The 67076-nt window shown below is 50.8% G+C and overlaps 8 protein-coding genes across 9 annotated transcripts in view; 5 read left to right on the top strand and 3 right to left on the bottom strand.

Annotated features, from left to right (window-relative positions):
* Window positions 1-2884: 2884 nt before the first annotated feature.
* On the top strand, window positions 2885-8556 carry Ube2s (ubiquitin conjugating enzyme E2 S). Its single transcript, XM_045133986.1, has 4 exons — window positions 2885-3064; window positions 3614-3761; window positions 5996-6186; window positions 8170-8556. The coding sequence occupies exons 1-4, from the start codon at window positions 3062-3064 to the stop codon at window positions 8494-8496; spliced, it is 669 nt and encodes a 222-aa protein (XP_044989921.1). The 5' UTR covers window positions 2885-3061; the 3' UTR covers window positions 8497-8556.
* Window positions 8557-18548: 9992 nt separating this feature from the next.
* Window positions 18549-20966, bottom strand: Rpl28 (ribosomal protein L28). Its single transcript, XM_004672675.3, has 5 exons — window positions 20902-20966; window positions 20513-20601; window positions 20268-20391; window positions 18823-18941; window positions 18549-18683 (listed from the first exon to the last, which is right to left on the bottom strand). Exons 2-5 carry the CDS (start codon window positions 20591-20593, stop codon window positions 18594-18596), a joined length of 414 nt encoding a protein of 137 aa, XP_004672732.1. The 5' UTR covers window positions 20594-20601; window positions 20902-20966; the 3' UTR covers window positions 18549-18593.
* Window positions 20967-24406: 3440 nt separating this feature from the next.
* Tmem238 (transmembrane protein 238) lies at window positions 24407-28968 on the top strand. The gene is made up of 2 exons (XM_045134366.1): window positions 24407-24939; window positions 28605-28968. The coding sequence occupies exon 1, from the start codon at window positions 24407-24409 to the stop codon at window positions 24929-24931; it is 525 nt and encodes a 174-aa protein (XP_044990301.1). The 3' UTR covers window positions 24932-24939; window positions 28605-28968.
* A 943-nt stretch (window positions 28969-29911) lies between these two features.
* Tmem190 (transmembrane protein 190) lies at window positions 29912-31548 on the bottom strand. Its single transcript, XM_004672693.2, has 5 exons — window positions 31469-31548; window positions 31343-31378; window positions 30405-30530; window positions 30213-30297; window positions 29912-30125 (listed from the first exon to the last, which is right to left on the bottom strand). Exons 1-5 carry the CDS (start codon window positions 31524-31526, stop codon window positions 29912-29914), a joined length of 519 nt encoding a protein of 172 aa, XP_004672750.1. The 5' UTR covers window positions 31527-31548.
* Window positions 31549-38092: 6544 nt separating this feature from the next.
* Window positions 38093-43584, top strand: Il11 (interleukin 11). 2 transcript variants are annotated; one of them, XM_004672674.2, is made up of 5 exons: window positions 38093-38116; window positions 40008-40180; window positions 40394-40480; window positions 40597-40758; window positions 43084-43584. In XM_004672674.2, the coding sequence occupies exons 1-5, from the start codon at window positions 38110-38112 to the stop codon at window positions 43252-43254; spliced, it is 600 nt and encodes a 199-aa protein (XP_004672731.1). In that variant the 5' UTR covers window positions 38093-38109; the 3' UTR covers window positions 43255-43584. The 2 variants fall into 2 exon arrangements, with proteins under 2 accessions (XP_004672731.1, XP_044990206.1); XM_045134271.1 differs by lacking the exon at window positions 38093-38116 and adding an exon at window positions 38779-38843.
* Window positions 43585-48223: 4639 nt separating this feature from the next.
* On the top strand, window positions 48224-58838 carry Fam71e2 (family with sequence similarity 71 member E2). Its single transcript, XM_012952260.2, has 11 exons — window positions 48224-48373; window positions 48562-48716; window positions 48817-49075; window positions 50048-50072; window positions 50231-50295; window positions 50379-50479; window positions 50584-50636; window positions 50730-50806; window positions 50960-52662; window positions 54613-54718; window positions 58692-58838. Exons 1-11 carry the CDS (start codon window positions 48224-48226, stop codon window positions 58836-58838), a joined length of 2841 nt encoding a protein of 946 aa, XP_012807714.2.
* Window positions 58788-60722, top strand: LOC101614086 (cytochrome c oxidase subunit 6B2). The gene is made up of 4 exons (XM_004672673.2): window positions 58788-58855; window positions 58959-59070; window positions 60394-60494; window positions 60571-60722. The coding sequence occupies exons 2-4, from the start codon at window positions 58959-58961 to the stop codon at window positions 60622-60624; spliced, it is 267 nt and encodes an 88-aa protein (XP_004672730.1). The 5' UTR covers window positions 58788-58855; the 3' UTR covers window positions 60625-60722.
* Window positions 60723-64828: 4106 nt separating this feature from the next.
* The window catches only part of Kmt5c (lysine methyltransferase 5C), a 7602-nt gene continuing 5354 nt past the window's right edge, over window positions 64829-67076 (bottom strand). The window contains 4 exon segments of the mRNA XM_004672672.2: window positions 64829-65722; window positions 65724-65962; window positions 66119-66285; window positions 66413-66549. Of these exon segments, the coding sequence (XP_004672729.1) occupies window positions 65456-65722; window positions 65724-65962; window positions 66119-66285; window positions 66413-66549 (810 nt within the window). The 3' untranslated portion in view covers window positions 64829-65455.

Here is a 67076-nt window from a genome sequence, read left to right on the forward strand (position 1 = left end):
GCCTGGGCTAGAATGAGACCCTACCTCGAAAAACAAAACAAAATAAAAAAATAATAAATAAAACAAGAAAGAATAAAAGAAAGAAAGAGAAAGAGAGAGAGAGAGAGAGAGAGGAGGAAGGAAGGAAAAGAAAGTAGAGTGAAAAGCAGTAAAAGGATATTTATTAAATATGGCCACATTGAAAAGAGATACAAAGAGATCCAGTGACACCCCTATATATACACACACCCAAGTCCGCTATTAGAGTCTTGACATTAAATTTATGTATTTGTTATTTATTTTACTTGCAGATGTGTATATGTAAGAGCACACCAGGGTCTCTTGCCACTATGAACTTCCAGATGTATGTACTAGTTTATACTTGCCTTTACATAGGTGCTGGTAGTTGAACCTAGGCCCACAGGCTTTGCAAGCAAGTTTCTTTAACTTCTGAACCCAAAAATTAGTTTTATTTATCTACTTTATTTATTCATGAGAGAGAGAGGCTGAAAGAGAGAGAGAGAGAATGGATGCACCAGGGCCTTTAGCTGCTGCAAGCGTACACCAGAGGCCTGGGCCACCTTCTCCATCTGGTTTATGTAGGGACTAGAACTTGGGCCCTTTGACTTTGCAGTGCAGACAACTGCCTTAACTGCTAAGCCAGCTTTCCAGCTCACCAAAGCTTAGTTTTAAATAGAAGGCATCACTAAACAATCCTGGTCAAGGTGTGTCATACCCATCATCCTCGTCAAGGCTCCCAGTCCCTCCTGCAAAGTGATGTCAGACCGATGTGAAATCTCTTTCTGGGAGACAAGAGACCCCTCTGGTTGGCATAAACCTTCATTCAGCCCCTCTCCACCATGCGTCTTAAGGAAATTTCCATTTGGGGGGAGTCCATTGTATCAATAGCAGATGACAGTGTCTTTAGAATACTTTCATTCTTTTTGTTTGGGGGGGAGTCTCACTCTAGCACAGGCTGACCTGGAATCACTATGTAGTCTCAGGGTGATCTTAAATTTACAGCGATCCTTTAATCCCAGGTCAGCCTGAGCTGGAGTGAACCCATACCTTGAAAAACCAAAAAAATGACATGTGCCACTATGTCTGGCTTATTTTCATTCTTTTGTTTTGTTTTTATTTTTGTTTTAGGAGGTAGGGTTTCACTCTAGTCCAGGCTGACCTGCTGGAATTCACTATGGAGTCTCAGGCTGGTCTCGAACTTGGTGATCCTCCTACCTCTGCCTCCCAGGCTGGGATTAAAGGTGTGTGCCACCACAACCAGCTTCATTCTTTTTAAAAATATTTTTGAGCCAGGCGTGCCTGCACAGGCCTTTAATCCTAGCACTGGGAGGCAGAGGTAGGAGGATCACCATGAGAGTTTGAGTAAATTCTAGATCATCTTGGGCTAGAGAGAGACCCTAACTCAAAAAAACAAAAAACAGTAATATTTTTGTTTATTCACTTGCAAATAGAGAAATAGAAGACAAAGAGAACGGGCACACCAGGGCCTATAGATGTTGTAAATGAACTCGATGCCATGTGCAACCTTGTGCATCTGGCTTATGTGGGTACTGGGAAATCAAATCTGGGTTCTTAGGCTTCACAGGCAAAGTGCCTTAACTGCTCTTTTTTTTTTTTTTTAAACTTATTTGAGAGAGAAAGGAACAGAGAGCAAGAGAGTATGGGCATGCCAGGGCATACCACTGCAAATAAATTCCAGATGCATGAGCCACTTTGTGCATCTGGCTTTACGTGGATACGGGGGAATCGAACCCTGGCCGTAAAGGTTTCACAAACAAGCGCCTTTAACTTTTGAGCCCACAGAGTACTAATGGCGGGCAAGGCTGGCAAACCCTACGCTGCTGTGAGGGGCTGCGGAGCCTCTGCCTGGCTCTGCGTGGTCACACTGAAAGGAGGCGGCGAGGTGGGCGCCCTGTCCCCCTGCGCCGATGAGCACCGTGGACACCATGTCCAGCGCGTCGTTCTCGCTCACAAAGCCACTACTGACCGCAGACCTTGGCATTTCCTTGACTCCCTCTGGCATCCCGCACGAACAAGGCGGGAGAAGGACGGGGAACAGGGGTCAGAGGTCACACGGAAGGGACAGAACAGTCCAGTCCTTCGAGGTCATTCTGCATGGTTCTGAAGCTTCGTGGACACAGAACATAGGTCACAGGTCACATTCACTACAAAATGGCGCCTCAGAGAAAAGCGTAGATTTCCGGGCGTCCGTTCCCACACTGCGGAGAGGAGGGTGCAGGGGCTGCCGCAGGTACTCGTTTGCATACAGAAAAAAAGCCACGAATTTCATTGGTCAGTGGGTCTGTCACGCTAAACGGGTTTCCCATTGGTCAGTGTTACCCCTGCCACCCTGTAAATTGTCCGTCAATGATTGGCCTATGTAAGTATTATGACCCGCCCAGATCACAGCCGCCTGCCTCTATTGGCCAGCGAGCCTTCCATCACGGGTTTTAAACCCCCTTCCTTTGCCCCGCCCGGTCCTTTAACCGACCGTTAGTCGCGTGCGCGACTCGCTAGGGCGTAAGGGCGAGCTCGCGTATGCCCGGCCGTTGCGGCGTCTCATTCAAACGGACCAATCAGCGGCCGTATCGTCTCACGATTTCCCCCCCCCACACTCCCCTCTCCACTGAGGGTTCTCAGATCTCCCGGGTCACCTCCTCGACCAGCGTGCGCCCTCATTGGACAGCCCGCCGCGCAGCCCCTTCACTACTGCGCGTAATTTGTAGAGAACAGGAGGGGGGACAGAGTGCGCTGGACGCCCAGAGTGTGCGCGCTGACGTCTCGAGCCGAGGCGCGCCGCGCGGGAAGGGGCGGGGCTTACCGGCGGCTATAAAAGCAATCCGGTGCGCGCGCCGAGGACTCAGTGCGGGCTGGGTAGGCGTAGCGTGCGGAGCGGTTTGTGGTGCTGCGCGTCGCCGGAGGTCGTGGGGAGCGCAGCCGGGCCGCCGCGGCCCTCGCTGGGGTCACAGCGCTAGTTGTTGGGTCCCCCCTGCCCCGGCCGGCGGCCCAAAGAGTTGAAGAAGGGGGCCGGGGGGGACCCGCCCCCAGGCCGGCCGAAGTCATGGTGAGTGCGGGGTGGCGGTCCTGAGAGAGAGAGAGAGGTAAGGGGCAGGTTGGGGACTCCGCGGAGGAGGCGTCCTCCCGAGGGTTTCGTTGCGGGGTGACCTGCGGGGTTTCCGTAGCCCGGGCATGTCGGCCGGCAAGGCGGGACCCCATCCTCCCCAGCGGCCTGGCCGCAGGTGCCCCGGCCCGGGAGGCCCGCGCAGCCTTGGCGTGGGAACTCCGGGGTACTTTGCCTGCCTTCCGTGTGTGTTTTCGGGGAGCAAGTGTCCCCGCCGCCATTTGCAGGCCTGAGCCCAGTCTTTTTTTTTTTTTTCTTTTGAGGTTGTGGGTTTCCTCATGCTAGGCCTCGGTCTCTCCTGGAACCCTTGTGAGGGGGGACCCATGTGAGACTATCTGTGGTCTTGGGGAAGATTTTGGGGTGGGGGCAGGAGGCCCCACAGGGTGTTTGACAGCCGCGGAATCCGCGGGGTCACGAGCAGGACAGCGCTTGCATCCTTGAGTGCCCGCCCCTGCCGGCTGCTCACCCTCTCGTCTTCCCTTCGGTGCCCAGAGCTCCAACGTGGAGAACCTGCCGCCGCACATCATCCGCCTGGTGTACAAGGAGGTGTCCACGCTCACCGCCGACCCACCCGACGGCATCAAGGTCTTCCCCAACGAGGAGGACCTCACCGACCTGCAGGTCACCATCGAGGGCCCCGGTGAGTTTGACATGACAAGTAGGAGCGGCCACTTCCTAAATGCCTAGGGTCACGGTCACTTGGCTCTGGAACAAGACACCCTGTCAGGTGTTGGGGAGAAAGTATGGGCAGGTTACTTGTATTTACGCTCGTCGGGACACCCCAAATAATAGTAATTACGTGTCCTTTATCCAAGGGGCGAGGAGTTTTTTGTCACCGAGAAAGTGTGTATTGGTGTTTTTGCCTAGGTTGGGGATGTGGCTGTTGGTCGTAGGAGCTTCCATGGGTGCGTAGTAGTAAGTGGCAAGGCTGTTGTTGTTAGCATCAGCAAAACGGGAGGATAGGTTCTGAAACAGCATCTACCTGTCAGTGTCATAGGCTCTGGGGACTTAGCAAAGCAGCGACACTCGGCATTGTGAAGGAACCTGGTGGTAATGAACTTATTGCATGTAATTGTGCAGAACATCTTGAAACAAAGTTTTGTTAGGTTCATTTCTGTTGTCAAAATCATCTAGTTTGCTAGAGGTCTTGGAGCTAGGGTGAGTGAGCCTAGTGGTGATTAGGTGAAACTTCCCCTGAGTAATGAATGACAACTACATAATAGTTTGCATGTTGATGTGTTGGGTAGTTGAGGGGTGAAAGTTGGAAGGCTAGCCTCCCAGAAAAATCCCAAGGCAGCCCTATCTGGGTAATTTATAGTAGCAGAAAGAAAGTAAATTGTTAGGCCAGATCACTAGGGTTTCTAGGGTTCTGTAAGAAGCTTGGAAAGGCTGGGTGTGATAACGCACATCTTTAATCCCAGTACTCAGGAGGTAGAGGTAGGAGGATCACTGAGTTTGAGGCCAGCCTGAAGACTACATGATGAATTTCAGGTCAGCTTGTGCTGGAGTGAGACCTTACCTCTGAATAACAAAAAAAAATGTCTGGAAAGAAAAATTAAAGTAGGGAGCTCCCTTTCACTTGGCGTATAAAAACCAGAAAACCAAAGCTTGAGGTGAGGTGGGGTCGGGTAGAGATTAAACTTTTTTTTTTTCCTTCTCCCAGATAGGGTTTTACTGTACCCCAGGGTGACCTAGAACTCAGCTGTCCTCCTACCTCTGCCTATTGAGTGCTGGGATTAAAGGTGTTCTTGCACCATGCCTAGCTAAATTTTGTTTGTTTTTTCCAGACAAGCAGACTTGGAATTCACTCTGTAGTCTAAGGGTGACCTCCAGTTTATGGCAATCCTTCTGCCTCCCAAGTGCTGGGATTAAAGGTGTGTATCACCATGCCTGGCAGTTTTAGGTACTTATGGGCTGGGGAGATGGCTCAGTGATTGAAACCAAGCCTGAGCTCAAGTCCCCAGTACAGACATAAAGCTGGGCGTGGTGGCGCATGCCTTTAATCCCAGCACTTGGTAGGCAGAGGTGGGAGGAATTGCATGAGTTTGAGTCCACCCTGAGACTACATAATGAATTCCAGGTCACCCTGTACTAGAGCAAGACACTACTACAGAAAGAGAACAAATAATAATAATTTTTAGGTCTGGAGAGATGGTTCAGGGGTTTAGGCACCTGCCTGAAAAATCTTGAGGACTCAGGTCTGATTCCCCAGTACCACATAAAGCCAGATGCACAAAATGGTATATGCATCTGGAGTTGGTTTGCAGCAGCTAGAGGCCCTGGTGTGCCCATTTTATCCCTCTCTCTACTTGCAAATAAGTAAATTAAAATTAAAAAAAAATTCTTGCCAGGCATGGTGGCACATACCTTTTAATCCCAGCACTTGGGAGGCAAAGGTAGGAGGATTACTGTGAGTTCAAGGCCACCTTGAGAATACATAGTAAATTCCAGGTCAGCCTGTGCTACAGTGAAACCCTTCCTCAAAAAAAAAAAAACAAAAAAAAAACAAAAGAAAAACGTGTGTGTGTGTTCATTTGTTTACTTATTTATTTATTGGTTTTCGAAGTAGGGTCTCAGTCTAATCCTGGACCTGTGCCTCCTAAGTTATTTGCTGGGTCCCTGCTTCTTGGGAGTGGCAGGTGCCTGAGGCAGTCACTTGGAATACAGGGGATATGGCTGCTGGACATACCTCCAAGATGTGAGCATTGTTGTCTGTGGCACCTGGGAAGCTGGTACTTTGTTGCCTCAAGAATTTTGTGTCCTGGTAGAAAAGTTGGCATGCTATCTGCTCACATCAGACTACGTAGACTGGGTCTAGGTGCTGAGGGATACCTGAATATATCCTCACTTAAGTTTGCTCTCTCTCCATTTCAGAAGGGACCCCCTATGCTGGAGGTTTATTCCGCATGAAACTTTTACTGGGCAAGGACTTCCCTGCCTCACCACCTAAGGGCTACTTCCTTACTAAGATCTTCCATCCAAATGTGGGAGCCAATGGTGAGATCTGTGTCAATGTTCTCAAGAGGGACTGGACAGCTGAGCTGGGCATCCGACATGTGCTGCTGGTGAGTTCCAGTACATTTTCTATTTTAAAATCAACTATGAAATAGTGGGTGGCATAGGGTCCCATAGAACAGGGGTTCCCAGCAGTTCTGGAAAATTGTGGAAGGATTTGTAATGTGCTCAAAGCATCAAGTTTTTTGTGCAGTGCCAAGGGGCACTTTTGTCCTTTGCAACAAATGCGAGTTGATATGGTAGGATAGTTTCATGGCAGGTAGAGAACAGTATCCGGTTTTGTAGGCTTATTCTGCTAGTAAGCTGCAGTTTGTCACCGTTTCACTGGCCTGAATGAAGTGTAGTTAAGTGGGTTTTCTTAGGTAGCTTTGTTGCCTAGGCCAGCCTGAATTTATAATCTTCCTGCCTGCCTCAAACTCCCCAGTAACTGGGATTTCAAGCTGACTCCTGGATATTTTATTAGCAATGTAAGGTTTGTGCAAACATCACTCACCATTGTCTTCATTCTAGATTGTTTCTGTACTAGTGTTTCCCAGCCAAGGATGATCTCTCCCTTCCCCGGGAGACATTTTGCAATATCAGGAGACATGCTCTGTGTCAAGACGTACTGGAGGGAGATGCTGCTGGCACTTTATGAGTAGAGATCAGGGACACTTAACATCTTGCTGTGTGATGGACCCACAGTGCCCCAGTGTCAGCTGAGGTAGAGACACTCTTGGCCTTAACCAGTGCTTTAAGGTCTCTAAAGGCCACTTAAAGCATTTAGGTCACCTGCTGCCTTTCCTGTCCCTCTTACAAGTTAAAAAAATTTTTTTCAACTAAATTTCTAATGAGCCCCTTGGGCTGATGGTAGAGAAGATAGGGAATTGGGGTTAACTTCAGGTCACCTGGAAAGAATTAAGCTCCATGTAAACAGACCTAAAACCTTTCCCTCCATCCTAGTCTATTTGGAGGGGGAGGGGCTTTTGAGGTAGGGTCTCACTTTAGCTCCAGGCAGACCTGGAATTCACTACATAGTCTCAGGGTGGCCTTGAATTCACAGTGATCTTCCTACCTATGCCTCCCAAGTGCTGGGATAAAAGGCATGTGCCACAATGCCTGACCATCCTATTCTGTTTTCCTGGGGCTATTGGCTAGTGGGTCTGCATTTGGACCTGTTAAGGGGCGTTGCCATGAGGCATCTGTAGGAAGGGCTGCCAGGCCTCCAGCTTGGAGGTTCAGTGGTAAGAATTACAGGTGATCCTGCATCCCTTGTCATAATTAACATGTCACACAGCAGCCCCTGGAAGTACCTGCTCAGGACTGGTTGTTTATTCCGGGGGGGCTTTCTGGACTCCCTTTTAGAAGGAACCTGGGTGGGTGGAGATAGTATACTTTGTTGGAGCTGTCACTTCAGAAGGTTTGCCAGGAGCTGTTGCAGGCATGGCTGTTGGTCATACAGTGGACTTTCTTGACTTTTTCGTTCCATTACTTAGGATGGGCTGATTAAGGCTTGAAGTGACTATGGGCCCTCTATTTACACCTAAGTGTTTCTCTTGACTGAATTGGCCCTACCGTACTCAATATTACTTGGGATTCTGCATCACACATAATGTTGTCAAAATGAATACTTGAGATATAGCCTGGCAAAGTAGGTGTGAATTCTCTAATCCTGACTGCCCTAGAGTCCCTTCTCTCTCCAGTTTAGATCTTTGTCATTGGACCAACAAACCTGAACTCATTCTCCTGTATAGAGGCTTTAATAGTACTTACGCTTGTGTCTTGGATGGGTACTGAGATTCCTGGAGGAGGGCCCTGGCTTTCCCCCATAAGGGCCTCTGGGAGCAAATATGAATTATTACGCCACATTTCCCATGCTGGTGACAAGAGATGCCAGCCAGCTGGATCTTTGGGTGCCGAATTGGAAGTGGAGGGAGGGAGGGATAAGGCAGTGTGGGACCATGAGCGAATTGGAAGTGGAGGGAGGGAGGGATAAGGCAGTGTGGGACCATGAGGCTGTACTGCACTTCTGACTATGGGCCCTTTCCCCACAGACCATCAAGTGCCTGCTGATCCACCCTAACCCAGAGTCAGCGCTCAATGAGGAAGCAGGCCGTCTGCTCTTAGAGAACTACGAGGAATATGCTGCCCGTGCCCGTTTGCTCACAGAGATCCATGGGGGTGCCGGCCCCAGTAGCGGGAGAGCTGAGGCTGGTCAGGCCCAGTCCAGTGGTGCAGCAGCCTCCTCCACTGACCCCACGGCCCCTGGAGGTCTTGCAGGAGCTGAGGGTCCCATGGCCAAGAAGCATGCAGGCGAGCGTGACAAGAAGCTGGCGGCCAAGAAAAAGACGGATAAGAAAAGAGCTCTGAGGCGGCTGTAGTGGGCTCTTCTTCCTCCCTCCTTTCCTTCCCTTCTCTCACTCTGTCTCTAAGTTATTTAAATTATGGCTGGGGTGGGGGAGGGTGTTGGGGGGCACTGGGGCCTGGATTTGATTTTCTAAATAAAGTTGGAAAAGCAGCTTTTACAGTGTCCAAGACCTGTGCCTATGTTGTGGCTCAGAGCAGCTGGCATTGTGTTCTGTCCCAGTCCTTGTAAAGCTGCCAAAGCCCTGAGGCCATATAGCTCCTGTATATGGTTGGAGTCAACTCTGTCTTGTGGAGGTGGGGCAGTCCCTGCCTACCACTGAAGTGTGAGAATCAAACTAAAAAGGGTTAGGGAACTAGAGCTGAGTGTGCCTGTCCTTTCTTACTGGAACAGCATGTTGGTGTGACAGTGTGCCCCTTCCTACACAGCCTGAGTGACCAGTAGTCCTGCCCTTGTCTCCCTCTGTGGGTAATAACCTGTATAACTCAAAAACTTCGTGTCTATGATGCCAAGGACAGGGAGAGAAGAACCTGCTTTAAAAAAAAGCTGGGCATGGTGGTAGATGAATCCTGAGACGCAGGTTTATTCTGCTTGGAATTTCACAGCTCAAATTGAAGTGTCACCTTTTTTATCTGCTCACAAGGTTGTTGGCTAATTGCATTCTCTTTTTTTAAAATTTTTTTTGTACATTTTTATTTATTTATTTGAGATTGACAGAGCGAAAGAGGCAGATAGGGAGGGAGAGAGAGAATGGGCGTGCCAGGACTTCCAGCCACTTCAAACGAACCCCCTTGTGCATCTGACTAACGTGGGTCCTGGAGAATCGAGACTCAAACCAGAGTCTTTAGGCTTCCCAGGCAAGTGCTTAACTGCTAAGCCATCTCTCCAGTCCTAATTGCAATTCTTGTAGCACTGGGATCCTTCTACAAGTTACCCCACCACATGTCCTGACTCTGCCTCTGAGGGATTGCAAGGTTAGGGTGAAACCTCCACATATTTTGATAACTCAGTCTGGGACTAGCAGAGTTACACCCTACCGTTGTCTTCAATTTTGTTGTAGAAGGGAAGGCATCCTGGCGATGTGCAGTAGGGGGTGGTATATGTTTTGCTGATGTGTTTAGGTCACTTGAATGGGTTTCATTTAAGAGGAATAAAAAGGCCAATACCTCAGAAATTTTAAAATGTGGATGATACAATGAAAGAAAAATCTAGGCCAAAATTAAATGCTGGATGTGGTGCCCAAAGCCTGTACTTGACTCCCAGTGCTCAGGAGGCTGAAGGTGGGCTTCGTGCAGACAGCCTGGCTACGTAGGGAGATCCATCAAAAACAATACCAAGGGGCTGGATGGATGGCTCAGAGTTTGTGGCCCAATTGCATGGTACCCACATGAAGCCAGAGCATAAAGTAGTGCATGTATCTGGTGTTTTGTAGTGGCGAGAGACTACGCAATTACCCTCAGTATAAAGTATAAGGAAATTTTATTTTTTGAAGTAGGATCTTACTCTACCTCAGGCTGATCTGGAATTTACTTGGTAGTTTCAGGGAGACCTTATACTCATTGTGAGTCTCCTACCTCTGCTTCCCAAGTGCTGGGATTAAAAGTGTGCACTACTAGCCCCAATTTAAGGAAATTGGTTTTAAGTTTTTTATACATTTGAGAGTGACAAAAGAGGCAGAGAGAGAGAGAATGGGCACAACAGGGCCTCTAGCCACTGTAAACGAACTCCAGATGTCTGCACCACCTTGTGCATCTGGTTTACATGGGTCCTGGAGAATGGATCCTCCAACTGGGGTCCTTAGGCTTCCCAGGCAAGCACTTAACCGCTAAACCCAGGATTTTTTTTTTTTTTAACAAGTTTCAAGGAGCCTGGGAAAATGGCTCAGGAGTTAAAGCCTACCAGCCCAGGTTGAGTTCTTAGCCATCCACATATACCAAGTGATTGGTGTTCCTTTTTACTAGCAAGCAGCTCTGAGCCACCAATACTTAAGTGAAAATAATTTGGTCTTTTTAGGTCTTTCAAGGTAGGGACTTATTCTAACCTGGGCTGACCTGGAATTCACTATGTAGACTTGGGGTTACCCTCAAACTCCCAGTGATTCTCCTACCACTGCCTCCCAGGTGTTGGGATTAAAGGCATATCCCACCCCACCATTCATTACTTTTTTTTTTAAAGATTTTATTTGTAAGCAGAGAAACAGAATAGGTACACCAGGGCCTCAAGTACCACTTTGCATCTGGCTTTACAAGGGTACTGGGGAATTGAGTTCAGGTCGTTAGGTTTTACAGGCAAGTGCCTTAACCCATTGAGCAATCTCTCCAATCCTCCTCCTCCTCTTTTTTTTTTTTTTTTTTTTTTTTTTTTTTTTGGTGAGGTAGTCTTGCTATAACCTAGACTGACCTACAATTCACTATGTAATCTCAAACTAGCCTCTAACTCACAGTGATCTTCCTACCTCTACCTCTCAAGTGCTGGGATTCAAGTCATGTGCCACCATGCCTGGCTTGCAAATATATATTTTTTTCGAGGTAGGGTCTCACTCTAGCCTGGGGTGACCTGAAATTCACTCTGTAGTCTCAGGGTGACCTCCAACTCACAACCATCCTCCTACATCTGCCTCCCAAGTGCTGGTATTAAAGGCATGCGCCACCACATCTGGCTGCAAATACATTTTTTTTTTATTTTGTTTTTTTGAGGTAGGGTTTCACTCTAGCCCAGGCTGACCTGGAATTCACTATGGAGTCTCAGGATAGCCTCGAACTCGTGTTGATCCTCCTACCTCTGCCTCCCGAGTGCTGGGATTAAAGGTGTGCGCCACCATGCCCGGCTTGCAAATACATTTTTAAGAAAGATAATTTCTTTTTTTTATTTCAGAGCAAGTGAGTATGGGCACACCAGGTCCTCCTGTCACTGCAAAGGAACTCCAGATGCTTTGCATCACTTTGTGCATCTGGCTTTAAATATGTGCTGGGGAATGGAACCCAGGTCATCAGGTTTTTGCATGCAAGCTCCCTTAACCACTGAGTCATATTTTCAGCTCCTGCAAATAAAATTGTCTAAAGCTCTGACCCATAGACAAGTGGGAAACAGTTTCGCCCTCAGGGAACTAGTCTAACAGCTGAGTGAGGTCTTGGATCCCTTGTGTATGACTTGGAAAGTAGTGAAACCCAAGGCCCCAAATTGAACTGGGACTCTTGCAGATGAACTCCAGACACATGCACCCCCTTATGCATTTGGCTAACATGGGTCCTAGGGAATCAAACTTGGGTCCTTTTTGGCTTTGCGGGGAAAGGCCTTAACCACTAAATCATCCCTCCAGTCTATGATCTACTGTGTTTAATTAGGGTTGCTTGCACGAGCGTGGGGCATAGGGTTATTTGCTGAAGTATGGGCAATTTATAGTGGCTACACCATTTAAGAAAATGTCTCTTCCCTCCAGCAACTGTCAATAGCCTTAGGGAGAAGTGGGGCCTCATGAGCCCCTTCCCCATCCATGAAGAAATGTCGGTGGGCCCAATCTTGTGCTGGTCACCACAGCTGCTGTGAGTTTATGAGAGCAACAGCCTTGTCAAGTCCAGAAGTCAACGTTCCCCGGCACTCCGCTCCTTCCTCTGGCCCTTAGGTTCTTCCTCTGCCCTCGAGGATAGCTGTGATGGGTACATGTCCATTGGGCTGAACAACAGTAGTAGGCTCCTCCAGAGGGCCTGTGACCTCTCCAGTCATGGCCTATGACTACGTTTACAGTGTCATCTTTCATCTCCCTCATTTTAAAAAATATTTTATTTATGGCTGGAAAGATGGCTTAGTGGGTAAGGCGCTTGCTTGCAAAGATTCAGGACCAACGTTCAACTCTCCGGGTCCCATGTAAGTCAGATGCCCAAGGTGACACAAATGCTCAAGGTTTCCCATGTGCACAAGCGGTGCACACATCTGGAGTTCAGATTACAGTGGCTGGAGGTTCTTATATGCCTATTTTCTCCCTCCCTGGCATAAAAAAGGGGCCAGTCTGTTGGGCTTAGCTCAAAAATATTTTATTAAGAGAAAAAGAGGGAGGGAGGGAGAAGGGAGAATGGGCGTGCCAGGGCCTCTAGCCACTGCAAACTACAGACACATGTACCACCATGTACTTCTGGCTTACATAGGTTCTGGGGTATTGAACCTGGGCCTTTAGGCTTTGCCTTAACCACTAAGCTATCTCTCCAGCCCTCCCTCTTTTATGTTTTAAAGATGTTCTTATTTGAGAGAGTGAGAATGGGCATTTGGGACAAGGCCTCTTGGCCGTTCAAACAAACTCCAGACATCTGGATTTTTGTGGGTACTAAGGAATTAAGTCCAGGTCTGCAGGTTTTGAAAGCAAATGCCTCTAACTGCTGAACAATTTTCCCAGCCCTCTTTTATCATTATTTTTTGGTTTTTCGAGGTAGGGTCTCACCCTAGCTCAGACTGGCCTTGCACTCACAGCAATGCACTTACCTCTGCCTCCAGATGCTCCTCCATGCCTGGCCCTCTCATATTCTGCAGAGCTGGGAATCTAAGCCAGAGCCTTATGCATGCCAGGCAAGCACCCTACCACTGAGCTACATCTCTATCCCCAAATGACTTAATCATGAACTTCATATTAGATTTATGATAGACAAAACTGACAACAAATAGGGCTGAAGGTATTGCTCTGTGGTTAAGGCACTTGCCTGCAAAGCCTAAGGACCTGGGTTCAGTTACCCAATATCCATGTAAAGTCAGATACATAAGGTGACACATTTGTCTGGAGTTCATTTGCAGCAACAAGAGGCCTTGGTGCACTCATTCCCTTTCTCTCTCCTTTCAAATAAGTAGAAAAAGCCGGGCATGGTGGTGCATGCCTTTAATAACAGCACTCGGGAGGCAGAGATAGGATTGCTGTGAGTTTGAGGACAACACCCTAAGACCACATAGCGAATTGCAGGTCAGCCTGGGCAAGACTACCATGAAAAACCAAAAAAAGATAAAGAAAAAACCCTGATCAAACTATATACTTAAAATAGTGCATTTGGGCTGGAGAGATGGCTCAGCAGGTATAGGTGTTTTCCATGCAAGCATGAAAGCCTGAGGGGCTCTGACTGCCTGCGTTCATTTCCCTAGCATCAACAGTTGGATGTGATCACATCTGTAACCCATCCTATGAAGAGCAGACTGCAGAATTGCTGGGGCTTGTGAGGGGAAAAAAAAAAGGCAAGCCCTGGGAACCAGTGAGTGTGTCTCAAAGACAGGCGGGAACTGGAGATGGCTTAGCGGTTAACATGTTTCCTTGCAAAACCAAAGGATCCCAGTTTGATTTTCCTGGACCCACATAAACCAGATGCACAAGGGGGCACATGCATCTGGAGTTCATTTGCAGTGGCTGGAGCCCTGGCATACCAATTCTCTCTCAAACTAATTAAGTAAATTAAAACAAAAGACACATGTGGATAAGTAATGGAGGAGGGGTACCCCATGTTCTCCTCTGGCTTGTGCATGTGCATACACAGGGTGCACACAGCTGCAATACAAGTGCATATACCACACATGAAGAAAAACACAAAACAGGCATAGTATGCATGCCTGTAATCCCAGCACAAACATAAGTTTAAGGCCACCCTCAGCTACATAAGAGACTAGCCTAGGCTACATGACAACCCTGTCTAAAAAAATTTAATTTCTGATAAAAGTAGAAAGATGAAGAGCTGGGTGTGGTGGCGCACATCTTTAATCCCAGCACTTGGGAGACAGCAGTAGTAAGATCGCCGTGAGCTCAAGGGCACCCAGTTCAGCCTGAACTAGAGTGAAACCCTACCTCAAAAAAACAAAATAGGGCTGGAGAGATGGCTTAGCGGTTAAGCGCTTGCCTATGAAGCCTAAGGACCCCGGTACAGGGCTCGGTTCCCCAGGTCCCACGTTAGCCAGATGCACAAGGGGGCGCACGCGTCTGGAGTTCGTTTGCAGAGGCTGGAAGCCCCGGCGCGCCCATTCTCTCTCTCTCCCTCTATCTGTCTTTCTCTCCGTGTCTGTCACTCTCAAATAAAAAATTTAAAAAAAAATAATAATAAAGAAAGATGGGCTGGGGATATGGCTTGGTGGCTAAAGGGACTTGCATGGGGAGGCAGAAATAGAAGGATCATCATGAGTTCGAGACCATCCTGAGACTACATAGTGAATTCCAGGTCAGCCTGATGTAGAATGAGACCCCAAAAAAAAAAGGGACTTGCATGCAAAACCTGATGGCTGGGGTTTGATTCCAGGTAAAGCCAGCTGCACAAAGTAACACATATCTGGAGTTTATCTGCAATGTCCAAAAGCCTTGGCATGCCTACTCCCACAATTCTTATTTTCAACTAGGGTCCCATTCTAGTCCAGGCTGACCTCAAACTCAGCAATAGTGCTGTGGGTTAAAGGTGTACACCACAATGCCAGGCACCAAATTAATGTTTTTACAAGCTGAAGAGAAGCCATATCTCCAGCCCTGTTAAAGGCCCTTCACTGCAAAGCCAAAGGACCCATGCTCAACTCCCCAGATCCCAAGTAAGCCAGACGCACAAGGTGACACATGTACACAAGGTGGCACAAATATCTATAATTCAATTTCAGTGGCTAGAGTCCCTGGTGCACCGATTCTCTCTCTTCCTCTCATAAAAAAATGTATTTATTTTTTTTGAGAGCAACAAAGAGGCAGAGAGAGAATGGGTACACCAGGGCCTCCAGCCTCTGCAAAGGAACTCCAGACGCATGCGACTAGTGCCTCTGGCTTACATGGGTCCTGGGGAATCAAGCCTCGAACCGGGGTCCTTAGGCTTCACAGGCAAGTGTTTAACCACTATGCCATCTCTCCAGCACACACAAAAAATATTTTTGACACCCAATACTAGGCCCTCAGCTCTTCTCCCCAAAACCTCTCACCCTGCCTCTCCACATTTCCTACTCCTCCGTATAACCCAGAAAAATTTTTTTAAGAAAATAAAGAAGCCTGGCATGGTGGCACACACCTTTAATCCAAGCACTGGGGAGGCAGAGGTAGGAAGACTGCCATGAGTTCAAGGCCACCCTGAGACTACATAGTGAATTCTAGGTCAGCCTGAGCTACAGTGAGAACCTACCTCAAAAGAACAAAACAACAACAACAAAAAAAAACTATTTTTACTTAGGAATGGCACATACCTCTAATCCCACTCAGGAAGGCAGAGGTAGGAGGATCAGTGTGAGTTTGAGGCCAGCCTGGAAGTAAGTCAGCCTGGGATATAATGAAACACTACCCTGAAAAAAATTTGAGACAGAATGAGAAGACAGGCCTCCTGCAATGGTCAATGAATTCAAAATGCATGCACCATGTTATGCATCTGGCCTTACATGGACACTAGGAAATCAAACCTGGGCCACCAGGCTTTGCAAGTTAAGTGCTTTTATTTGCTGAACCATCTGTCCAACCCCTCAAAATTATTTTACAAAAAGTATAAAAAGCACTCTCTTCTCCAGCTGCCACCTAGCCCAATGCACCTAAAAAAGTTTCCCATTTAAGGAAGGGATTTCCCCCATCATGTAACAGTCTCACTCTAGCCCAAGCTGACCTGGAAAGAAAAAATAAAATAAAACAAACAGAGCATGGTGGCTCATGCCTTTAATCCCAGCACTTGGGAGGTAGAGGCAGGAGGATTGCTGTGAGTTCAAGGCCACCCTGGGATTACATAGTGAATTCCAGGTCAGCCTGGACTGGATTGAGATCCTACCTTGAAAACAAAACAAACAAACAAACAAACAAAAAAACCAAACTCTGTCATGGTAGTACACGTCTTTCCAGCTTCTGAGGGGGAGAGAGGAGGATCATTGAGTTTAGTCTAGAGAGGATGTTCCAGGTCAGCCTGGGGTAGAGTAGAACCCTACCTCGAAAAATAAAATAGGGCTGGAGAGATGGCTTAGAGGTTTAAGGTGCTTGCTGGTAAAGCCTAAGGACCCAGGTTTGATTCCCCAGTACCCACATTAAGTCAGATGCACATGGTGATGCATGTCTGGCTCATTTGTAGTGGCTGGAGGCCCTGGTGTACCCATTCTATGTTTCTTCCTCAAATAAGGCTGGAGAGATTGTTCAGTGGTTAAGGTGCTTGCCTACAAAGGCTGACAACCTGGATTCAATTCTCTAGTATCCAAGTAAGCCAGATACATAAAGACCATGCATCTGGAGTTCATTTGCAGTGTCTAGTGACCCTGGTGCGCCTGTAATCTCTGCTTGCAAATAAATTTTTAAATATATATATATATTTCAAAGTGGAAATTAGGAACAGGGCCTGGAGGCTGTTCCCATGACTTAAGACAGAGCAAAACCAGAGAAAGAGCACTGCTTCCATGGTAAGCCTGACAATCAGCACCAGGGTGAAGGAGACAGAAGCTGAAGATACTCAACACTTACCTAAATACACCCAAGGCTCAGGAAATTTTGCAGAAGAGGGGGGTGGAAAAATTCTAAGAGCCATAGGATGGGACATCATGCCTAGAGGAGCCACCTCCCCTCCATAACTGGCTACTGCTTCCCTACTTCCACAATGTATAGCCCACAATCCCATGGGGAATACCTGCAACTCCACTGAGGGCCACTGTGGAATGGGGACAGAAAGGAGGGAAAGTACCAAGAGGGTTGAAAAGATGGCTTAGCGGTTAAGACAATTGCTTGCAAAGCCTAACGACCTGTTTGTTTCCCCAGGACCCATATAAAGCCAGATGCACAAAGTGGTACATGTATCTGGAGTTCAGTGGCAGTAGCTGGAGGCTCTAGCACATACATCCATTCTGTCTCTTCTCTCTGCAAACATATGAATAGTTATTTAAAAAAAAAAAGAAGATGGTACCAACACATTATTCACAGGGCTGGAGAGATGTCTTAGCTGTGAAGGCACTTGCCCAAAAAGCCAAAGGACCCAGGTTCAATTCCCCAGGACCCATGTAAGCCAGATGCACAAGGGGGTACACAGATCCGGAGTTTATTTGCAGTGGTTATAGGCCCTTGCAGGCCTATTCCTTCTCTCCAAAAAATTTTAAAGGATCACAACTGGGTGTGGTGGTATAGTCCTTTCATCAGAGGAAGAGGATTTGTGTGTGTTGAAGACCACCCTGAGACTAAAGAGTAAATTCTAGGTTAGCCTGAGCTACAGACCCTAGAGTGCCACCCTGCCCAGCTGGGGACATCCAATTTCTGCCTACTGAGATTACAGGTGTGCAGTACACCTGCTATACGTGGTGCTATGAATCTATCCCAGGGCCTCCTGTACACTAGGAAAGTACTCCACCAACTCAACCACATGGCTAGCTCCCTTTATGTAAGATCTCTCACTATAAGATCTCTCACTAAGTAACATAGGCTGGACTTGAACATGGGCAGCAGCATGCTACCTCTGACACTCGACTTGAATATCTATCCTATTGCATCAGTATGTTTTACAGGCAGGTGTATTAAACACTTATCTGGATGTAAGTCATCATTGTTTGTTCTCAAAGCCTAAGGACTCACGGTCGACTTTCCAGGCCCCATATAAGCCAGGTGCAGTAAGTGATGCAAGCATGTGCACATGGGGATGCATGCGTCTGGAGTTCTTTGATTGCCATGGCTGGAGGCAGATGCACCAGGGATTCAATATATTCATATCTACTGGCCAGGAGTCTGCAGCCATTTGTTCTCCATGACTTGTGTCTAAGATGGTCTACATCAGTGCCCAACCCTAAGATATGCACTCTCAATTCACTGCTCATGTCTCAAAGCTTCAAATTAGGAGCCCCATTGGTCCTGTATACTTCAGGCAGAAGATGCTTCCTCCCTCTATCTACAGGGAGGAGGGCTTGTCTAGTAAAGTTTTGGTGAATTTTTATGCACTCAGAAAGGAACCACGATATTAGACCACAGGATAGGAGGCCTCTTCTGAAAGGCTGTATTCCCAACCCCTCCTTCATGAGAAGACCAGACATCCCTTTGGATGAATAAGCGCAATGCTTTAAAAATCTTGGGGACACAGCCCAAATGACCACATACAGGGCCAGTTCAAGGAGCAACACAAAAGGGAGGCCCAGTGGCCGTGGTTGAGAAAGTCAGTGGACTCTTTATTGCTTCTAGGGGCACAGGGCTCAGGAGCTCTTAGTGGGCCGGGTCCGCTTCCTCTTCACCACCACAGGCTTCTGGCTGCGCAGAATGGCACTGGCTCTTCGGATGGCTGCCTAAAGGGTAGGATAGGGTCAGGGTCTCAGCTTACCCACTCATAAGACCCCTTGCTGCCTTGCTTCTGGGGCTGTGAGCAGCTGCCCCACGTTGGTATTCAGAGACGCCTCCCCAGCCACCAAGAAGAGCACCACTCACCATGCGCAGGTCAGGGCGGTACTTGTTCTTGCGGATCATGTGTCTGATGCTGCTGAGGGTGGCCCTCGCATTCTTGTTGATGGTGGTCCGCACATAGGAGGTGGCTGGCTTCCGCTGGCCTAGTTTGGGGGGGGGGTGCACTAGACATCAGTACACCTCACTCTAAGAACCTAAGCACCTCTAGCCAGCTGTGTCAGCTTTGCAGTGACCTTGTTTCTAAACACACACCATTCAGCAGACACTCACTGGGTCACACCACAGATCGGTCTCAAACAAAACCCAAAAGCCCTTCCTACCTTAAAAAAAAAAAAAAAAAGATTGGGCCAGAAGAATGGCTCAGCAGGTAAGGCACTTGCCTGCAAATCCTAAGGACCTGGATTAAATTCCCCAGTAAAGCCAGATACACAAGGTGGCACATACATCTGGAGTGTTTGCAGTGACTAGAGGCCCTTGGGTGCCCATTCTCTTTTTCTCTCACAAACTTAAAAAAAAAAAAAAAATTAAAAAAAATCAAAAAAAGTATCTGGGTGTGGTAGCGCAGGGGTTTGATCCCAGCACTCGGGAGGCAGACATTGAGGATCGCTGTGAATTTGAGGCCACTCTGAGATAGTAAATTCCAGGCCAGCCTGAGCTAGTAACTAACCCTACCTCAAAGAAAAAAAAATTAGAAGAAATGTGCTTTTTACATACTGAGTATGTCCATAGCTAATAACATATAGATATGTAAATTAAAAAAAAAAAAACAAGAAAACCCAAATTCGGACTGGAGAGATGATTCAGCAGTTAAGGCACTTGCTTGCAAAGCTTAAGGATGGGGGTTACATTTCCCAGTACCCAGGTAAAGCCAGATCACTAAGTGGCATATGCATCTGGAGTTCTGTCTGCCTCTCTCAAATAAATAAAATCCCAAATGAAAAAGCCACTTGGGGACCTCAAACTGATCATCCTCTGCCTCAAGTACTTAAGAGGTCAACTGTCTTTCTGAATGTCTATGTGTAGAATGGGAAGGGGGTTCCCAGCCAATATGTGATCTCCATGTAGGAGTGAACAAGCAGCTTCCCTGTTTCTCTTATCTGTGAAATCAGGGCTACTCACCACTGAGTTCTCTTGAGAATCTAACCTAAAATCATTACACAACTGTACTTCCCTCACAGAGTCTCTGTGAGCCAGTTACCTGGAGAGAGCCATGGAACCTGTGCTTCTCTGGGTGGCCCCTCTGGGGGGGGGGTGTGTGTCAGGAGTTTCCCAGGACAACCACAACAACCCAGGTGCTACATGTCACGGCTCACACTTTTAATCTCGGCACTCGGGAGGCAGAAGTAGGAGGATCGCTGTGAGCTCGAGGCCACCCTGAGACTACAGAGTGAATTCCAGGTCAGCCTGGGCTAAAGACCCTACCTCGACAAACGAAAAAAGGGGGAACCTGGTGTGTATAAAAAGCTCACCGGATCTCCGCTTCATGACCACGACGACCCCTTTGCCGTCGGCGGCAGGCTCCACTCCCACGGTCTTGCGGTGAATCAGCCCGTTGTAGCGGAAGGAGTTGCGGGCCTTCAGATTATTGGGCTCCTGGGTGGGAGGAACAAGAGATGGTGATCTTGGGCGTGGAGGTCCTCCGAGGGACTTGTCCTGGGTCACCACACGCTCCCTCCCTACCCCCGCCGAGTCCAGGCGCTCTGGCCCCACTTACGGTGCTGTACGTCTGCTTGTTCCTCTTGATCAGGAAACTGGAGCAGTTCCGCACGACCATCCATTGCAGATGCGCGGACATGGCGGCGACTGCGGAGACACCCGGCGCGTCAGACCGACAAGAAATCAAGGCGAAACCGAACGGGGTTACGGCCACCTGACCCTGGTCAGGCACGGCTGAGGGACCCTAGGCAGGGAGCCGAACTAGGGCTGCCGCGACCGTAGGGAATGAGAGGGTGGAGGGGGAACCTGAGACCCCACTTCCGGCAGCGGAGTTGGGGGGGGGGTCATCAATGAAGTTCGGGCAGAAAGCAAGAAGTTAATTACGGGTCAAATACAATGGGGACGAGATGGCTACCACGAGGGGCGACCGCGAGGCCTCACACTCACCTCCTCACGCGACGGCGGCCGGAGACGGAAAGAGGCACGCAAGGGGCGGGACGATGGCTTTAATATCGCAACGCATTTCCGCTTCCTCTCGGGGCTCCTCCGAAACCTCCCGCTGGGCTTCCTGCGTTCCTCTGGTTCCGCCTCCGAGACGACAGATCGCACCGTTCGGCTACTTCCGCCGACTCGTAGCGTACAGCTCGGCAACCTTCGGAAAACTTCGGCTGGGGATCCGGGAGGGGGCGGGGTTAGCGTGTTCTTGGGGAAAGTTTTCCGAACCCTGCGACTGCAAAGCGAGAAGTGTCCGGACCTGTGTTTCTGGGTGGCATCTCGGTGGTTACTGATCAGCCAGCGTTTCGCACGTTGGGCGCTAAATAAACACTTTGAGACAGGGTTTGCTATTTAGGCTGCTTCGAATTCAGGTTCTCATGCCCCGGGGATAAAAGCTTGTTTCTTGAGTAATTGTGTGAAGTGTAGCTAAAGTGCCTTCAGGTCGTTCTGAGATTCTTCGTCAATCCTCGGCTCTATCCCGAGGGCCATCCGTTTTACTCTGTTACTCTTGCTTGTCTCGGATGTGTTCGCAAATAATCGGTCTCCATTCGGCCACCTTTGGCTAATCCAGGCAGTCGGTTCTCGCCAGTATTTTTCTCCCCCTCCAGTATTCTTATTTATCTACATAAACAATATTTTCTTTTTAAATTTTTATTTATTTGCAAGCAGAGAGAAGAGAGACAAGACGACCAGGGCCTCCAGGCACTGCAAACAAACTCCAGATGCATATTCCACTTTTTTTTTAAATTAAACTTTCTTTTTTATTTAGCCGGGCATGGTAGCGCACACCCAGCAATGCGGGGGCAGAAGTTGGAGAATCCACCAGTTCGAGGCCACCCTGAGACTACATAGTGAATTCCAGGTCAGCCTGGGCTAGAGTGAGCCCCTACCTCTAAAAAAAAAAAAAAAAACTCCAGCCCCATGCGCCACCTGGTGCATCTGGCTTACATGGGTCCTTTGGCTTTGCAGGCAAGCGCCTTAACTGCTAAGCATTTCTCCAGCCCCAATATATTCTTTTTTATAGTAATATTTCTTTATTTACTTACTTATTTGCAAGCAGAGAGATAGATGGACGTGTCAGTGCCTCCAGCCACTGTAAAGGGACTCCAGCAGCATGTGCCACTTTGTGCATCTGGCTTTATGTGTGTACTGAGGAATCGAACCCAGGCAGTTAGCCTTTGCAGGCAAGTATCTTTAACCATTAAGCCATCTTTCCAGCACCTCTGCCAGTATTCTTGAAATACACCCTGAAAATGTTGAGACTTGAGGGACCCTAAACAGAAGTCTATTATAGTCTGCCATCCCAGGGGAGTGTAGGTTCCCTCTAGGGGCAACATTGTGGAAGAAGTGCTTTAGTCTGACAGCTCTTGGTTCCCCCATAGGATTCTCTGGAAGTAAATTTTCTGTTGTGAAGAGCCTTAGGGAGCAGGAGACTTGTCTTAGATTTCTGTGTCCCCAGACTCACCAAACTGAAATTTAGTTATTTATTCTTTAATAAAGACAGAGAGAAAGAGAGGCAGAGAGAGAAAGAATGAGCGTGCCAGGGCCTTTCAGCTGCTGTGAACAAACTCCAGACCTGTGTGCATGTGTGACGTTGCATGCTTGTGTCACTGTGCATCCAGTTCATTTGGGACCTGGAGATTTGAATAGGCGTTCTTAGGCTTTGCAGGCAAGCACCTTAAACTCCAAGCCATCTCTCCAGCCTGGAATCTTTTTTTAATAAAAAATATTTTTAGAGGACAGGTGTGGTGGTGCACACCTTTAATCCCATTACTTGGGAGGCAGGGGTAGGAGGGTCATTGTGAGTTCAAGGCTACCCTGAGACTACATTGTGAATTCCAGGTCAACCTGAGCTAGAGTGAGACCCTACCTTGAAAAACCAAAACAAAATTAAAAATATTTTATTTATTTGACCTTGAATTCCTGATCCTCTTGCCTCTGCCTCTTCAGCAATTTCTTACCAGTGCGCATCACCAGAAGCAGAAAGAGCAAGAGAGAATGGACACGCCAGGGTCATCAGCCACTGAAAACAAACTACATGTATATGTGCCACCTTGTGTATCTGGCTCACATGGGTCCTGGGGAATTGAACCTGGGTCCTCAGGCTTTGCAGACAAGTGCCTTAATAGCTTCACCATCTCTCCAGCCCCCAAAGTGGAATCTTTTGAACAAAAGGAGTACAGTGCTTTGTACTTGCCCCTTGTGTTGGAATTACACTTGGGAACTCCTTGTCATTAACAAATTCTGTGTCTGTTGGTGTGCCTTGGGTTCATTCGTCACAAGGCCAGATACACAGGAGATCCCAGGTTTTGGTTCCTTTTGAGAGAAAGGAACTTTTTTTTTCTGGGGTGGGGGTATTCAAGACAGGGTCCTACTCCAGCCCAGGCTAACCTTGAACTCACACTGTAGTCCCAGGCTGGCCTCAAACTAACGGCAATCTGCCAACCTCAGCCTCCTGAGTACTGGGATTAAAGGCCTGCATCACCATGCCTGGCTGAGAGAAAGGAACTTTTAGCTCCTGCAGATCCTATATTTCCTCCATGCAGCACCCTAATCATTGATGATTCTCTTCTCTGCATCATGTGTGTGTTTGCATGCCTTGCCTTCTATCTTGAGACATGGGTTTTTGTTTTGTTTTGTTTTGTTTTTTTGGTTTTTCGAGGTAGCTCAGGCTGACCTGGAATTCACTATGTAGTCTCAGGGTGGCCTCGAACTCATGGCGATACTCCTACCTCAGCCTCCCTCCGAGTGCTGGGATTAAAGGCGTGCGCCACCATGCCTGGCTTGCCTTGTACTTTTTAAAAAATATTTTACTTCAGTTATTAGAAAGAGTCAGATAGAGAAAGAATGGCCACGAGCTGGGTGGGGTGGCACACGCCTTTAATCCTAGCGCTTGGGAGGCTGATGTAGGAGGATCGCCCTAAGTTCAAGGCCACCCTGCGACTATATAGTGAATTGCAGGTCAGCCTGGGGTAGAGTGACACTCTACGTTAAAAAAAAAAATGAGAAAGAATGGCCACATCAAGGCCTCCAGCCACTTCAAATGAACTCCAGACGCATGTGCCACCATGTGCAGCTGGCTTATGTGGGTTCTGTGGACTCGAGCCTAGGTCCTTAGGCTTCATAGGCAAGCGCCTTAACCACTGAGGCATCTCTCCGGCTCCCCTGCCTCATACTTCTTGATGGGCAGGGGACCTGAGGAGCCAGCTGCCCCCCACCACACACCCCGCCCAGACATCTGAACCACACAGGCCTTCAGCATAGGAACCTTAGCCAGGACTCCAAAGCCAGGTTGAGAGCTGTGCCAGTCCCGCTCAGGTGACCAGGCAGGCAGGCAGGCGCTGGGCACACCTGGCGCCGTCCTCTGACCCCGCCCAGGGCAGCCGCACCCCCATCCCTCCCCACCCCCAGAACGTTCCCTGGAAGCCGGCGGACCGCGGGGCCTGGGCCGAGGGCCATGGCGGTGGCTCCGGCCGTGTGCGGCTCGCAGGCCTCCCCTCCGGGAGCCGGGTCCCCGGCGGCGTCCACCCCCGCTCCGGCGTCCGGCCTGGGCCGCTGCCGCGTGGCGCTGCTGCTGGCCGTGGCGCTGGACGTGGCGGGCATGGCGGCGCTGCTGACCGGAGTGTTCGCTCAGCTGCAGGTGCGCGGCCGCGACTTCGGAGACCTGCTCATCTACTCGGGCGCCCTGCTCGTCTTCCTGAGCCTGCTCGGCTGGATCCTCTGGTACACGGGCAACATCGAGATCTCGCGCCAGGAGCTCGAGCGCGACTACGGCCTGAGGCCCACGGCGCTCGCCCGCCTCGCTCGCAAGCTGTCCCGCCGCTGGTCGGCGCCCGCCGCCGCCGCGGGCTCCCGGCTCACCTCGGGGCCTCGCGGAGCGCGCGCGGCCGCTGCCCGCGCGCCCCAGCCGTCCCGCCGCGTGCGCCTGCAGCTCGCCACGCTCGAGGCCGCGCCCGGGCCGGCGGGAGCTGGCGGCGAGTGAGCCCCCAGGTGAGGCGGAGCCCGGACACGCGCACCCCCCCTCCGACCGCATGGGGTCCAGGGGAGAGAGAGGAAGAGGGAGCCGAGAGCTCCACTGGAGACTCCAGAGGCAGCAAAGCCGGGCTCGCTTGGGTGGGAGAAACCTTGCTGCTGCGGGGCGCGGGCGGGGTCTCGTGGTGCCTGGATCTCTGAGGTCATCACTCTTTTTAAAAAATATGTATTTGTTTATTTGAGGGCTGGAGAGATGGCTCAGCGGTTATGAGCTTGCCTGTGAAACCTAAGGATCCCGGTTCGAGGCTCGATTCCCCAGGACCTACGTTAGCCAGATGCACAAAGGGGCGCACGCGTCTGGAGTTCGTTTGCAGTGGCCAGAGGCCCTGGCGCACACATTCTCTCTCTCTGCCTCTTTCTCTGTCACTCTCAAATAAATAAATAAACATAAAACAAATTTTTTTTAAAAAACTTATTTTAGGGCTGGAGAGATGGCTTAGCGGTTAAGCGCTTGCCTGTGAAGCCTAAGGACCCCGGTTCGAGGCTCGGTTCCCCAGGTCCCACGTTAGCCAGATGCACAAGGGGGCGCACGTGTCTGGAGTTCGTTTGCAGAGGCTGGAAGCCCTGGCGCGCCCATTCTCTCTCTCTCCCTCTATCTGTCTTTCTCTCTGTGTCTGTCGCTCTCAAATAAATAAATAAATAAATAAAAATTAAAAAAATAAAAATAAATAAATAAATAAAACTTATTTTAAATAAACTGAGAGGGAGGGAAAGAATGGGTGCACCAGTGCCTCTCCAGCCACTGCAAACGATCTCGAGACACATGCGCGTGGGCCCTGGGGAATCCTGGGTTCTTTGGTTAAGGCATCTTTCCAGCCCCGTCATCACTCTTCTTCTTCTTCTTTTCTTAGTGTATTTATTTATTTATTTGAGAGAGAGGAAGATAGAAAGAGGGAATGGGTGCACCAGGGTCTCCAACCACTGCATGATGAACTCGACGCATGTGCCCCCTTATGCATCCGGCTTACATGGGTACTGGGGAATCAAACCGCGATACTTAGGCTTAGCAGGCAAATGTCTCAACCACTAAGCCATTTCCCCAGCCCTCTTCTCTTTAAAAAAAAAAAAAAAAAATTTATTTTTATTTGAGAGAGAAAGAATGGACACGCCAGGGCTTCCAACCTGCGAACGAACTCCAACTGGCTTACGTGGGTCCTGGAGAGTCGAACCAGGATCCTCTGGCTTTGCAGGCAAACGCCTTAACCACTAAGCCATCTCTCCAACCCCCGGTCATCTCTCTTGACTGACCATCCCCATTTTACCAGGGTAGTGAAATGAGGCCCTGAACGATGGCACCTTTGTACTATGTGCAGATAGGTGGAAGAGCCCATGTTGTCCTCACAAGTAGTCCTATCCGAAGGAAAAGGACCAATGGAGCTGCGTGTGTTGGCGCATGCCTTTAATCCCAACATTTGGGAGGCAGAGGTAGGAGGATCGCCATGAATTCAAGGCCACCCTGAGATGACATAGTGAATTCCAGGTCAGCCTGAGCTAGAGTGAGACCCTACCTCAAAAAAAAAAACAAAAAACAAAAAAACAGAAAAGGACCAATAGGGACAAGGGTGAGTGAAGCCATCTTCATTTCAGCCCTTCTCTCTCGATTCTACCTTCCACTATGTAGGGTCTGTAACCCTCTGTGGTCTCCCCACAAGGTCAAAACCATAGTCCACAAAAATGGAAGGAAAAACTGTGAGAATTATTGTATATGACCCTTGTACAGTTCTGAGAAGATGGGTGCATTGGTTGAGGGCTGTCCATGAGTTCCAGGCCAGCCTGGGACTACACAGTGATTCCAGGTCATCCTGGGCTAGAGCCCATTCAGGAGGCAGAGGCACCAAGTTTTAGGCCAGCAAAGGACCCAGGTTTGATTCCCCAGTACCCACATAGAGTCTCGCTCTAGTCCAGGCTGACCTGGAATTCACTATGTAGTCTCAGGTTGTCCTTGAACTCTCAGCAGTCCTCCTACCTCTGCCTCCCAAGTGCTGGAATTAACCTTCTTTGAGACAGGTCTCTTAACTGCAAACAAACTGCCCCCTAGCTTCAGATATTCCTGGCTCCACCTTCCGTTATTCGGATCACAGACACATGCACAGCATTGCGTGTAGCTCTATGTGAGTGCTGGGGAATTGAACCTGGGGGCCAGCAGAGTTTGCAAGCAAGCACCTTTAACCACTCAGCCATCTCCCCAGCCCCAGGTTTGTTTGTTTTTAATTTTTTATTTATTTGCAAGCAGAGAGAGATAGAAGGGAGACAAAGAGGGCTGGAGAGATGGCTTAGTGGTTAAGCGCTTGCCTGTGAAGCCTAAGGACCCCGGTTCGAGGCTCGATTCCCCAGGACCCACATTAGCCAGATGCACAAGGGGGCGTATGTGTCTGGAGTTCGTTTGCAGAGGCTGGAAGCCCTGGTGTGCCCATTTCTTTCTCTCTCTCTCTGCCACTCCCAAATAAATAAATAAAATAAACAAAAAAAAAATGTTTAAAAAAATAAAAAAAAAAGAAGGGAGGCAAAGAGAATGAGTGCACTGCAGATTCCAGATGCCAGATGCATCCACCACCTTGTACATCTGGCTTTTTATGGGTACTGGGGAATGAAACTTGGGTCGTTAGGCTGTGAAGGCAGGCACCTTAACCACTGAGCAATCACCATAGCCCATTTTTGCTTTTTTTTTTTTTTTTCTGAACAAGTTCTCATACTTTGTAGCCTCAAACTGGCATCCAACTCAAGATCCTCTGCCCCAGCCTCCTCCGTGTTGGGACTGCAGGCATGCATCACCACGCCCAGCTTTTCTGTCCTCCATCTCTGTTTGCTCCCTCTGTTCTTGTTCCCTGTTACTGTGACTCCTTGGGTCTCATCTCTGCGCCACTATTTCTCCCTGCCCCTACCTTTCCCTACCACACTCTTGCCATCTTGTTTCAGTGGATTCTGATGAGCTAAAGGTACACATATTTGTGGGCTGGAGAGATGGCTTAGCAGTTAAGGAGCCTGCCTGCAAAGCCTAAGGACCTGGGTTTGATTCCTCAATACCCACATAAAGCCAGATACACAAGGTGGTGCATGTGTCTGGAGTTTATCTGCAGTGGCCAGAGGCCCTGCCATACCTATTCTCAACCTATCTGCCTCTTTCTCTCCCTCCCTCTCTCAAATAAATAATAGCTGGGTGTGGTGGTGCACACCGTTAATCCCAGCACTTGGGAGGCAGAGGTAGGAGGATCACCATGAGTTTGAGGCCGCTCTGAGACTACATAGTGAATTCCAGGTCAGCCTGAGCTAGAGTGAGACCCTACCTCAAAAAAGCAAAATAAATAAATGAATAAATAAACTGGGCATGGTAGCGCACACCTTTAATCTCAGCACATCAGAGGCAGAGGTAAGGAGGACTGCCGTGAGTTCGAGGCTACCCTGAGACTACATAGTAAATTCCAGGGGAGCCTGGGCTAAAGCAAAACCCTATCTCGGGAAACTAATAAATAAATTTTTTTTAAAAGAAGAAAATGGAGATGAGCAAGAGTGTGTAACAGTTAGTGAAGGGATTCCTACCCTGCATTAGGGACAGGGTCTGGGAACACAGGGACAGAGAAAGAGCAGTCCCTTAGCAGCCACTAACTCCACCCTCCCTCCTGCAGATGACCTCACCAGCAGGACCTGACTGAGATGTACAGCCGCTGTTCCTTGCATCAGCCAGCCACCAGGATACCCAGCTGTCCATTGCTCACTTGGATAAATGGCTTGGCCTTGGAGCACTAGTTGCCTGTCTGGGGGAGAACTTGCACTGGTGAGGGTGGGAGGGATCAAGCTTCCTGCCAGGGCTGGGAGCACACCCAACAAGAAGGATGTCCCTGCCCTTGGATCCCTGGAGCCACTGAGGAGAGAGGAGCCTGATTTCCCAGCGGCCCTATACAGCAGAGGCCACGATCTTTGAGCCCAGGCTTCCCTGTGATGGTTTGGGTCCTCCCTGAAGTAGACATAAAAATACACTGGCATTGCAAAGTGTTTACTGCAGGCGGCCCTCAAAGAGCCCTGTTGGTTCAGGTCTGACATACCTGAGGGCTCGGAGGAAGGGGGGTTTGTTGGGCTACGAGTCTGGAACCAGAACCAGACCACAGCACATGTCCAAGAAAATGTATGCTGGCCAGTGGGGCGTCTGGATGGCGCCCACACTTTTCTGTATCCGCTCACACATTAATGTGGAAAGAAGCCCATAAGAAAAGTGGAGTGAGGGTCCTCAATGAGAGGTACTTTCTTCAGCAGGACAGCTGAGGGACACACGTTTCCATGGCCATGTGTGTTTCTGCCACCCCTAATCTGCCCTCCTCCCCACTTCAGGCCTACTTGGTGGCAGCTTCGACATGTTTCCCAGCCCAGCACCCCCTCAGGGCTCTTCCAACTGAGCCTAGCCCCCCTGAAACTCAGATCCACCGATTTCCCCCCAGAACCCATTCATTCTAGATCCATAAGGCTCACACCCTCCATAACCACGACCCATTTGCCCCGTGCACAGTCCGCTCCATGCAAGGTTGCCACCGAGCCACCACCTGCGTCCGGTGAATGTCCAGAAGAGAGCCAGGTGTGGTGGCTCACACTAGAATCTGGCACACGGGAGGCTGACATAGGAGAATCACAGTGAGTTTGAGGCCAACCTGGCTACAGAATGAATTCCAAGTCTGCCTAGGCTACAGTGAGACCTTGCCCACACCCATCCAAAGATAAAAAGAGACCCACGCCCGCCAGGCATGGTGGCGCACGCCTCTAATCCAGGCACTCAGGAGGCGGAGGTAGGAGGATCGCCATGAGTTCGAGGCCACCCTGAGACTACATAGTGACTTCCAGGTCAGCCTGAGCTAGAGTGAGGCCCTACCTAAAAAAAAAACAAAAACAGAGAAACACGCATCTATATGCCATATCTGTATTTTGGAGTCCTCCAGAGGTACCCCTAGTCGTCTTCATCTCCCTCTGTTTCTTCACCTCCACCTTCTGTCACTTCCCCTTCCCCTGAGGCATCCATCCCCTCCGTGGGCCCAGGGACTGGTGTGCCAGCTGCGGACCCTCTCTTGTCTTTGGACAGCAGGGAGACTGATGGTGACAGGTCGCCACATTTACCCCGCAGAATCTGCGGCATAGGCAGCATGTCTCGGCGTTTGGCCCACCTGGTAGGGAAGGAGATACGCTCAGCCTGGCCCACCTGTACCTTGTGGGGTACCAGCACCCCACCCTGTGTGCCCTGGCCTGCTCACCAGAAGAGGCAGATGCTGGAGGTCAGGAAGAGCAGCCCTCCGCAGGACCAGCCCAAGGCTGACATGTGCTTCCTGCGCATGCTTTCTGGAAAAGGGGAAGGCGGAGGTCCAGGGATCCAGCAAGCCCGCCCTCCCCCAGCCCTCGGGGTAACCCATCTTCTAGCCACTTGCTCCCAGCTTCTGGCCACTCACCATCCGGACGCTGGTGATAACAGACCCCATCTCTGTAGCAGCATTGCAAGCGCAGGCAGAGGTTGGGGTTCCCGATGGCTGCCTGACCCCCACAGCTCTCTCTGTCCCACACATCTCCTTCACAGCCTGTGGAGGGGGGGGGGCGCTACATTGTTACAGAGCTGACCCAGCCGACTACAGACCCCAAGGTCTCAAGGCCAGGTTGTGGGACTTGTGTCTGGGCCACTCTTTTTTTTTTTTTTTTTTAATTTTTTATTTATTTATTTGAGAGTGACAGACACAGAGAGAAAGACAGATAGAGGGAGAGAGAGAGAATGGGCGCGCCAGGGCTTCCAGCCTCTGCAAACGAACTCCAGACGCGTGCGCCCCCTTGTGCATCTGGCTAACGTGGGACCTGGGGAATCGAGCCTCGAACCAGGGTTCTTAGGCTTCACAGGCAAGCACGTAACCACTAAGCTGTCTTTCCAGCCCTGGGCCACTCGTTTTAAGACTTAAATTGGGCCTGGTGTGGTGGTGCGTGCCTTTAATCCCAGCACTCAGGAGGCAGAAGTAGGAGGATTGCTGTGAGTTCAAGGCCACCCTGAGACTACAGAATGAATTCCAGGTCAGCCTGGGCCAGAGTGAGACCCTACCTCTAAAAACAAAAAACAAAACAAAAAAAAAGACTTAAGTTGGGAAGGGGTAACCTTTCTCAGACTCAGGAGTCCAGGCTGCAGCCCTTCATCTTTAAACCTGAGGATCCAGAACCCCAGCCTTCCCCTCACAGCCAGGAGTACAGACTCAGGGGTCCAGGCCCAGCCTTCCTTTCCTCACACCCAGGGCTCCAGGCCCCACTCCTTGATCAGCTCTGGGAAGCCAGGTCTAGCCTTATCTTTCAGATCCTGAGATCCAGTTTGAGGTCCCCTCCCTGAAGCCCCAAAATTTAATTTCCCACTCACTCCATGGGTAGAAGAATCCCTGGATTCCACTCGCATCTGTGAGAGAAAAAGATGCTGGTTTAGGGGTCGGGTGGCCGCGGAGGGGGCCCCACCTTCACCCCCTCATGTTCTCACCGGCTCCCTCACCTACTGAGCCCTGCATAAGCAGGAAAAGGCCCAATGCTGGAATCCCAGAGCCCACCATGTTGCCTTCTCAGACCTCTTAGGACCTCTGTGAAGAGAGGTCTTGAAGGACAGCACCCTAGAAACAGTGGGGCCCCGCCCCAAAAGCCACAGCCACACAATTCTAAGTTCTGTTGCTAGGGAGTCCCTTCACTGAGGGGCTTACAGGGCAGGATTTCCTGGCCCTGTCATTTCTATCTCAAAAGTAGCTTCCTTAGCACGCGGATAGAGGAGATGGGGTGGGCAGGGGAGCCTCAGGTTTAGAGCCTTCTCAGCGAGGGAAAAGGAAAGGAGAACTCAGGAGAGAGCCTAGGGCTGGCAAATGTCCATCACGGTGGGGATGTGACAGGGCGCAAATCAAATCCGTGGAGAGATCTCCCCACCTTTCCTTCCTAACCCCGAGGAGGCAGCCTGAGGTGATCAAGCCTCAGGAAACCTAGTAACTAGGGAGTCTTTGCCCTTAGCAACCAGGAAGGGGGTCCCAGGACACTGGGGTCTCATTGAGCCCCATTGTTAGAGAAGGTTTCCCCAGAAACCAGCCCACTAGAAGGAGGGGACAGTGGGGGCTGGACCCTGGTGGGGAGGCTCTTGGTCCCATTGACCCCCCCCCCCTTAAGGGAGTCTCACTTCAGACTCCACCAGCTTTCCTCTCTGCTCCTGCTGAGAGTAAGGGAAGGAGCAGAGCTGTCAGGGACTGAGAGTCAGGTCCCCTACCTATAAAGGGGGGGACACACATTGTTTTGTGTTTGATCTCCCCAATGACTGCTATGGGGCCAGCCTTTCAGACAGGAGAAAACCAAATGAGGGGCTGCACTGCTACCATGGTTACCAGTTCATCTCAACTCAGTGTCAGTCAGTATGGCATAGCCAGAAGGAACCTCCATTCTGGAGGACAGTCTGGCTTTGGACCTGGAATCCCGGATCTGAGAGAGGAGGTCTATGATCCAATCTGGGTCTGATGGAGAAGGGCTGACTCCTGTGGTCTAAGAGATCTGGGTCTGAGAGAGGTCTGAATCTAAGGGAAGGTTGGGATCTAGGGAAGCTAATGGAGGAAGGTTGGAACTTGGGCCCCTGGGTCTGAGGGAAGAAAAGCAGGGATCAGGGATCGAGTCGTGGGTCTGAGGGAGGAAGGCTGAGGCCTGGATCTCTGGTTCTGAGGGAGGAGGTCCGGAGCCTGGATTGCTGGGTTTGGGGGAGGAGGGGGTCTGAGGCCAGACCCTGTTTCCCAAGCATCCTGTGAGGCTGACGCCTTCCATACCCATGTCTCCTGTAAACATCCTAAAGGGTGCTGAGTGGGCCTTGGGCTGACTCCCTGACTCCGTCAGAGATGACACAGGTCCGAGGAGGCTCGGCAGGGGGCCCGGGGGTGGGGGTCAGAGGGGCTGTAGGGCTGAGGCCAGGCAGCTGCTGACCGTTTCCTGTGTCAACACCATCTGGACCCACTTCCCAATTCTCTGGATTCCTCAGGGATCAAGGAGGGGGTGGGGGTGCGGCCGCCTAGTGTTGGACTGTGGATTGGGATTGGGGGGGCCCACCGTCAAGGCCCTCACCACTAATGACAGGTTTGAGCTGTTTCTGTGGCTGACCTGCCCCGTCACCCCCTAGAGGCCAGACAAGACCCCCCAGGGACAGACAGACGGACACACACAGCCTGGATATGCTGACATCACACCCAGCCAGCACCACCTCACCCAGGAGCCAGCACACCAGCAGGGTCCCCCTGGCCAGCCCCCCACATGTCAGGGACACAGCCCCAAATATTTCTGAACACTCTGAGGATTTCTGGTTCCTGTCTCTCCATTCTCTGTTTGGGACACCCAAGCAGGACTCCTTAGCACTCTTTTTTTTTTTTTTTTGTTGGCTCATGGTGGGTCTTTGTGGTCCTGTTTCTGTCATTTCTTGGGATTCCCTAACCTTGCCTCTGAGTCTCTCCCTTCCCCTCCTTCCTTCCCTCCTTCTCTTTTTCTCTTGCTGCTCTATCCTGTTTCTCTCTCTGATTTTCATAGAACTAGTGTCCTACCCTTACCCACAGAAGACCAAGGAATCCCTAACCCACTCTATGGTCCTTTTTGTGGTCACCCTGGGGAGGATGAGTCTTACCCACAACCCCCAGGGTGAACAGCCAGGCAGGACTCAAAACTGGCACCAGCCCATGACCTCTGATTTGACCCAGACTCGTTAATTTCCCCAAACTCAGCTCCCCAGAAGGCAAAAGACCCCCAAGTTTTCTTTCTTTCTTTCTTTTCTTTTCTTTTTCTTTTTTTCTTTTTTTTTGAGGTAGGTTCTCAGTCTAGCCTGGACTGACCTAGAACTCTTTCTGTAGTCCAAGGCTGACCTCAAACTCACAGCGATCCTTCTACCTCTGCCTCCGGAGTGCTGGGATTAAATGTGTGTGCCACCCATGCCCCCGTGAACCCCAAGTTTTCTTTCACCTATATGAAAATGAACATTTAGGGTTCCAGATGTGAGGGAGGAGGGCTAAAGTCTAGACCCCCGAGGCTGAGAAAGAGGTCTGGGATCAGGATCCTGTTCTGAGGAAGGAGGTATGGAATGTTGGCTCATAGATCTGAGAGAAGAGAGCTGAAGTCTGGACTCCTGGCTCTTCATAAGAGAGCAGAGTCGAGACTTGGACTCCTGGGCTTGAGGGAGAAGTGACAGGGGTTGGGACACTTGGTCTGGAGAAGGGCTAAGTGCCTAGGGCCCTGAGTCTGAGGGAGGAGGCAGGAAGACTGAAGCCTGGACCCCTGAGTGTGAGGAAGGAGGGCTGGGTCTGAACTTCATGGCCTGAGAAAGAAGGGGTAGGGGGTCTGTACCCCTTGGTCTGAGGGAGTTTTGGGTGAGTGAGTGCCTGCATCCCTGGGGGGGGGGGCTGGCAATTCATAGTCCATAGAATTGCTCCTGGTCTGGCTGCTAGCCCAGTCCCCCATCCCCTCAGGCCAGTCCATTCCCTAGGCTGGTGGCCTGAGTCACCTTGGCTAGCCCCAACGGTCTGGGGGGGGGGGGCTACGTCAGTTCTCCCCTTACTGACGCAGCCTTGGGCCCCCCACGCTGACTCAGCCGGAAACAGGCCCCCTGAGGGGCGGAGACCCAGTGGTCAGAGGCCTGGGTCCCAGCGGGAGCCATAGCTGGGGAGGGCCCCTGGGGGGCCCTTCAAAAGGGGTGGCGTGACAGACCTGGAAAGGGAGCAAAAGAACTCTTACCTGGAGCGATGAGGTCATGTTCCACCATGGGGGGGCTGTGACCTCACCTCCTTGGGGACCTGAGCAGCAGCACCCCCCACTGGGGGTAGATGGGGAGGGGAAGGCTGCTGCCATTCAATCCCGGAGCCCACCCCCAACTCCTACGCAGCAGTCCCAGAGGACAGGCTTGGGGGTTCTGCAGAGAGATCTTTTGAAGTGCTTCTCACCTTTTGTCCTAAGCCATGCCCTTACTGGGGAGGAGGTATGAGCGTTGACGTCTCTGTTCCTCCCTTGAGGGGCTGTGAATTCTAGTACTTACCCACTGTGCCCGTGTGGGCTTCGCTAGCTCCCCTGAACTTGCTATCGTGTTACCTGCCTCTGAGTTTGTCCTTGTCCAGGTCTCTGGCACCCCTCCCCTCACTTTTTCCATCTCCCCCCATCTCTTCAGTGGCAACTTATGTCTCTGTATGGCTAATAAACTGTAATCACGAGACTCCCTTTCTCCACCTCTCACGTGGCGATGGTTAAACTTATTTAGTATTCCTACTATCCTCGATGAGACTTAGGGGTTGGAGGGGAGCCACCCCTGGCCCCCCACTCCAATTCACACACAAATGAGCGGACTGGTAGAAGGTAGCATCATGGGTCAGAGTTCCGCCTCTGTGGAGACTCTTGATGCCTTAGAAATTCTTCTTCTGGACTGGAGAGATGGCTTAGCGGTTAAGCGCTTGCCTGTGAAGCCTAAGGACCCCGGTTCGAGGCTCGATTCCCCAGGACCCACCTTAGCCAGATGCACAAGGGGGCGCACCCATCTGTAGTTCGTTTGCAGTGGCTGGAAGCCCTGGCGCGTCCATTCTCTCTCTATCTGTCTCTCTCCCTTTCCCTCTTTCTCTCTGTCACTCTCAAATAAATAAATAAAAAATAAAAAAAAAAAGAAATTCTTCTTTCTTGTTTTTTATTTGAAAGGGAGAGAAAGAGGGGGAGAGGGAGAGAGAGTGGGTGCAACAGGACTTTCAGCTGCTGCAATCCGACCCCAGACTCATGTACCACCTTGTGCATCTGGTTTACGTGGATCCTGGGGAATCGAACTTGGGTTCTTAGGCTTTTGCAGTCAAGTGCCTTAACCACTAAGCCATATCTCCAACCTTTAAAAAAATATTTTATTTTTATTTATTTGAGACAGAAAGAGAGAGTGAAATGGTTGCACCAGGGCCTCTAGCTACTGCAAACCAACTCCAGATGCATGTGCCACCGTGGGACCTGGATAATCAAAGCAGGGTCCTTGGGTTTAGTAGACATACGCCTTAACCGTTTAACCATCTCTCCAGCCTCCTTTTTCAGTTTAAAAAAATTTTTAATTAATTTATTAATTTGACAAAGAGGGAGGGAGGGAGAGAGAATGGACGTGCCAGGGCCTCCAGCCACTACAGACACATGCACTCCCCTGTGCATCTGGCTAACCTCTAATGGGGGTCCTGGGGAATTGAACCTGGGTCCTATCTCTGCCTCCCAAGTGGTAAGTGCTGGTTGGGTATGGTGGCACAAGCCTTTAATCCCAGCACTTGGGAGGCAGAGGTAGGAGGATCACTGTGAGTTTGAGGCCAGCCTGAGACTACATAGTGAATTCTAGGCCAGCTTGGGCTAGAGTGAGACCCTATCTTGAAAAACCAAATATATCCCAAGTGAAGAGAGAATGAGAATGGGTGCTCCAAGGCCTCTAGCCACTGCAAATGAACTCCAGATACATATACCACCTTGTCAATCTGGCTTTAAATGGGTACTGGGGAATCAACTCAGATTGTTAGGTTTTGCAGGCAAGCACTTTAACTGCTGAACCATCTCTCTAGCCTTTGATGCCTCTTTTTTTTTTTTTTTTTTTTGATTTTCAAGGTAGGGTCTCACTCTAGCTCAGGCTGACCTGGAATTCACTCTGCATTCTCAGGGTAGCCTTGAACTCACGGTGATCCTCCTACCTCTGCCTCCCAAGTGCTGGGATTTTTTTTTTTTTTAAAGTAGGGTTTCTCTCTAGCCCAAGTTGACCTGAAATTTACTATGTAGTCTCACGGTGGCCTTGAACTCAGGGCAATCCTCCTACCTCTGTCTCCTGAGGAGTGTTGGGATTAAAGGTGTACCCCACCACAGACAGCCAAAACACGACTTACTTTTGTTTTTTTGTGGTAGGGTCTGGCTCTAGCCCAGGCTGACCTAGAATTCACTATGTAGTCTCAGGGTGGCCTCGAACTCTAGATAATCCTCCTACCTCTGCCTCCCAAGTGCTGGGATCAAAGGTGTGCACCACCACACCTGGCTAAAATGTCCTCACCTTTGGACACAATTTTGCTGTCTCTCTGTGCTCTGAGCATTGCCTTTTCTCTAAGTCTTGATGTCCTGACGTTCTGCACGTCAGGATCTCCACAAGGCCTTCCTGTTGTCCACCTTTCTCATGGATCTCACACACCCAAAGCCTCACCACTCCTGTGTCAAGTGTATCTCCGTGGCTGGGCCCATCTCTGTGTTTATTCTTCCTGCCCATGTGTGCCTCAGTTTCTCCCTTCCCCTCAGACAAGGGTTCATGTTGCCCAGGCTTGGCCTCAATATATAGCCAAAGATGACCTTGAAATCCTGATCTCCCTTTCTCCACCTCTCACGTGCTGGAATGACAGGCACGTTCCACCATGCCTGGTTGTATGTAGTGTTGGGGATTAAACCTATGGCTTCGTGCATGCTCTGCATGCTAGGCAAGTACTCTACCGGCTGAGCTACATCCCTAGTCTCTCAGTTTCTCTGTCTGTGCATCCCAGTCTCCATGTCTATGCATCCGGGTATCCCCACCTCTGTGGGTGTCCATGGCCCTGTCTCTGTCTTTCCGTCTAGTATCTCCATCTCTGTATCCCTGACTCTCCCTCTTGCCTGCCTTCACATCTTTCTCCACTAGCCCAGGTCCAGCCAGACCCCCACCCACACCCGGGGCCCCAGCTCCTGAGTCCTGTGTGTCTGCCCCAGCCCCTGGAGGTGGAGGGAGGGGACGCCAATGACCTCACCGGCCCCTCTCCGACCACCCCCCCTCTTCACTTTTCAACTTTTCCAACTTTTCCTTCCGTGCCCTCCTCCGAGCAGGGCGGCTTGAGCCCTGCTAGGCAGCCGGCTCGTCTGAATGGAAAAGGCAGGAGGGAGGGTGAGTCAGTATGTGTCAGGCTGCCCTCCCCTGCCGCCTGCCCCCCGCCCGCCCGCCCCGGCCCCCTATATAACCCCCCAGGCGTACACACTCCCTTCACTGCCCGGCCCTTGCAGCTCACACGCACATGCCTCCCCTCCCCAGGCCGAGGCCCAGCTGACCCCTGGGGCTCCCCCGGCAGCGGACAGGGAAGGGTTAAAGGCCCCCAGCTCCCTGCCCCTTGCCCTGGGGAACCCCTGGCCTGTGGGGACATGAACTGTAAGTTGGTTCCAGTTCATGGGGTGGGGGTGGGTGGGTACAGGGAGGGAAGGAGGGACCAGAGGCGGGTGGGGGGGGGGATGGAGGGAGGGTGGGAAGCAGACATGGAGTGGGGACAGAGGATAGGAGAGACGGAGTCATGGAGAGAGAGGGGTCTTCAGAGAAAGTAGGTGGTCGAGAGAAGAGATGGGCAGACAGACACAGACGGATGAAAAGAACAAACAAGCGACCTAGAGGGACAGATGTTGGGAGGTGATCCCAAAGTGCCCAGAACCCCAGAGAAGTCAGCGGGAGCCGAGGAGTTGAGACAGCTAGGGACTCCTCCTCCGCCTTGACAGAGAGGCTCAGGGAGGGAAACTGAGGCAGAGAATGCCAGATGATGAGAGCAAGACCACCCCTCCTCCTCCTCCCCAGGGGACGGGCCCCAGGAGCACACGCGGAGAGGGGCGAGGACAGAGAGATTTCAGAGAGCCAGACAGATAGATGCAGCGGGCAGGAGGACAGACGCACGGACAGGACGGGAGGGAAAGCTGGCTCCGGCCGTAGGGGGCTAGGGGGCGGGCTGGGGGTGTGATGCTGGAGCGCCGCGGCCTGGGGGGCGCTGATTGGCTGGCTGTCCCGGGGTGGGCGGGGCCGCTGGGGTGCGGGGGGATGGGCAGCCGCGAGGGAGCTGTCCCGAGCCCCTGAGCCCGGGCGGCGCGCGTCTGCTCCGCGGCTGCCAGGCCAGGTGTGCCCGGGTCACCTCGGGCCCTGGGCTCCGGGCCTCCCGCTCCCACCTGGCTTGGCCTATGGGAAGGGTGGGGGAGTGGGTAGGTGGGCCTGGAGCACCTCCCTGGGAAGGGGATCAGGGTGTTCGGGTCTCAGTCCCAGCCTCTGGCTCCTGCCCCTGTTCCCAGGCCGGCGAGGGCTCCTGGGGCCGGGGGAGGGGGCAGGTTCTGGCCTGTGCCATCCCCCTCATGCCCCGCCCCGGGGCCCAGATTCCGGCGTCCGGGGGCGGACGGGAGACGCCCGGCCCGTCTACCCGCCCCGGGCCGCGTCTGCTCCGACGGGCGGGGCAGCCAGAGCCAGGGAGGGAGAGGGAAGCCCGCCCGGACTTTGCGACCTGCCCCTGGGCGCCCCACCCTGAGACTCAAGACCTCCAGGCCCTCCACCCTCAGACCCAGGAGTGCAGACCCCAGTCCTCCTCCCTCACACCCGGGAGGGCAGACCCCAGTCCTCCACCCTCACACCCGGGATTGCAGACCCCGGTCCTCCTCCCTCAGACCCGGGAGTGCAGACCCCAGTCCTCCTCCCTCAGACCCGGGAGTGCAGACCCCAATCCTCCACCCTCAGACCCGGGAGTGCAGACCCCAGTCCTCCTCCCTCAGACCCCAGTCCTCCTCCCTCACACCCGAGAGTCCAGACCCCAGCCCTCCTCCCTCACACCCGGGATTGCAGACCCCGGTCCTCCTCCCTCAGACCCGGGAGTCCAGACCCCAGCCCTCCTCCCTCAGACCCGGGAGTGCAGACCCCAGTCCTCCTCCCTCAGACCCGGGATTGCAGACCCCAGTCCTCCTCCCTCAGACCCGGGATTGCAGACCCCAGTCCTCCTCCCTCAGACCCGGGATTGCAGACCCCAGTCCTCCTCCCTCTGACCCGAGAGTCCAGACCCCAGCCCTCCTCCCTCAGACCTGGGAGTGCAGACCTAGCCCTCCTCCCTCAGACCCAAGAGTCCAGGCAACAAGCCCTCCTCCTCCTTGAGACTGGGGGACTCAGACACCAACCCTCCTCTTCCAGGCTCATAATCTCAGATCTCACAGCTCCCCTCCGTGTACCAACAGGTCCAGACCCTAGCCCTCCTGCCTCAGTCCCGGGGTTGTGGCCTGAGCTTTCCTCTCCTCTGGCTCCCCAGGTGTTTGTCGCCTGGTCCTGGTGGTGCTGAGCCTCTGGCCAGATAGAGCCTTTGCCCCTGGGCCACCGTCTGGCTCCCCTCGAGCCTCCTCAGACCCCCGCACCGAGCTGGACAGCGCTGTCCTCCTGACTCGGTCGCTGCTGGCAGACACTCGGCAGCTGGCGGCCCAGCTGGTAAGACGCCGAAGGGGTGGCTCTGGGTAGGATAGGGTGACAGAAGCATGCCGTGGGAAGTGGAGGAATCCTGGTGCTCAGGGTGGCAGGAACAGGAGGAGGAGTTGGGGTCTGAGGTAGACAATGGACAGGCGAGGTGATGATGGACATGATGTGGGGAGCTGGGCTCTGAGGTGCGTGATGGGACCCGCTTCACCGATTCTTTCTCATCAGAGAGACAAATTCCCAGCCGACGGGGACCACAACCTGGACTCCCTACCCACTCTGGCCATGAGTGCAGGGACACTGGGAGCCTTACAGGTGAGCGCTGGCGGCCCCGGGTAAAATGGGATCTGAGCAGTGGAGAGTTAGGAGGCATGGGGTCTGCAGAGGAGGGCATGTCCTGGCATTCCCTGATGCCCTGTCCCTGTCCTCAGTTGCCCGGTGTGCTGACGCGGCTCCGTGTGGATCTGTTGTCCTACCTCCGTCATGTGCAGTGGCTGCGCCGGGCAGGTGGACCTTCCTTGAAGACCCTGGAGCCGGAGCTGGGTGCCCTCCAGGCCCGGCTGGACCGGCTGCTGCGCCGTCTGCAGCTCCTGGTATGTTCTGGCTCCAAGCCTTCACACCCCCAGCCCTGATCCTCATGACCCCAAGAACCTGCAGTCCAAGACCTTGAATCTTTTTATTATTTTTTTTTTAAGGGAGGGTTTTGCTCTAGCCTAGCCCAGACTGACCTGGAATTTACTGTGTAGTCTCAGGGTGGCCTTGAACTCACAGTAATTCTTCTATCTCTGCCTCCCAAGTGTTGGGATTAAAGGCATATACCACCATGCCCAGCTCAAGACCTTGAATCTTGACACCTTGTACCCCAGATTGTGGAAACCCAGCCCCAATCTCTGCTCTGAGAGAGACACCAAACATCCCGTGGCCATGAGACTTTGAGATCCAAAGACGTCCCCCAAGTACTCCTCCAAGACACTGTAGTCCACAGTTTTGTGTCCCCACAAATCCTAGACCCTGAGATTATAGAGTCCAGATGCTATAATCCTTAACAAAACTTCAGACCTTGGATCCTGAGACTCAAGATCTCTATCTTAATGCCCCGAGATTCAAGAATGCAAGTCTTCCTGTGAGAATTAGAGGCTCAAGGCCCCAAACACCTGAAACTATTAATTTCTAATCTCTAAGAGCCTCAGACCCCAGACCCTAAATTCTCTACACAGCTAGCTTTGAGACCTGTTCTACAAAGTCAGACTTTAGGAACCTAGACCCTCAGTGGTAGTAGAGGTATATGCCTGTAATCCCAGCACTGGAGAGGGGGAGTTTGCTGCATGCACCCATGCACACACATGCACCCACACACACGCATGCACACCACAACCTACCCTAGACTCTGAGGTCTCAAACCATCAGATCCCATATTTCTTTTGCCAAAACATCAGATATTTTGAGTCTGGAAGATTTCAAGACCCTCGACTTCCAAAACCCTAGACCCAAGACCATGAGGCTGAACAGATCAGACTATGATTCTTGACTCCAAAGACCTTGGACCTCAAGTTCCAGCTCCTATCTCCAAGAACCCAGATTGAGACACCCCCTATCACCCATGCATCCCTGAACTTCACTGTAGAGATGCCACATTGAAGATTCCAGCCCGAGAGCCTAGGGTCTGACTTTAGGCTTGAGGCCACAGCCCCTAGACATTGTCCCTAGACTCCAAGCTCCAAGACTCCAGCCCCAACTGTCCTGAGGGGACCTGGCAAGCAATAGGATACCAGACTCAACTCCAAAGACCTTGCCCCCAAACTTAGCCCCATACGCCCACCTCAGGGCAAGCAACCTTTGTGTGTGGGGGGAGGTGGTCAGAGGACAACTTGGGATGTCATTCCTCAGGCTTTATCCACCTTAAAAAAAATTTTTTTTGAGGTAGGGTCTCGCTCTAGCCCAGGGTAGAAGGCACTATGTAGTCTCAGGCTGGCCTTGAACTCACTGTGATCCTCCTACCTCTGTCTCCCAGATGTTAGGATTAAAGGCATGTGCCACTATGCCTGGCAATTAAATTTTTTTAAAAAATTTATTTGGAAGGAGAGAGAATGAATGAACGGGTACACCAGGGCCTCCAGACACTGCATACAAACTCCAGACACGTGCACCACTTTGTGCATCTGGCTTCACATGCACACTGGGAATTGAGCCCAGGCCATTAGGCTTTGCAAGCAAGCCCTTTAACTGCTGAACCATTTCTTCAGCCCCAGCTGGGTTTTTTTTTTTGAGATAGAGTTTCCTGTAGTCCAGGCTGGCTTTGTTATGTAGCTAAGGCTAGCCTTGAACATCCGATCTTCCTGTTTCCACTTCCCAAGTGCTGGAATTGCAGACGTGTGCCACCTTATAGCTCAGAATGGCCATTTTTTTTCTTTTTGTTTTTTTCTTTTTCTTTTTTCTTTTTTTAATTTTTATTAACATTTTCCATGATTATAAAATATAGCCCATGGTAATTCCCTCCCTCCCCACCCCCACACTTTCCCATTTGAAATTCCATTCTCCATCATATTACCTCCCCATTACAATCTTTGTAATTACATATATACAATGTCAACCTATTAAGTATCCTCTTCCCTTCCTTTCTCTTTTTGTTTTTTTCAAGGTAGGGTCTCACTCTAGCCCAGGCTGACCTGGAATTCACTATGTAGTCTCAGGCTGGCATTGAACTCACGGTGGTCCTCCTATGCCTCCCGAGTGCTGGGATTAAAGGCACATGCGCCACCACGCCTGCTTGAGTGGCCATATTTTGATTGCAGTCTCAGTTTTGTGAACTGAAGTCTCTGAAGAGCTAGCTCCCAGCCCATACCAGCCCTCAACATCTCCTTCCCCAAACCTTCATCCTAGCGTTGCCATTGGCTAACAGCACTCTACTCTCCTGACAGATGTCTCGCCTGGCCCTGCCCCCAGCACCCCAAGACCAGCCAGTGACCCCCCTGGGTCCCCCTGCCTCAGCCTGGGGAGGCATCCGGGCAGCTCATGCCATCCTAGGAGGATTGCACCTGACCTTGGACTGGGCCGTGCGGGGACTGCTGCTGCTCAAGACACGGCTGTAACCCAAGACCCAAAGCCACCATTGACATCGTGCTTCAAAGCCAGATCTTATTTATTTATTTATTTTGGTACTGGGGGCATGGCAGTCAGGGCACGCCGCCTCCCTGCCCCCATCAACCCTTCCCCAGCTAGACAGTCCCTTCAGGACCCCTGGGTGAGGGGGGCATCTGTGCCTTATTTATACTTATTTATTTAAGGAGTGGGGAGGGGTGGGAGGCAGATGGTTTGTGAGTCCCTGAGGAGGAGAGAACAGAGATCTTGGATACATGGCTTTCTTTCTTTTTAAAAAATTTTAAAAAGTTATTTATTTGCAAGCAGAGAAGAGACAGAATGGGCGCACCAGGACCTCTAGCCTCTGCAAATGAACTCCAGATGTATGTGCCACTTTGTGCATCTGGCTTTACGTGGGTTCTGGAGACTAGAACCCAGGTCATTAGGTTTTGCAGGCAAGCGCCTTAACCTCTGAGCCATCTCTCCAGCCCTGATATTTGGCTTTCTAAGAAATCTTTTTCCATAGTATTGTTGTGGCTCTTTCCTCTCTGGGCCTGGAAGGAGCATTTGTTATTTATTAAACAATTACTTTTGGGTTTTGTTGTTTGTTTGTTTTTTCAAGGTAGAGTCTTTCTTACTCTAGCTCAGGCTGACCTGGAATTAGTCTCAGGCTGGCCCTGAACTCACAGCGATCCTCCTAATTCAGCCTCCTGAGTGCTGGGAATAAAGACATGTGCCACCACACCTGGCAGCAATTAGTTTTTATATTAGGATGGGGAAGGAAGGGAAAAGAAAGTCTGAGGTTTTGTACAAAAATGTGAGCAAACCTTTGTGAGACAGAAAAGGGGGATTTAAATTTGTCAAACATACCCACTTAGTGGTGATATCTCTGAAGGCTGGAGCCTACAGTAAGGGAAGACAGACATCCTGAGTTAGAACAGTGGAGGGAAGATTGGTGGCTCAGAGAACTACGGGGCAGGATCTGAGTCTTACCTGGTATCTAGCAGCACTTCGTAAGTCCTCAATAAATATTTTAAGAGTCTGGGCATGGTGGTGCATGGGAGGCAGAGGTAGGAGGATCTCTGTGAGTTCAAGGCCAGCCTGAGACTACATAGTGAATTACAGGTCAGCCTGGGTTAGAGTGAGATCCTACCAAAAAAAAAAAAAAAAAAAAAAGTTAAGGGAGGGTCCTAGAACATCACCCTGTAACTGACAGCACCCCCACAGTACAAAGCTGCAAGCTCAAGGTTGTTCATTGGAGACTCGGGAACAATTTAGGTGTCCAGCAGATGGAGAAATAAAATACGGCATATCCACGAATGGGAACACAGCCGGTTATAAAATGAGGAGCGCAGGAAGGAAGACTGCTGTAGACACTGAAAGCTATTCTGTGATACGGAGCAGCTGGCGACAGACCCACTGTGTGATCCCAATTTTGTGTTGCTCTTTCTACATATATGGAGTTTGGTTTTTTTTTTTTTTAACCCATAGAGGAAAAGATACCAAAATGTTGACAATGACTGTCTCAGGGTTGAAAAATGAGAGGTGGGATTGTTGGTGACTTTTATTGTTTGCGCTTCTCTGTATTTTCCAGAATTTCTACTATGACTGTATTTTGCATGACACATTTAAAAAATAATAAACACTATTTTTAGAATGACAGAATACTAGCCTTCCCCATCATCACTATACACACCCCACAAGGAAGGAGGCCTCCAGAAGGGAACAGAAAAAGACTGTCATTTGAACACCTGAGTCTCAGACCACACTGAGTCTGGCTTTTCATGTACATGGTTGCCCTGTAAGCGCTTGCTTGTGAAGCCTAAGCACCCCGGTTTGAGGCTCAACTCCCCAGAACCCACGTTAGCCAGATGTACAAGGGGGCGCACGCATCTGGAATTTGCAGTGGCTGGAGGCCCTGGCTTGCTCATTGTTTCTCCCTCTCTCTATCTGCCTCTTTCTCTTTCTGTCACTCTCAAATAAATAAAAATAACAAAAAAATAAAAATGCTTTGTTCTCAGGCCAGGCATGATGGTGCATGCCTTTAATCCCAGCATTTGGGAGGTAGAGGTAGGAGGATCGCTTTAAGTTCGAGGCCATTCTGAGACTACATGGTGAATATAGTGAATTCCAGGTTAGCCTAGCCTGGGCTAGAGCAAGACCCTACCTCAAAAAGCCAAAAAAAAAAAAAAAAAAGCCAGGCATTGTGGTGCACGCCTTTAATCCCAGCACTCGGGAGACAGAGGTTGGAGAATTGCCATGAGTTCAAGGCCACCCTGAGACTACCTAGTGAATTCCAGGTCAGCCTGAGCTAGAGTGAGACCCTACCTCAAAAAACAAAAAACAAAACAAAAAAAAAAAATAGCTGAGTTCAAGGCCAGCCTGAGACATAGTGAATTCCAGTCAGCCTGGGCTACAGCAAGATTCTACCTTGAAAAACCAAAAGATTAAAAAAAAATTAAAAAAGCTTTGTTCTGGCAGGCATGGTGGCACACACCTTTAATCCCAGCACTCAAGAGGCAAAGGGAGGAGGATTGCTGTAAGTTCAAGGCCAGCCTGGGCTAGGGTGAGACCCTGTGAGGGAGGGGAGAATTAAAAAACACCTTGTTTGGCACACTATCTTGTTCACACCAAGATGAAATCACCTAGCTACATTTCTCAGAGCTGTTCCTGTTATTAGGTGTGACTATAATCAAGGGAGCAGTCAGATAAAGAGACGGCCTGCCTTGGTAATTCATGGTAACAGGTGACCTTGGGGAGAAGGTTGCCCTTATTTACCAGGAGTGCCAGGTAGTAGGGCCATCATGAAACGGACTGGGATGGCAATGAGGAATAGGAGAATTATGACAATGGACAATGAGCTTGTGCACCTCTTTCAGTAAGCCTGGGCTTGAAGGGTCACCTATAGGCAGTGACTGGGGCGGGGGATTTGGACATATTTATATGTTTGACAGAAAGGAGGTATGATCATCCCTCATCCAAAAGTCCAAAACAGTTTAGGTAGAGCAGCAGCTGTATTTCAAATCAGGGCTCCTCAACTTGCAATAAAAACATGGAATATGCAGAAGAGGGCTGGAGAGATGGCTCAGTAGTTAAGGTGCTTGCCTGCAAAGAGTAAGGACTAGGTTCTATTCCCTAGTATCCATGTAAAGCCAGATGCACAAAGTGGCTCATGTCTCTGGAGTTCATTTGCAGTGGCTAGAAGCCCTAGTGTGCCCATTCTCTTTCTCTCTCTCTCTCACCTATCGCTCTCTCTCTCATAAATAAATAAATAAAATGTTTAAAAGAAAAAGAAACAAAAAAACACTTTGTTTTACAGATGAGGGAAACTGAGATTCAGACAGGAGGAGACATCTGTTGCTCATGCTCACACAGCTAGGAGGCAGAGTTGTGATTCTACTCTGGATTAGACTCATTTTTTTGTGTGTTGCTGGAACTAAACCCAAGGTCTTATGCATGCTGGCCAAGTGCACGATTGCTGAACCACACCCCTCACTCCCTGCCCAGCCCTTGGTATTTTTGAGACAGGGTCTCCCTATACATAGGGTTAGAGTCTCAAACTCATGATCCTCCTGCCTTCGCCTCCGTACTGCTGAGATTACCATACCTAGCTATGGGGTACCTCCTTCTCTCCCTCCTTCCCTTCTTCTGTCCCTCCCTCCCTCTCTCCCCTCCCTCCCTTCCTCCCTTCCTTCCCTCCTTCCCTCCTTCCCTCCTTCCCTCCTTCCTTCCTTCCTTCCTTCCTTCCTTCCTTCCTTCCTTCCTTCCTTCCTTCCTTTCTTTCTTTCCTCCTCCTTCTTCTTTTTTTGTGTTTTTTTGAGGTAGGGTTTCACTCTAACCCAGGCTGACCTGGAATTCACTATATAGTCTCAGTGTGGTCTCAAACTCACCTTGATCCTTCTACCACTGCCTCCCTAAGTGCTGGGACTAAAGGCATGTTCCATCATGCCTAGCTTCTTTCTTTCCTTCCTCCCTCCTTTCTGTCTTTCTTTCTCTCTCTCTCTCTCTCTCTCTCTCTTTCTTTCTTTCTTCCTTCCTTCCTTCCTTCCTTCCTTTCTTTCTTCCTTTCTTCTTTCCTTCTTTCTGAGTGAGAGAAAGAGGCAGATGGAGAGAATGGACACATCCAGGGCCTCTAGCCACTGCAAACCAACTCCAGAAACATGCACCACGTTGTGCATCTGGCTTTATGTGGGAACTACAGGGGAATTAAACCTGGGTCCTTAGACTTTGCAGGCAAGTGCCTTAACCACAGAACCATCTCTCTAGCCCTTCTTTTTTTAAGGTTTTGCTGCGGCCCAGGCTGGCCTTAAACTCACAATGATCCTCCTACCTCCACCTCCCAAAGCGCTGGGCTTATAGGCATGAGCCACCATGCTGGCAGGCATTCCTTTCTGTACTGCTCAGTGGTCAGAGACTGTTGAAGTGGGCCTATACCAATTAGCCTTGGGGAAACTAAGGCTCTGCATGGGTTTGGGTCTTAGCTGGAGTATAGGGAAGGGTCAGTGGCAGAGCTGAGATTGGCACTCAAACCTTTTATTAACAATCCATTTATGCGAACCCAAAAAGGCCCCTCAGGGGTCCCTGTGTTATCATAAGCTTGGATCTGGGGAAGAGCTATTCACCCTAGGTATGGGGTTCTGATTCACCCAGCCTCGCCCTCACGCCTCCAGGGTCACATCCCTGAAGGATGGGGCCCCCTGGAGTGTTTCCATGAAGGGGCCCCTTGGTGTCTGTCTGGTGAGGTCACAAAGCCCATGCCAAGGGCTCCTCCCACAGCTCAGAGCTCTCCACCCCTGCAGGGCCATGGCCACACTAGAGTACCCTGGCCCTGGGGAAACCCCATGCTCCAGGACCACCAAGCTCCAGGAATTTGTGAAGCTCAAGGGTCCAAGGCTGGTGGTGGGCTGGGGTGGAGGACAGGGATACACCTGGTTCCTGAATTCCTGAACCTGTGTCCCCTCCACTGATCGGACGGCCACCATGAAAAGGCTTTGGAATATGCGACGTGCCCAGCCACCCCAGGGTCCTCCTATGTGGGTCCCCGTACTGGGGGAGCTGCAGAAGACCCTCCAGAAGGGCGAGTACCTGCCCCTCCGCCCGCTGCCCATGTTCGAGAGTAACTTTGTCCAGGTTCCCAGCTCCCCGTGCCCTGGGGAGGCTGAGAAACAGGACAGGGACCCTCTGGGCCAGGGGTGGGGGCTTAGGAAGGACTGGGATTTGGGGCCTCTGTAATAGGGTTAGGGAGGGATCAGGCTGGGGGTGCTGGAGGCATGTTGGAAAAAGGATTGGTTCCCAGCCGTACTCCCTGGCCACCCCAGGTGACAAATCATGGGGGTCCCGTGTTCGTGCACCACAGTGCCAATAGGCTGACCATGGGTGTGGCTGCTTCCTTGCCCGGCTTGGTGCTGCCCGACATTCTGCTGATCGCCCAGCCTCCCCAGAGCAGGGACTGCTCAGGCCTCACCTTGACCAGGTGCCTTACCCGCCCCCGCCCCTGCCCCCCTCCATCCCGTCCACCAGGCCACCTCAACTCTACCTCTGGCTCTAGCTGCTCCATCTCCCTTCTCCCCCAGGATGATCCCGCTAGACCTTGCCCACCTCTATGTCCACGACCTGCCCACCTGGCGCATCAAACTGCGTCTGATCACTGGCCGCTACTACTACCTGGAGCTGGATGCCCCAGACCATGAGCTGGGCTTCCTTTTCGACTGTTGGATCCGCCTCATAAACCTGCTTCACGAACCAAATATGACTTGGGTGCCCAGGACCCTGAAAACACCCCCCCTGGATCTGCCCCTGGAGGTGGCACCTGCTTCCACTTGGCAGCTGCAGGTGGGGTCCCAATGTGGCACATCTCAAGGGCAGCAGGAAGCCACTGCCCAGATTCCATCAGGAACCACCGGCCAAAGTTTAGGACCCCCCCCAAGAAAGGGCCTGGGCTCTTACATTGCTCACTGGGTCTATTAGAGGGTGGGGTGGTCTGATCTCATGGTTGGTCCAAGTGAAGGGGGACAAGGCTGCTGGCCGGGTAGGTAACAAGAGAGACAGAAACTACAAAAAGTGACCTCACGTGAAAGCGGGACACTTGGAAGGCAGACGGCAGTAGTACTGCTGTAAGGTTGAGGCTGGCCTCGTCTGTAGAGCAAAACCTTATTGCAAACAAACAACAAAAAGCCAGGAGTGGTGGCTCGTGTTCGTAATCCTTAGCACTTGGGAGAACCACAGCAGACCCAAGGCCAGCCCTGACTACACACAGAGGCCCCATCTCAAAAACAAATAAAACTAAAGCCTGGGGAGATAGCTCAATGGGTAACGTGCTTGCCTCACAAACATGAGGATCTGAACTGGATCCCATGTGTGACAACCAGCACTGTGGACATGGAGACAGGCAGATCCCTGGAGCTTGCTGGGCAGCCACTCTAGCCTAATTGGTCAGCTCCAGGCCAATGAAAGACTCAAAAAGGGATGGACTACAGGCGTGGTGGCGCACGCCTTTCATCCCAGCATTTGGGAGGCAAAGGTGGGAGGATCACAAGGAGTTCGAGGCCACCCTGAGACTACATAGTGAATTCCAGGTCAGACTGGGCTAGACCTCAAAACCCCGGTTCCCCTCCCAAAAAAGTGGTGGGCATCTGAGGTTGACTTCTGGTCCCCACATGTATGCACACATGTGTACCTGCACATATATACATACACAAATGCATGTGTTCACACATGCATACCCGCAAAAAATGGAAGGGAGGGAGGAAGGAAAGAAAGAAACTAGTAAAAATACTCCCTGTAAACTCCCCTGTCTATCCACAGGACCAGGCTTCCAGCAGACATTCAGGTGAGCAGTTTGTGCCATCTAGTCTGCTCTCCTTCTCCTTCCTCTGCGTGTCATGGTCCTCCCTTGGGACACAAACAGAGCTCCAACACTTGGGCTGCTCTCCTGGCCGTCCTCTCCCACAAAGTCCCTGACCCTCCTGTCTCTGCCTCTCTTCCCAGTTGAGGTTGCCAAGAACATATATCCTTATAATTCCCGGACTGCTCAGAAGCAAAGGAAGGCTAAGGTGAGACAGCCTGGGAAGATCCAAGAAGGTGAGTGGCCCTGGGCTGTTCCTCCTCTGACTGTCCCCTTCCTTTCTACTGCTAGGTCCTCAAGCATAAACTCAAGTCTCAGGCTGTGGGTGACTCTCTGCCTCTCATGTGCTCACAAATGGGGCATCCTGATGTTAAGAAGAAACCCACAAAAAAGTAGGCAAGAAATTTGACTGTTGGTAGGAGGGTTGGAAGTTGGGTAGGTGGGGGGACACCCTGGCTCAGAGGCCACCACAGTCCCATGATAACTGCTCCTGTAGGTTCCACCCAGATGCCTGTCCTGAGAGATCTAACACTCAAATCCATGTTTCTGGTAAGACCAACCATCAGCCTCTGCCACCCAAGATGGAATGGCTTGTGGACCTGACCCCTTTCCCAGAGGCTCAGACTGCTCTCTGCCTTGCAGATAAGGACAGCATCACCATCCGGACCATCTTCAGTATCATCTCCAAAACTGTCAAGGAGAATCAGTCCTCCCCACAGGCAAGCTGCTGGATAAGGGGCGGGATTTGGAGGCTGAGGGAGAATGGCTGGGACCTGGACTTCAGGGTCTGAGGGAAGTGGGCTGGGAGACCAAGACTCCGAAGCCTTGAGTCTCCCCTGAACCTGACCTCACATCCCTCTGTCCACCTACAGGCCTGCACATCCAATTCTGAGGGAGCTACGGGCTGGGGAGGATTGATCCAGACTCCTTCACACTGTATCTCAGGTGACAGCCCCAATTTCATCTTCCTAAACTCTTACAAACACATGGACACCTTCATGTGGCCACAAGGCTTTGAAGATCTCATGGATCCCGAATCCAGCGCCTTATCTTCCTCCTTGCACCTGTCTCCCTACCCTCCTGCACTCTACTGCTCTCCACCCCATTCCTCCTTCCCCAGGTCCAAGGCTAAGCCCATGAGCTCAATGAAGAACCGGAGGCCACTGCCTTCCAAGAAGGTCCCAATTACAATTAGGAGAGGACCATTCATCTTGGACCAGTCACATAAGGTGCGGGATGTACCTGCTTTACCTCGGAAGGCCCCAGCTGCACCTCCATCAACCCAGAAGGCCATACCTGACCTCTCCTGGAAGGCCTCACCTTTATTACCAGGTCCCCAGAAAACCCCACACATACCTGACCTCTCCTGGAAAACTCCAGTTCTACTTGCCCCACCCCAGAAGACCCTACCCCCAATTCAGAAGTTCCCACATACATCTGCTATTCCCCAGAAGGAAATGCTACCCCCTACCCCAAAGAAGGAATGTCTGGTCCCACATACCCCATCCCAGAAGTTCCTGGCATCATCTTCCCAGTACCAGCAAGTAAATGACTTGCCCACCTCAGGGGCAAAGGCCCCCATTGATCCTTGCATGCTGCTGGCAGAAATTCCCAGAGGGGGTGTGCTTGGGAGAAACAAGACTGAAGGGAAACAGGAACCCGTGATGTTGGTGGGTCTCCATGAGACAAAAGTTATAGACATAAGGAACCAGACCAGGACCCTAGAGTCTCCCTCCACCACAACCCAGAAGGAGTCCAAAGATATACTAATCAGCAAAAGCATGGAGGTCACCCTGGACAATTTGAGGAGCACGAGGAAACTGGAGGGGAGGTTCTACGAGAAGAAGGAGGAGGTGACCGTGGATCATCATGATAAGAAATCTAAGGAGGTGGGGCAGCAAAAAAGATGGGTCACCACCAAGAAGATGGCCATTGAGCTCCCCCTCCCAGAGGGCAGCAGACCCTTCTCTGTGGAGGGGCTCACCCTTGCCAAATTGATGATCACGGCCAATTCCCAAGAACAGCACCTGAAACCACCTGTGGTCTCATTGCCTTCCTGGCTCTCCATGGCTTCCCGGGCATCCACCATGTCAAGGATGGCTAACATGCCCTTTGCCTGCAGCCAGATGAAACCAGTTGTGGTCAGAGAGCAGCCAGAGTTTCACATGTGGGTGAAGAATGAGAACACACAGCAATGGACAAAGAGGGGGCCATCCTGGGACCCAGTGGGGTCTTCCAAGGTGCCCCTCCACTCTATGCCTACCTCTGACAGCCCGAAGATGGCCAACACCCCACAAGTTCCCATCCCCTTGCCTGCTGTCCCATGGGAAGACTTGCCACAGCCGCATATCCCAGAACCCCCCGTCTCCAAGTCCAAGGCCTTAGCAAAGGTACCCCAAAAGCCCGTGAAAAAACGTCAAGTGACCATGAGGGTACCCAACCGGGGTCCTGTGGCCATGATGGGGACATCCTCAGAGATCCTCCTGCCCATAGTCTTAGAACTTGAGAAGTTAAAGAACATGGCTACTAAAGTCAAGACGACACCAGAACCGGATGTCAATTATCCTCCACCCAGGTATTTGGGGTTAGCAGCTAATATTCACTGTAGACACCACTACATAAAAATACATATTTGGGTGGCTGGAGAGATAGCTCAGTGGGTAAAGCAGGTCAAGTGCATCAAGGACTGTAGTTTGATTCCCCAGCACCCATGTGGAAGGCTGATGTTCGTGGCACGTGCTTGTAATCCCAGTACCGCAAGGTGGAGACAGAGACAGGAGAATCCTCGGAGCTTGCTGGCTAGCCAATCTTTTCCTTCTTTCTTTCTTTTTCCCAAAGGCAAAGAGCTTTATTTTGGGCTTAAGCTCGGAATCTTGACTTCACCAGCACAGTGGATCCACACAAGAACCCTGAGTAGAGGGAGGGCAGAGTTTGTTTTTTTTTTTCCAATTTTTATTAACATCTTCCATGATTATGAAAATATCCCATGGTAATACCCTCCCTTCCCCCACTTTCCACTTTGAAACTCCATTCTCCATCATATCCCCTCCCCATCTCAATCAATCTCTCTTTTATTTTGATGTCGTGATCTTTTCCTCCTCTTATGATGGTCTTGTGTAGGTAGTGTCAGGCACTGTGAGGTCATGGTTATGCAGGCCATTTGCATCTGGAGGAGCACGTTGTAAGGACTCCTACCCTTTCTTTGGCTTTTGCATTCTTTCCGCCACGTCTTCCGCATTAGACCCTGAGCCTTGGAAGGTATGATAGAGATATTACTCAGTACTCCAGTCACTTCTTTCCAGCACCTTGATTTTTTCTTTCTTTTTCAAGATAGGGTCTCACTCTAGCTCAGGCTGTACTGGAATTCACTGTATAGTCACAGGGTGGCCTCACACTCATGGTGGTCCTCCTACCTTTGACTCTCAAGTGTTCCACCATGCCTGGCTCAAGCCTGTCCAGGGAGCTCCAGGCCAGTGGAGGAATACTGTCTCAAAAAAAATTGGATGCAGTTCCTAAGGAACAACATGGAAGGTTGTCCTCTGACCTCCATGCAGGCAAAAACACATACACCTGTGCGTAGATATAGTTACATGTGCACATGCACACACACACACACACACACACACACACACACACACACACAGAGACTGCACAGACACACTTGGGATGTGGCTTTTGGAATTGAATCCAGGGCCTCTATATGCTGAGCACACACGCTAACAATAACCTAACCCCTTGTCTAATGGCACTAAACATGGAGTGTTGACTGTGTGCATTAGGGATGTAGGATCCAACAATAAGGGTGATAGGAATGGGACGCTCTATTTCTCACCTGTGGTTAGGGACCAGGGATGCTGCTAATCATCTCACAATGCCCAGGACAGTCCCTGACACAGAACAGGTCGCTAAAGGAGGAGGCTTGGAACTAGAGTCATTTATGTAAAAACTTAAAGAAGGAGGCTGGGCATGTCATGTGCTTGCCTAGCATAAACAATGCCCTAGGTTCAATCTCCACCACTGCAGAAAACCGGGGTGCGGGGCTGGAGAAATGGCTTAGCGGTTAAGGTGCTTGCCTGTGAAGCCTAAGGACCCAGGAACTGAAGTTCCTCATATTGCACATGAGCCAGATGCACAAGGTGATACATGCACAAGGTTGTGCATGCACACAAGGGGGCGCACGAGTTCGATTGCAGTGGCTCAGGGCCCTGGAGAGCCAATTCTCCCTCTCATAAAGGCATGTGCCACCATGCCCAGCAATAAAATTTACATATACATATACATATACATATACATATACATATACATGGAATGCAGTGTCAGGAAGATCAGGAATTCAAGGTCAGTCTCAGCTATATAGTGAGTTTGAGGCTACCTGGACTACAAGAGACTGTGTCTCAAAACAAAAAAGAGCTGAAGGAAAGAGGAAGGCTTGAGAATATCTGCAGGGAGGGAGTCCCTGCAGATGGAACAGCCATTGCAAACTCCCTGAGGCAGAAGCACACATGGTATGCTTTCCTGCCCCCAGAGAGCCCGGGGAGGTTCTCCTTGTAGGAAATGCAGGCCTGGTTGCTTTTGGAGAACCGGTCATACAGGACTTTATGGACAAGTTTAAGAACCATGGCATTATCCAGGTGCAGTGGTGCACTCCTTTAATCCCAGCCCTAGGGGAGGCAGATGTAGGAAGATTGCCCTGAGTTCGAGGGCAGCTTGGGACTATAAAGTGAATTCCTGGTCAGCCTGGGCTAGAGTGAGCCCCTACGTTGAAAACACACACACACACACACACACACACACACACGCAAAATAACTATTGCTTTGACTGAAAAAAAAAAACAACTGGAGGATTGGAGACAAAAGGATGGAAAGAAATGAGTTGTGTAGAAAGGACTGTCTCGCTGGTGGTGGAATTTGCTGAAGAGGATGATCAGGAGTTTGAGGCCAGCCTGGGAAAGGACTGTCTCTGTTGGGGGTAGAGAATGTAGAGAGGGCAAAGACGGTGGGTGGGCACCAGAACGTGGAGGAGATTGTTGCACGTAGGAGATGGCGGTGGTTTGGACAGGGGAAGCCTTGGACTCGCAGACGCTCTGAAGGGTGAACTAATGCTTTTTGCTCGTCTATCGCTTTGGCTAGGCGATGTGTATGGAGTGATGTTGAAGATAGCTGGGAGGTGTGGGTCCCAGACACCCAGAGGACCCAGTAGTCACAGGCAGCAGTGGGGGAAGACAGTGAGCGGAGGAGGTTTCAAGGAAGAGATGGAAAATGGGGTTCTCTTTTTCTTTTTAAAAAGTATTTTATTTATTTATTTAAACAAGAAAAATAAAAAAGAAAAAAGAAAGGAGGGGAGGGAGAGAATGGGCACACCAGGGCCTCCAGCCACTGCAAACAAATTCCAGATGCATGCTCCACCTTGTGTATCTGGCTAACGTGGGTCCTGGAGAATCAAACCTGGGTCCTTTGGCTTTGCAGCAAGCACCTTAATCCCCTGGAAACTGGGATTTTTCATATCTGCATTCTGAGATGTGTAGGGAAGACATGTAGTGGATAGTTGCATGTGTGGACCTGGAATCCAGGGAAAGTGATTTCGAAGTTGTGAGACTGGAGGAGGTCAGAGCAAGCAGAGCTGATGAGACAAGGTGGACTGCAGGTGTGGCTCAGCAGAGCGCTGGCCTACCAGTCACAAAGCCCAGGGTTCAGTCCTGAACTGGGTTTTGGTGGCATGTTGCCCAGCAGGTGTAAACCCAGTACTCTCAAGAGAAGGCAGGAGGATTAGAGCAATTCAAGTGTATCCTTCACAGAGCAAGTTCCAGACTAGCCTGAACCAGATGAGACCCTGACTCCAAACAGAGAAGTTGGGGCTGGAGAGATGCTTAGCAGTTAAGGCACTTACCTAAGGACCCAGGTTCAATTCCCCAGAACCCACCACGTAAGCCAGATGCATAAGGTGGCATGTGCATCTGGAGTTTGTCTGCAGTGGCTGGAAGCCCTGGCATGCCCATTCTTTCTCTCTCTCATAAATAAAGATTTATTTAAAAAAATGAGAGAAGTAATGGCAGGAGAGAAAAGAGGAGAGGTCTGAGGAGTCAAAAGATCATGCTGGGCTGGAGAGATAGTTTAGTGGTTAAGACAATTGCCTGCAAAGCCTGAGGAACCAGGTTCAATTCTCCAGTGCCCACATAAGCCAGATGCACAAGGAGGCACATATGTCTGGAGTTCGTTTGCAGTGGCTGGAGGTCCTGGCACACCCATTCTCATTCTCTCTCCCTCTATCTTTATCTCTATCTCAAATATATACCTCTTTCTCTCTTTCAAATAAATAATTTTTTAAAATGATTTTGTTCATTTTTATTTATTTATTTGAGAGTGACAGAGAGAGAGGGAGAGAAAGAGGCAGATAGAGAGGGAATGGGCACACCAGAGCTTCCAACCACTGCAAACGAACTCTAGATGTGTGCGCCCCCTTGTGCATCTGGCTAACGTGGGTCCTGGGGAATCGAGCCTCGAACCAGGGTCCTTAGGCTTCACAGGCAAGTGCTTAACCGCTAAGCCATCTCTCCAGCCCTAAATAAATTTTTAAATATTTTATTTTACTTTTATCTATTTGAGAGAGAGAAAGAAGCAGAGAGTGAGAATGGGCACGCCAGGGCCTCCAGCCACTGCCAATGAACTTCATATGCATGCATCACCTTGTGCATATGGCTTATGTGAGTCCTGGGGAACTGAGCAAGCACCTTTACTGCTGGGCCATCTCTCCAGACCTAAAAGTATTTTTTTAATTAAAAAAAAAATAAAAAGCCAGGTGTGGTGACACATGCCCAGAACATGGGAGGCAGAGGTAGGAGGACCACTGAGTTCAAGGCTACCCTGTGAGACTACATAGTAAATTCCAGGTTAGCCTGGGCTATAGTGAGACCCTATCTTGAAAAACAAAACCAAAAAGTATTTAAAAATTAAAAAATATTTAATTTATTTGTGTGTGTGTGTGTGAGAGAGAGAGAGAGAGAGAAAGAATGGGCATGCCAGAGACTCTAGCTACTGCAAACGAACTCCAGATGTATGCACCATCTTGATTTATGTGGGTACAGGGGAATCAAATCTGGGTCCTTAGCTTTGCAGACAAGCATCTTAACTGCTAAGCCATCTCTCCAGCCACCCCCCCCCCAATTTTTTTTGAGGTAAGCACAATAGATGGCCTTTTATGGGAAGAGGGGTGAGAGAGAATTGATGCTCCAAAGCCTCCAGCCACTGCAATCAAACTCTGGACTCATGTGCCCCTTGTGCGCATGTGCAAATTGGTCAGTGTGTGTCTGGCTTACTTGGGACCTGGAGAGTGAAACATGAGCCCTGAGGCTTTGCAGGAAAGTGCCTTAACCACTAAGCCATTGCTCCAGTCTTAAACAAGTTTTAAATGTTTTATTTTTATTTGTTTGTGAGAGAGAGAAAAGAGGCAGAGAGAGGGACAGAGAGAGAAAAGAGGCAGAGAGAGGGACAGAGAGAGAATGGGTGTGCCGGGGCATTCAGCCACTGCAAACAAACTCCAGATGCATGCACCACCTTGTGCATCTGGCTTACATGGGTCCTGGGGAATCGAACCTGGGGCCTTTGGCTTTTCAGGCAGGTACCTTAACTGCTAACCAATCTCTCCAGCCCCCTAAACAATTTTTTTTTTTTTTTTTTTTAGTTTTTCAAGGTGGGGTTTCAGTCTAGCCCAGGCGGACCTGGAATTCACTATGGAGTCCCAGGGTGGCCTGGAACTCACAGTGATCATCCTACCTCTGCCTCTAGATGCTGGGGTTAAAGGTGTACGCCCCCACATCTGGCTAAACAATTTTCTTAGAAGTAATCATCCTCCTTCCCCACTATATACTAAGTATTTAGGTACCCATCTGCCTGGCTGGTCTCTGAAACTTTCTTTCCCGGCAGCACACAGCTTCCCCAGCACCTTAAATAGCAGATTGCGGCAGACTCAACCTGTCTGAAACTGTCCAGAGAAACCCAGCGGGGACAGGTACCCTGAAGAAGCAGGAGACATGGCCTTGGCCCCTGGAGGTCTGAGGAACTAAGAAATCAAGAAACAGTTTTCCACAGTCCACCCCCCAATACTGGTGTGCACCCCGACTGTAAGAAGCTGAGTGCAGAAAAAGACCGGGAGGGGGGGTGCGGATTCTCCCCTCTTGGGTAGAAACCAGAGTCATATATATCTATATGTTTATATATAGTGGGGGCGGGGGTGTGACAGGGCACAAAAACCTGGGGAGAAACTAAACTTCCAAAGAGAGTAAAATCTTGAGTCTGAGACTCAAAAGTTCTGCCTCGGGTGTGTGTCTATGCACATGCGGTCCCCAAAGGGAGCATCCTTCAGGATGTGTGTGTGTGTGCACGACTATGCACACGTAGTCCCAAAAGGAAGCATTCTTCGGTGTGTGTGTGTGTGTGTGTCCATGCACACGAGGTCCCCAAAGGGAACATCTTTCAGTGTGTGTATGTGTGTGTGTGTGTGTGTGTGAGAGAGAGAGAGAGAGAGAGAGAGAGAATCTATGCGCACGCGGTCCCCAAAGGGGGAGCATCCTTCAAGAAGCCGGTAGGTCTCCACTGACCCCGCCCCAGACGGGTCCCAGAAGCCCAGCGGCTCTCATTGGCTGGGACTCCGGGCACGCAGCCAATCCTGCGCTGGGTGGTACCCAGCCCCAGACTCAGCGGGCGCTGGGCGCGAGTTGGAGTTGGTCCAGCAGCGCGTGGGCATCACTGCGGTGAGGACAAGGTCCAGTAAGGTTTGTTTAAGGTGGGCTCAAGAGGTTGGAGGTGAGGTCGGGACGGGGGGCGCCCCTCAGGTTCCAGGGAGCCCCCTTCACGCAGGACTTTCCTCCTCCGCAGATGTTGGATGTTGAAGCCCAGAAACCCCCGGACGGCAAATGGACAACGCCACCCTTCGACCCGCGCTTCCCTAACCAGAACCAGACCCGTAACTGCTACCAGAACTTTCTGGGTGAGACCCGTTGGAGTGGGGAGCTGGGCTAGCGACATGGATGGCCCACAACCAGACGCCACTGTCCGTGGGAGGGGGGAGGTCTGGAAGGGATAGGGCCTGGGCAAAGAGGCGGGGCCTGGAGTGAGGATGCTGGATGGGGAGTGAGGAGAGGGGGCCAGTTGGAGGGGAGGTGTATGGTCTAAAGTGGTCGGGGGAATCTAGTATGGGAGAGATAGGGTAAAATAAACTGAGCCAGACGCCCGTGGAGGCTCACGCCTTTAATCCCAGTACTCGGTAGGCAGAGGTTGGCGGATCATAGTGAGTTCGAGGCCACCCTGTGACTATATACTGAATTCCAGGTTAGCCTGGGCTACAGCCAGAATCTGCCTCGAAAAATAAACAAACAAGCAAACAAATAGGGCTGAAAGAGATAGCTTAGCGGTTAAGGCACTTACCTGAAAAGCCAAAGGACCCAGGTTCGATTCCCCAGTACCCATGTAAGCCAGATGCACAAGGTGGTGCATGTGTCTGGAGTTCATTTGCAGTGGCTAGAGACCCTGGAGTGCCCATTCTCTCTTCCCCTCTGCTTCTCCCGCCCCTTAAGTAAATTTAAAAAATAGAATATTAAATAAATAACAATAAACTGAGGCAGTAGGTGGAGGGGTACGGGGGTGCAAATGGTGGCACATGCTTCTGGAGTTTGTCCCTCTCTCAAATAAGAAAAATCAAATACACACACACACACACACACACACACACACACACACACGCACACAGGAGTTCGAAGCCATCTTGTGGTTGCACATTGAGTTTCAGGTCACCCTGGGCTAGAGACCCTACCTTGAAAAGCCCCTTCCCCAAAAAAGTGGCAGCCAGGCACTGGTGGTGTACACCTTGAATCCCAGCAGTGAATTCTAGGTCAGCCTGGGCTAGAGCGAGACCCTACCTCAAGAAAACACAACTAAATAAATAAAATAAAAAATAGCCTGACCGGGCGTGTTAGCGCACGCCTTGAATACCAGCACAGGTAGGAGGATCGCCGTGAGTTCGAGGCCACCCTGAGACGCCATAGTGAATTCCAGGTCAGCCTGGGCTAGAGTGAGACCTTACCTCGAAAAAAAAAAAAATAGTCCGGCATGGTGGCGCAAAAATAAGTAAATAAATAAAAACCAAACAAAAAACCCACACAAACAATAAACCCCAACGTGGACCAGAGTAGGGCCTGGTTGGAGCGGAAGGGTGGCCAGAGGTAGGCAGGGGTGGGACCCGAGGGCACAGGGCGTTTGCTGTTGGGGGCTGGGCGTGGCTTGCCTTCCGCCCTCGAACCTCGGTACTCTGTAGACTACCACCGATGCATGAAGAGCATGCGCCGCCGCGGGAAGAACCCACAGCCCTGCGAGTACTATTTCCGCGTGTACCACTCACTGTGCCCCATCAGCTGGGTGAGAGGCCAGAGGGGCGCTGGGCGGAGAGGGTGGAGGGCTTGGGCTCGGGCTGAGCTGGACCCTGCCTCCCCAGGTGCAGGCTTGGAATGAGCAGATCAAGCAGGGGAGATTCCCGGGCAAAATCTGACTGGTCCCCGTGACCAGGCGTCATCTTCCAGAGATCCGCCTCCATCCCCAGCACCACCCCCAGACTCTGAGCCACAAATAAAGCTATGTTCATGCTAATGTTCCTTTTCCTTTAATTGTTTTTTCTAGGTAGGTTCTCACTCTAGACCACGAGCTACATACATAGTCTACAGTGAAAACTAAAAACTAACTAACTAACTAACTAAATAAATAAATAAATAAGAGATAGGAGAAAAGAAAAAAAAAAAAAGGTCTGGAGAGATGGCACAGTGATTAAAGACACCTACTTGCAAAGCCTAATGGTCCAAGTTCAATTCACAGTACCCATGTAAAACTAGATGTACAAACTAGAGTATGCATTTGCAGGGCCAGGAGGCCCTGGAGCACCCATACTCATTCTCTTTTTATTTATTTATTTGAGAGAGAAAGGGACAGAAAGAATGGGCATGCCAGGGCCTCCAGCTGGTGCAAACTAATTCCAGACACAAGCGCCACCTTGTGCAACTGGTTTATGTGGGTCCTTTGGCTTTACAGGAAAGCACCTTAACCGCTAAAACATCCCTCCAGTCCCCCATACTCATTCTCTCTCTCAAACAAATAAAATATGTTTATTGTTTGTTTTGTTTTGTTTTTTGAGATAGGGTTTCACTCTAGCCGAGGCTGACCTGGAATTCACTATGTAGTCTCAGGGTGGCCTGGAATTCAGGGCGATCCTCCTACCTCTGCCTCCCGAGTGCTGGAGCTAAAGGCGTGCACCACCATGCCAGGCTGTTGTTTTCTCATTTAAAAAAGAGAGTAGCAGGTTGTGGTGGCCTTTAATCCCAGCACTCGGGAAGCAGAGGTGGTAGGATCGCTGCTGTGAGTTCAAGGCCACCCTGAGACTACATAGTGAATTCCAAGTCAAAAATAAACAAACCAGCGGGGCGTGGTGGCGCATGCCTTTAATCGCAGCACTTGGGAGACAAGAGGTAGGATCGCTATGAGTTCAAGGCCACCCTGAAACTACAGAGTGAATTCCAGGTCAGCCTGGGCTAGAGTAAGACTCCACCCTGAAAAACCAAAACTAGAATAAAATAAAATAAACCAAAAAAAAAAAAAAAGGAGAAACTCTATTGGTTTCATTCATTCATTTATTCATTCATTCTGGGGATTGATACCAGAGTCTGTGCATGCTAAACTTGACCATTGAGCTGCACTTTACCTCTGCTTTTACTTTTTATTTCTTATTTGATGTTTTGAGACAGGGTCTTATGTAGTCCAAACTAGTTTTGGACTTACTATGAAGCAGGCTGACCTTGAACTTGATCCAGCTGCTCCCATCTCCTAAATTTTGGGATTACAGATACGAACTGTCATGCCCAGTTTATTCCATGCCAGGGATCTTTTATTTTATTGTATATGTGTATATGTATATATATATATATATAGTTTTTCAAGGTAGGGTTTCACTCTAGTCCAGGCTGACCTGTAATTCACTATGTAGCTTCAGGGTGGCCTCGAACTCATGTCAATCTTCCTACTTCTGCCTTGAGTGCTGGGATTAAAGGCGAGCACCAGCATGCCCAGTATTTTTTTTTTTTTTTTAATGTTGCTGCCCCAGTGCTGGGATTCCAATGTATATCCCCATAGTTGGCATTCTTACATGGGTTCTCGGCATCAAACAGGTCCTCATGGTTGTGAGGCAAGCTTGTTACCAATTTGCTATCTCCTCAGCCCCTTTTTAGGTGTTTGAGGTAAGACCTTACTTTAGCCCAGGCTGAGCTGTAACGCATTCTATAACCCTACAGGCTGGCCTCAACTTCTGGAGTACACTAAAGACATGAAGGCATGCACCACCACACCTAGCTTTTTTTGGGGGGGGGATTTTTAAAATTATATATATATGTATGTATTTTTTTTATTGACAACTTCTATACTTACAGGCAACAAAGCATGGTATTTCCTCCCTCCCCTCCCTCACTTTCTCCTTTATAGCTCTGCTCTCCATCATATCCACTCCCTCTGTCCATTCGTGTCTCTCTCTCTCTTTTTTTTTTTTTTTTTTTACGAGGTAAGGTCTCACTCTGGCCCAGACTGACCTGGAATTCACTATGGAGTCTCAGGGTGGCCTTGAACTCATGGCGATCCTCCCACCTCTGCCTCCCAAGTGCTGGGATTAAAGGCGTGTGCTACCACGCCCGGCTAGTGTCTCTTTTAATTTGATGTCATCACCTTTTTCTCCTATTATGAGGGTCTTCTGTGGGTATTGCTAGGCACTGCAAGGTCTTGGATATCGGACCAAATTCTGGCTATTTTATTAAAGAAATTATTTATTTATTTGAGGGAAAGAGGCAGAGTGAGAGAGAGAGAGAGAGAGAAAGGGAGAGAATGGGTGTGCCAGGGCCTCCAGCCACTGCAAATGAACTCCAGATGCATGTACTCCCTTGTAAATCTGGCTTACATGAGTTCTGGGGAATCAAACCAAGGTCCTTTGGCTTTGCAGGCAAGTGCCTTAACTGCTAAGCCATCTCTCCAACCCCTATCTTTTTATTTATTTATTCATTTTTTATTATTGGGGGGGGTTGAGGAAGGGTCTCATCTAGCTCAGGCTGACCTGGAATTCACTATGTAGTCTGTCACTTCGAACTCATGGTGATCCACCTACTTCTGCCTTCTAAGTGCTGGAATTAAAGGCGTGCGCCACCATGCCCAGCTTTTTTTTTTTTTTTTAATTTTTAAAAAATATTTTCTTTGAGGCCAGTCATGGTGGCCTTTAGTCCTAGCAGTTGGGTGGCAGAGGTAGGAGGATCACCATAAGGCTACTCTAAGACTAGTAAGACCCTACTTTGAAAATATATATATATATACATATTTGAGAGAGGAAGAGGCAGATAGAGAGAATGGGCATGTCAGGGCCTCCAGCCACTGCAAATGAACTCCAGGAGCATGTGTCACCTGTGCATCTGGCTTATGTGGGTACTGGGGAATTGAACCTGGGTCCTTAGGCTTTATAGGTAATAGCCTTAACCACTAAGCCTTCACTCCAGCCCAGGCTGACCCGGAATTCACTATGCAGTTTCAGGGTGGCCTTGAACTCACAGTGATCCTCCTACCTCTGCCTCCCAAGTGCTGGGACTAAAGGTGTGTGCCACCACGCCTAGCTTTAATCTCTTTATTTATTTATTATTTATTAGAGACAGTGAGTGAGTGAGTGAGTGAGAATGGGTGCACCAGTTGCAAACAAACTCCAGATGCATGTGCCACCATGTGCATTTGGCTTACTTGGGTTCTGGAGAATTGAACCTGGGTCCTTAGGCTTCTCAGACAAGCGCCTTAACAACAAAGGCATCTCTCCAGCCCTTCTCTTTCTTTTATTTAATAATTGCAATACTACTGAGGACTGAATTTAAGAGCTTAGCACCACTGAGATACATCCCTAGCTTTTACTTCTCTGGAACATAGAATTCAAGGCCAACCTGGGCTACATGAGACCTTGTCTCAAGCCCTGCCCCTACCCTGTCCTGGGCTCCTGAGTTCATCTACCACCACCGCTCCAGAGCCTGCTTCTGCACGTCCCATCAGCTGCCCCGTCCATACATGAGGCAGGAGTGTTTGGCTAAGATATGACAGACTTCAAGTCCTTGTATAGCCTCAGAAAAATCATTGTTTTTTTGCTGGACGCTAGTAACTTCTTCGTCTGAAAAACCTGAGAATCCTTTTTCTTTTTCTTTTCTTTTTTTTTTTTTTCTCCAAGGTAGGGTTTCGCTCTAGGCCAGGCTGACCTGGAATTCACTATGTAGTCTCAGGATGGCCTTGAACTCATGGCGATCCTCCCTGTTTTTTGAGTGCTGGCTTTAAAGGTGTGTATTATCACACCAGCCCTGAGAATCCTTTTTGTAAGAATCAATCTGAAGTCATTTAGTCATTTTCTTGCCACTGCAAACGAACTCCAGACACATCTGCCACTGTGTGCTTTATGTGGGTCCTGGGGAATCAAACCTGGGATGGTAGGCCTTCGTAGCAAGTGCCTTTAATCACAGGGCCATCGTCCCAGCTTCTGAAGTCATTTTTCTATAACTAGTTTGTATGGTGACAGCGCTCATGCCTCAGTACCCTTTAGTCCCCAGAACCCACTGTCCTCACCCTCTTAAGGCTTACGGTGGCTCTCAGGGCTCAAAGCTGGGCCACCGCATCCCCCCCCACACAACAGAAAACTTCTAAGAGAATTGCTTATAACAAGGCTTTAATAAAAAGTTCAAGTGCTTCCAATCCCCCAACATACCCCATTCTGGTGTGGGGAGGGGAGAGAGCCTCCTCCACACCCCAGTAGCACCAGGGGTAGCACCATGAGAAAGATGAGGTCGCACCCAGCCTCCCTGAGACCCATAGGGTAGGAGTAAGATGTGCCCCTGGGGCACCACCCACCCAACCTGCCCCTACCTCCCATCAGCTGCAATGCTGAGGACAAACCCACTCCCCATTGTGGGGGGCAGCTCTGAGAGGGCCACCCCCCAAATCAGTTCCTCTTGAGGCCTGGGTTTATCGGGAGTTGCCATGGGGCGGCCCCCACCCCCTTATGGCTTTGCTCTCTGGGGAGGGAAGGAGCTGAAGGGAAGGGGATGGCTCCTGCAGTCCTGAGGTGGGGGCCGGGTCTAGGAGGGAGACAGCAAACGGCCAGGGCTCCCTGCTGGAGTGGGGTTGGCTCAGGGGTTAGCAGTCATGGAGGGTCAGGTGATCACATCCCTGGGAATATCCTAACCAACGCCCTGTTCCCAGGATCAGACCTGGGCTGAGATGAGCTCCCTGCCCTTCCAGAGGGGGCCCAAGAGAGAGACTCCTGTCCTCCCGGACTGTCACGGCTCATCAGTGTTGATATCCAGGTCAATGGAGCCATGACTGACCACGAGCCGCAGGCGCTTGGGTGGGGAGAAGGGTGTGAAGGCAAGGGCCTGCTTAGGGATGGGGACAGGGGTGGGGACAGGGCCTGGGGTCCCAGCAGGGGTAGGGATAGCTGGTGGGGCTGGGGCCAGGCGGTTAAGGTCCACGCGCGCCACATAAGGCAGTCCATAGAGCCGGGCCCAGTGCCAGTCCTGCTGGAGGGGCCAGCGCGCGCGGGGGGGGCAGCCTCAGGGCCACCACGGCCTCAGCTTGCAGGCGGCAGTGAGGGCCACAGCCTCCCCACTGGTGCAGAGAGACATAGGCAGCATGGAGGGCGGGGGGCGCCGAGGTCCGGCGCGGCCGGGGGCGGCGGTGCTTCCGGGGGCGCACTCTAGGCTGGGGTTGCGGCAGCCACTGGAGCCAGAGAGGCAAGTAGTCCAGGTGGGGGCTGGCGGGCAGCAGGCGTGGGGGCTGGCAGGTGGCTGTGCGTGGTGAGGGGGGGGTGAAGAGAGGAAACAAATCTGTCAGCAAGGGCGTGAACAATGCCTCCTCTGGAAAAAGGGACAGTTTTGCACCAGGCCCTTCAGAAAAGGAGTGACCCACGAGCCAGAGAAGGGCCGAGGAGGGTCCATGCTCACCACAGAAGGGGTCCCAGCGCAGTGGGGACAGGTGGGCGCAGGCCCGCGGGCTGCCGTCTGAGCCGCGCTGCAGCCGCCGCTTGGTCTCTCGGAGCTGGTACTTGTCCAGGGTCTGTGGTGGCAGCTCAGCCTCCCTGGGTCGAAGTCGGAAAGCTCCTTCTCCTTTCCTGGGAGGGCCAGAGGGACAGGGACAAAGAGATGCTCAGGAGCGGGTTTGAAGATGCACGCCGGCTCAGGGACTCCTTGCCTAGCAGGGCAGGTCAGTCCACCCCGCTGCGCTTGCCAGGAACCCACCTCTCACAAGTGTAGCATTCACAGTGCTCGTTCTTCTCACCGAAGAAGCCCTCGCCATAGAAGCAGGTCACCTCATCACCCGGCTCAATGTCCCGAAGCACCTTGACGCAGGCGGCATTCCCATCTGAGGGCACAAACTAAGGACAAGCCTGCTCAGCACTCCGAATGGGGGCCCAGAGCAGGGGCTGTCCTGCGGTCAGCCTGGCCAGGCCCTCTGGCCCAAGGGTCTTATAATGCTTTAAACCATAGATTTTGAGTCCCTTGCTCCCAGGAAATACCATTTAGAGGTAGCTGCCCTGTCTTTAGCACACTGCCCCGTAACAATCTACCTCCTGGCTCTTGTCCACCTTCCTTGCAGGACAATACGCTGGAGCTGACCTCCCAGCAGTGACTACCCCCCCCCCATATGCTCCTCCCTCTGACTTTCTGTGCCCTGTGCCAAACTCCACCCCATCAGACCCACTTGCCTAGGACCCAGCCCATCCACAGCTGCTCACGCCCACTCCCAGCCACCCTTCCCCAGCAGCCACCTCCCCTTCTCTCAAGGCCTGTGACCACTCTGCAGCCTAATCCACATGTCCTCCAACACTGCCTGGGGGATTACTCATTTGCCGCAAGGCTGCCACACAGGCTCCTTATTCTCCTTGTCTTCCCTCAACACCTG

This window comes from Jaculus jaculus, chromosome 14 (genome assembly GCF_020740685.1).
Source record: "Jaculus jaculus isolate mJacJac1 chromosome 14, mJacJac1.mat.Y.cur, whole genome shotgun sequence".
NCBI lineage: Eukaryota > Metazoa > Chordata > Mammalia > Rodentia > Dipodidae > Jaculus > Jaculus jaculus.

What these genes read in the sequence shown, in the direction of transcription:
- Ube2s (XM_045133986.1), top strand. An exon ending in GGTCACCATCGAGGGCCCCG is followed by an intron (nt 3,762 to 5,995) that starts GTGAGTTTGACA and finishes TCTCCATTTCAG; the next exon opens with AAGGGACCCCCTATGCTGGA. An exon ending in GCATCCGACATGTGCTGCTG is followed by an intron (nt 6,187 to 8,169) that starts GTGAGTTCCAGT and finishes CTTTCCCCACAG; the next exon opens with ACCATCAAGTGCCTGCTGAT.
- Rpl28 (XM_004672675.3), bottom strand. Translation starts at nt 20,593, where the DNA reads ATGTCCGCGCATCTGCAATGGATGGTCGTGCGGAACTGCTCCAGTTTC. An exon ending in GGTCATGAAGCGGAGATCCG is followed by an intron (nt 18,942 to 20,267) that starts GTGAGCTTTTTA and finishes CCCCCAAACTAG; the next exon opens with GCCAGCGGAAGCCAGCCACC. An exon ending in ACCGCCCTGACCTGCGCATG is followed by an intron (nt 18,684 to 18,822) that starts GTGAGTGGTGCT and finishes CCTACCCTTTAG; the next exon opens with GCAGCCATCCGAAGAGCCAG.
- Tmem238 (XM_045134366.1), top strand. Translation starts at nt 24,407, where the DNA reads ATGGCGGTGGCTCCGGCCGTGTGCGGCTCGCAGGCCTCCCCTCCGGGA.
- Tmem190 (XM_004672693.2), bottom strand. Translation starts at nt 31,526, where the DNA reads ATGGTGGGCTCTGGGATTCCAGCATTGGGCCTTTTCCTGCTTATGCAG. An exon ending in GCTTATGCAGGGCTCAGTAG is followed by an intron (nt 31,379 to 31,468) that starts GTGAGGGAGCCG and finishes TTTCTCTCACAG; the next exon opens with ATGCGAGTGGAATCCAGGGA. An exon ending in TTATCACCAGCGTCCGGATG is followed by an intron (nt 30,298 to 30,404) that starts GTGAGTGGCCAG and finishes CCCCTTTTCCAG; the next exon opens with AAAGCATGCGCAGGAAGCAC.
- Il11 (XM_004672674.2), top strand. An exon ending in GGCAGCTGGCGGCCCAGCTG is followed by an intron (nt 40,181 to 40,393) that starts GTAAGACGCCGA and finishes CTTTCTCATCAG; the next exon opens with AGAGACAAATTCCCAGCCGA. An exon ending in GGACACTGGGAGCCTTACAG is followed by an intron (nt 40,481 to 40,596) that starts GTGAGCGCTGGC and finishes CCCTGTCCTCAG; the next exon opens with TTGCCCGGTGTGCTGACGCG.
- Fam71e2 (XM_012952260.2), top strand. Translation starts at nt 48,224, where the DNA reads ATGAAAAGGCTTTGGAATATGCGACGTGCCCAGCCACCCCAGGGTCCT. An exon ending in TCGAGAGTAACTTTGTCCAG is followed by an intron (nt 48,374 to 48,561) that starts GTTCCCAGCTCC and finishes TGGCCACCCCAG; the next exon opens with GTGACAAATCATGGGGGTCC. An exon ending in AAGAAGAAACCCACAAAAAA is followed by an intron (nt 50,480 to 50,583) that starts GTAGGCAAGAAA and finishes CTGCTCCTGTAG; the next exon opens with GTTCCACCCAGATGCCTGTC.
- LOC101614086 (XM_004672673.2), top strand. Translation starts at nt 58,959, where the DNA reads ATGTTGGATGTTGAAGCCCAGAAACCCCCGGACGGCAAATGGACAACG. An exon ending in CTGCTACCAGAACTTTCTGG is followed by an intron (nt 59,071 to 60,393) that starts GTGAGACCCGTT and finishes GGTACTCTGTAG; the next exon opens with ACTACCACCGATGCATGAAG. An exon ending in CACTGTGCCCCATCAGCTGG is followed by an intron (nt 60,495 to 60,570) that starts GTGAGAGGCCAG and finishes CTGCCTCCCCAG; the next exon opens with GTGCAGGCTTGGAATGAGCA.